The sequence below is a fragment of the Ipomoea nil genome, unplaced genomic scaffold (assembly GCF_001879475.1).
Source record: "Ipomoea nil cultivar Tokyo-kokei standard unplaced genomic scaffold, Asagao_1.1 scaffold3100, whole genome shotgun sequence".
Taxonomy (NCBI): Eukaryota; Viridiplantae; Streptophyta; class Magnoliopsida; order Solanales; family Convolvulaceae; genus Ipomoea; species Ipomoea nil.
Window position 1 is genome coordinate 1051822 of NW_017619528.1, and position 72089 is coordinate 1123910.

The 72089-nt window shown below is 37.5% G+C and overlaps 3 protein-coding genes across 3 annotated transcripts in view; 2 read left to right on the plus strand and 1 right to left on the minus strand.

The window, feature by feature from the left end:
- Positions 1-20038: 20038 nt before the first annotated feature.
- On the minus strand, positions 20039-38415 carry LOC109166479 (protein FAR1-RELATED SEQUENCE 9-like). Its single transcript, XM_019315431.1, has 4 exons — positions 38394-38415; positions 37866-38088; positions 20781-20984; positions 20039-20696 (listed from the first exon to the last, which is right to left on the minus strand). Exons 1-4 carry the CDS (start codon positions 38413-38415, stop codon positions 20039-20041), a joined length of 1107 nt encoding a protein of 368 aa, XP_019170976.1.
- A 2396-nt stretch (positions 38416-40811) lies between these two features.
- LOC109166481 lies at positions 40812-48159 on the plus strand. Its single transcript, XM_019315432.1, has 5 exons — positions 40812-40890; positions 40963-41346; positions 46593-47293; positions 47342-47804; positions 47861-48159. The coding sequence occupies exons 1-5, from the start codon at positions 40812-40814 to the stop codon at positions 48157-48159; spliced, it is 1926 nt and encodes a 641-aa protein (XP_019170977.1).
- A 14414-nt stretch (positions 48160-62573) lies between these two features.
- The window catches only part of LOC109166438 (dammarenediol II synthase-like), a 17822-nt gene continuing 8306 nt past the window's right edge, over positions 62574-72089 (plus strand). The window contains exons 1-7 of the mRNA XM_019315399.1: positions 62574-62899; positions 62986-63174; positions 64154-64243; positions 64429-64623; positions 67312-67396; positions 67512-67678; positions 68653-68841. Coding sequence (XP_019170944.1) covers positions 62699-62899; positions 62986-63174; positions 64154-64243; positions 64429-64623; positions 67312-67396; positions 67512-67678; positions 68653-68841 — 1116 coding nt within the window. The 5' untranslated portion in view covers positions 62574-62698. The remainder of the gene's footprint in view (positions 62900-62985; positions 63175-64153; positions 64244-64428; positions 64624-67311; positions 67397-67511; positions 67679-68652; positions 68842-72089) is intronic.

A 72089-nucleotide genomic window follows, 5' to 3' on the forward strand; every position in this document is an offset into this window, starting at 1 on the left:
CAAATTTTTTTAGTTTGTGAATCGAATAATCACTTATGTAAGATTAGGGTGCGGGATGACATTTCGTTGTTGGTTCATGGTGCTATTTGACACTTCACCCAAAGTTAAAAGTCTAAATATTCATTGAAATATCTAGAAGAGAGACTTAGTCTGAATAGTCTCAAGAAATAGTTGGAGAGAGATACAATTACCGTCAAATTTGTAATTGTGAAAAGAGAATAGCTGTGTGCAAAATACTCTAGTGAGTGTAGCTGTGTGCAAAACACTCGTAGTTGTTAAGTGTAGCTGTGTGCAAAACACTTAGTTGGCGTTTGAGTATAGTTGTGTGCGAAGTACTCAGAGTTGAGTGTAGCTGTGTGTGAGACACTCGGAGTTGCGGGTGTAGCTGTGTGCAAGACATCTGAAGAAGTGCTTGTGTAGCACTTATTCACTATTGTAACTGTGTGTGGAAAATAGTGAAATACTCCTAGACGTGAAAGGAGTAAAGTGGACTAGGAACATTACGCCACTTTCGAACCACTATAAATTCTCTCTCTCATCTACATACCGCACTTACTTAATTCGCTTTATTTATATAGTATTTGACTAACCCGTTTACTATTCACTATTAATCTTAATCATTCGGGTTTAGTGTGTTTTCACGTGTGCTTGTAACTCAAACTTTCCATGCATAACATTTAAGTAATTCTAAGCAATTTTGACGTGTTGCATGTGACATTTATCACACGGTTGATTTCGCACGAAGTCTTATATACAATCTTGAATAATCTTGTTAAATATTGAGTGAACCATCTCCTTTAAATATTCAAGATATTCTTGTTATTCTTACACATCTTTTGAACATATCTAACGTTGTGCATGTGATCTAATTTATTATTTGGGATTAACACTTTACATATATTTATTCCGCTGTGCACTCCAAATTAAATACTTGTCTATTTATTTTTTACTTGGAGTTGAAATTACCAAAGTGTTATTTATCTTGAAAAAAAAGTTTAAAAAGTCTATTCACACCCCCCCCCCCCCTAGACTTTTTACCACCCTATCGGGACCAACACATAGGATGCTTAGAAATCAAACCCTAACAACAAGACTTCAAGCATAGCAAGTATTCAATCCCCAATTCAAGAATTACGTCACATAGGCATCATAATCAATCACTTCACAATTCAATCCCTAACTAATCTAGCCAAGCATAGCAAACAACATTGAAACATGAAATCAATCATAAGAAAGCAATATAAAAGTAGAATTAGGAATGTTCCAATGTAGATTATAAGCTTGCTAAAATCTCTTGATTTAGGAGGTTGTCAATCTCCTTCTTCAACTGATCTTCAATGGAAATCTAAAGAGCTATCTAAATCTATGTGTTTCTCTCTCTACAATCTAGCTCTCTACTCTCTCTACCAATATGAAAAGCTCCTGCAAAACTAAACTCTCCCAAAGACCTCTCAAAAAACCTCCTTAGAAATGAATCTACAAATGCCTTAAATAGCCTTCCCCACACAATTTCCGCACAAGTCACAACGCCTTCCACAACGCACGTCACAACGTGCATTGTGTGATTAAGTTCCCTATCTACACATCCTGCAACATTCATTGTGCTCCTCGTGGACTTTTCTGTTTCTTCACAACGTGCGTTGTGCCACTCGCGGATCTTTCTTCTTCGCCACAACGGGTTTCAAAACGTGCGTTGTGCCACTCGTGGATCTTTCTACTTCGCCACAACGGATGTCACAACGTGCATTGTGCGTTGTGCCTCCTGTCTAGATCAACGGCTCAAATCAATGAAAATAATAAAAAAAAATGTGCGTCTTGTGAAAACAAAGCAATATGTAAAAATGACACACGTTAAGTGTTATAAAGACGCAACATAAGTGTTAGAATTAAGCACGTTCTGTGTTAAAATGACGCACCTTAAATGTTAGAAAGGCGCACCTTCAGTGTTAAAAATAACGCACCTTAAGTGCTATAAAGACCCACTGTAAGTGTTTAAATGATGCACTGTAAGTGTTTAAATGACGCACCTTAAGTGTTAAAATTGTGCACCTTAAGTGTTAACATGGTGCACCTTCAATGTTAAAAGTGGCGCACCTTTAGTTTTACAAAGACACATCTTAAGTGGTAAAGTAGCGCACCTTAAGTGTTAAAATGGCGTACCATAGGGTGTAAAAGTTATGCACTTTAAGTGTATAACTAACTCACCTTGAATGTTAAAATGGCGCACCTTTAGTGTCAAAATGACGCATCCTAAGCTTTGAAAATACGCACCTTAAGCTTTATAGTGACGCACCTTAAGTTTCAACAATAACACATCTTAAGTTCTCAAGTGTAGAACTAACGCACCTTAATGGCACGTTTGGTTCGCGGAATAGGCTTGGAATGGAATAGCATTCCTAGTAATAGGCATATTCCTTTGTTTGGTAAGAACTTGTATTACCATATATTGCTTCAAAACTATAAAATACAAAGTGTGGTGATATTTTATAGCACAACGCACAACTTAGCTTAAATGGCCTAAACATGGTACACAAAGGATAGTAATTAACTCAAAACGCACATAAATGAGATCCCAAAACTAGGTGTCTTTGTCACTTATCAATGGGTTTGGTCACTCATTCACACTAGCGTCATGCTAGTGACGCCTGCGTGAATCGGCTCCTCCGTCTTCTTTGCGCATTTGCTCCGATTTTTCCACCTTTTAGCCTTGAATTCCTGTAAATCAAAGCAAAATATCCCTGACCCAATGTTGCAATAATATAGGGTGACTTTTGTGCAAAACTACATCCTTTGATGCGCGCTCCGTGCCTTTTGAATGCAAAATGTATGCAACTTTGGCCCAAAATATGGGTGTCTTTTGACACTTATCACTTAGCACTCACAAATATTTGTGTCTAGAGACCCCAATAGGGGTGTATACACTTAAGGATCTAGAGCTATCTCCATTCAGTATTTGAGATATTGGTCTGTCTGGAAGCCCTCCACACTGGCTCCACGATGTGATTGATTCTTGAGAATATGTTATGATACCGTCCCCTGAGTGGACTTGAGATTGGTAATGCGTTATGATTATGCTATGATCTGAAATGAACTTGGATTGTGTATTTGATATATATAATCGCCTGGTGTGTTGTTCATACGAGTGGTATGATGCGCACGTTAATTCATCTTCGGATTTTTATAATTGTACATACATTTATATAAACTATGGTTTCCTTCTTGTGTATTTTTTTAAAGTGTTCTTGTTGATAGAATATAAATTTCATGTCCTTTTGCGCTAGTGTATGGTATGTTGGTTTTTGTTTTGGGGTGACGTGTGCAGTGCAGAGTTATGGCATGTGCAAATTACCGCACATAGTGATTTTACATCATTTTTTTTTTATTTTGAAAATAAATTGTGGTTTTATTTGACATTGTTCTCTTTATGGAACTATCACTTTCTCTTTTTTAATTTATGTGTATGTTTGTGAGTAGAACCCTTTTGCTTGTTTGTGCGTAAAGCATGGCTTTTTTGTAGGGAACAATTCTGAGATCTTTGTAGCCCCCCCCCCCCCCCCCCCAAGTAGCCTTGCATACTGCTCAAGTAGATCCCCTAGCCCCACCCGCCCTGATAATCCCGATTACGAAGAAAGACGTGCATTCCGCGTTGGGGTTGCCTTGTGGTGGTGTGATTATTACTAAAAGGCATAAAGACGACGTTAGTGACACATTGAAAGAATGGTGGGCTAAGTTCGAGGTGTAACACCCCTAATTTTTAAAACATTTAAAAACTTATAGAATAAAGGCAATCTAACAATAATCATCCAAACAGAGCATAAACTATCCATGAGAGTCGGGGTGCTATGCCATACCTAGGTTTGAGAACCTAGATGCACAGGCTAAAACTATCCAAACATGTGTAACCCATAAGTCAATATTCAACTAAGCTAAGCCCACTAGTCCGACTAGCGCGCTCCGTAGCTAATGATCAGCACCTATAAAACATATGGTATAGCAACCGTCAGCGAATAATGCTGAGTAAACCACTCCCACACGTTAAGTACAATAAATATAAATATAGGAAATAATTTTGAAACTGGAATACATATATAATCCTGAGCAACTGTAGCTTTAAAATCAAGATCAAGACTCGAGACACCATCAATAAGGCAACATTTCAAATATTATAGAGATACTAGCATGCATCCTATGTTTGCAAGGCATAATAGACAAGTAAGCTCATAAATAGCAATTAAAGGCAACAATGGGATCAAATGACAATCAATTAACAAGTAATCATCAAAGCACACAATCCATCTTCCAACCTTATACCAAGTTCCAACCTTTACACCTCTCCATCCTTATATCAGTTCCAACCTGTACCTCCAGGCCACCCTTATATCGCCTCCCTTATCCCTCCGAGCAACTACATGCCCCCACCGACATGCAACCAACATGGTAGCACCGAAGTGCCATTCGTATGATCCGTGCCTCTAGCACCACTACCAAGGGGTCAGAACATATAGTTCTGACATGGCAGCGCGACGCTTATACCTTGACCCAAGCCTTTAGCCAGCAAGTCTATGGGGTGGTACGTACGTTTAGCACGATAACCGAGCACTCGTTGTGCTATCCGCCAACAATTCATTTCCACCAATCACAATCTCATTATCATCAATCTCAACCATCATTGCGCAATAATCACAACACCCATCATCATTCAATCAATCAAGCATATAATCAACAATAACAATCAAGGTACAATAACAAATGACACAGGCTACATACAAATTCCTAGAACGGTACTCAAAAAATCATACGGGACTCATAAACATCAAACGGGGTACAACGGGGCACAACGGGACTCGGGGAAACAACAAGCTGGGGAAAACGACCCGCCACGCCACCCCATTCCAGCGGGTTGGCGGTGGGTGGAGGACCACCCGCCGGTGAGCGGCCACATTCCAGCGGGTGTCTGGCGGGGAATCGACTGCCCGCTGGAATCGGGCAGCGTACACGCGGGTAGGTGGTGGGGAGTCGTTCCCCCCACCTACCCCCCACTGGTACGAAGGTGATTTTTTGGTTCGGTGTTCGTTCGTGGAACCCAAAACCAAGTCCAAACACATTCCAACACGTATCAATAACAACATGGATTCGATTAACAAAGATTGAACCAAGAATCATTCCAATTACGTTCTAACACGATTCCTAAACATGCCAAGGCTCGTCATCAATCACATAACGGTTCAGGAGCATCCGGAACCTCAAGAACATCAAGAAATCTATATGCAAAGCCCTAAAGACAAGTCCTAGACTAGAATCAACACCTGAGCATGCATAAACCCACCCAATAACACCAAGAACATCACAACAACAAGATTCACAATATAAACCCTAGGGACAAGCTTTAAACATAATTAAATACAAAATCATATCAATAACCAGACAGGGCCATCAAGAATAACAAGAATTCATCGTATAAACCTAAAGACAAGCTCTAACAAGATATACATACAAAATCACACAATCAATCATTCAATCGGAGACAATGAATAAACAATAACAAGGAAAACAGGTATTGTAAGACATGGGTTACCTCTTAGCCTTAATCAATTTCCTTGACTACTAAGGTTCTTCTCTAAGATTCTCCTCCAATTGATCTCCCTAGGCTCGGTGGTGGGGAATTCCTTTGCTAGGTTTCCTCAGGGAATGTCTCTGTAACACCCCGCCCCCCCCCCCCCCCCCCCAAAACAAGACCTAAAAACAAGTCTTAACACATGCAGATTAACAACAAATCTAGCATAGCGGAAGATAAACGGAATCTGGATAAAAGAAATCCAAACAGGGGTGTTATGCCACATATACCACACTAGGTAACGCTAAGGCGACAATCTGAAAGTGTATCACACTAACCCAAAACATTAGTCTAAAAACAATCTAAAACCATTGGCGCACAGGCCACAAAAACACAGTCTAAAGATATAGGTGCTAAGCTATCTGGCTCTAGACATCGCGCTCGACTACTCAACACCTGAAAGATACAAAGATAAACATCGGGGCGACGCCCGGTCAGCGAACAATGCTGGTAACCCACCAATACCGTTAAGTATCATAAATAGGTAGATATAAGATATAAAAACCATTTTCGAAACGGAATACATATATATAAGTCAAAAGCCAAGATCAAGAGACAACACAAGACTCACCACTCACAAGGATAACACCGGGAACACATCCCAACCACAAAGGTTAACCACACACAAGGATAAAGACTCACCCAACGGCAACACATGCCAAACAACACAAGCCTCCGTGACTACACACGTCACGAGAGAAGATCACACAACACCGGCTTTAAAAGCCCTCGCAACATCACTCATCGCGAGTTGGTATGCCTTCCTTATGCCCTGTTCCAACCTTATGGCTACCCCCAACCTTGTATCTTCTTTCCAACCATTACCTCCAGAATCCCCTGTACAGCCAAGTCCAACCTTATTCCTCCGGGACCGTCGTCCCCCACCAACAGACCACCAACGAACCACCACCAATCACGGCAACACATGCCCGGATAACACAATGTTATCCCCCAATCACGTGAACCTTTCTCGAAGGAACACAACTCCATAATCACGTCACGGCCACCACGAGGACCGCTACAATACCTTGGTGACTAGCGTCCCATACCACTAATCGTGCAATCCAGGTAGAGCCACACACGCAACACCACTCACACGAATCAAACAACGGATTGCAAAGAAGGTATGAAACACACTCAATCAAGGAACGGGTCACAGCCCAACGACAACAACGATGAATAACACAAGTTATCATCAACCAAACGGAAGGTACGAACAACACCCACGCTAGCATTAAGACAACGAACTATCATGCTTAACAACGGGGAAACTCAAGATAGTTCCGAGGAACACACAAGGCACCTCTTTGTTCAACGAAACACAATGTTGAACACTTAGCACGATTCAAGACACCAAAGATCCTACATGGATACCTACCATAAAGCTCTAGACCTACGAAACATCACGAAGACACTCAAATAGTTCCACAAAAGAACATCGGGAAGCCAAAAGATCAAACACCACGACAACTAAATCACGAGGAACAAATCCCGAACCAAACGCCACCGTGTACCCCGCGGGTTGACCCACGGGTAGGCCCCTACCAGTGGTTCTGCCCGCGGGTACACAACCCACATTCCCATGTACCTGCGGGTGGGTGGCGGGTAGGGCTCTCCCCACCGTTCCGCCCGCGGGTACATGCTCCTGTGTAAAACAATCCCTTCGGGGATTTTCTTCTCCAAACACAAATTCAAGTCCAAAACATGCCAAATCTCACCAAACACAACAAAATGACTTGAACCAAGGAAAATGCCAAGCAATGGCACAAAGGAACCCTAAATACAAGCTCTAGATATGCAATATCACAAGATAAATGCATAAACCCTCACATATCATAGCAAAAACACGAGTAGAATTCAAGAAATCACATATAGGTAAGCAAAATAGGTTTTGTAGAGCATGGGTTACCTCTTGAAGACCAAAAGACTTCTCTTAACACCACAACAAGCTCTCCACTAAGCTCACTAGCCAAACCCACTTCAAGATCAAACCAAAAGATCATAAAGATCCTACCTTTAAGAAAAAGACAACTAAGATGGAACCAAAAAGACTAGACAAGCTTTGATCTTACCCTTCTAGATGCCCAAATAGATGAAAGGTTGAATCTTGGAAGCAAAACTTGGAATATTGACAAAGGTCTCACTTGGCTTGAAGAACAAGCTACTCTTCTTTTCTAGAGAGAAGGTAGAGATATTTTTCTAGGAATTGTAAGGAATGAAATGAAGAAGTCTTCTAGGTTTAGATTACAACACTAGCTCTTGGTGAAAAGACAAGGATACCCATACTAATTCTTAGAAAGTGTAAGGATCAATGGAACTCCTCTCAAAGCACAAGGTACAACACAACTTAAAGATTGACTAGTCAAATTCTAGTCCTTGAGTATTAAAAATCAGGATTTTAGGAATCAATTCCTCAAGAGAAATAGAATTAATTACTCAATTAATTCATGGATTGGAGTGTGGATTTTTGGGGTGTCACATCCTCTCCCCCTTCAAAGAAGTTTCGTCCCCGAAACTTGGGTACAACGAGTTAAAACGAAGGTAACAAGGAAACAAAATTGTGACAAGAAATTTCAAGTATATCCCTTTTGGTCAAAACTCCAAAAGTTCTCACAAGGGTTCCAAAGCAAAGAAGAAGACATTACGAATTCAAGGATTGGCAAGGGGTCAACAAACGGATAGATTGAGCATCAAGAACTCTACCCTCAACACAACAACCAACTTCTAACCAACAACTAAGAACTCAACAACTAACCCAAACTCCAACTAACAAACTAGCTAAACAACAAAACAACAAACAAAACAAGCAAGCACACAAAGCACACAACAACCTAACACCAAGCTACAACGGCTAAGAAACAACAAGGAAGAAGCGAACGGGGTTACCACAACACAACTAGAACTCCTCACTCTCCGACTCTTCGGCCTCTTCAGACTCTTCTTCTTCGGCTTCATCTCTGTGACTTGAACTAGCTTCAGTCTGATCCAGCCTCTGATGCACTGCGACAAACTGAGACTTCACAAACGCAAAGCCCTCGGCGATCAAACTGTTCTGCTGACGAAGCAAAGAGACGACGTCCTGCTCTCTCTTGGTGCGAACTTCTTTCCTTCTCCGGCTTTCCTCACTCTCTGATTCACTTACTTCAGCTTCGGCGGTCTCCGGTGCTCCTTCTTCCTGATCTGCTTCCTCCTCAACTTCTTCGTCACCACCCAAACTCTGGACTGCAAGGCTCAACTTCCTAGCATGGATCCCAAGCCCGGCAGCTAACTCTGCTCTCTCAACAGGTGCTTTCCTTGCAACCTCTTCAAGCGTGATGTACTCACCACTATCCAACTGAAACAGATTACAACTCCGGAGATTGGCGGTATCCAACACCATCTTTCCCACGGCCTTCGGGAGACAACCATCCACACTAACACCTTTCTTAACCAAAATCCAACTTAACACCATTCCATACGGCAAACTCTTCCGATTGTGATCCCGGCAAAACACCATGTGTTGCATCATCAAAGCAGGCAGGTTGAACTTAACCATATTCTTCAGACAGAAAGCAAAGGTACATTCCAACTTACCCAACAAACTGCTCTTGTTGTTGTTAGGCAACAAGCAATCTGACACCAACATCACCAAGATCCTTTGTTCCGCAGACAACCACTTCTTTTCCGGCCTCGAAGCTTGAGTGAAGCCACTCGTACGGCCAAACAGATAGCTCAAATAGTCACGGTACCCCATGGTATCCATACTAACCCAAGAATGACCACTGTACTGAGCCACTCCGGTAGCAGACAAACTCAACAACTGAGCTAACCTCTTCTCAGACAACACAACCTTCACACCTCTCACCTTAGAGGTGATCTCAAGCCTTTCACCTTCCTTCGTCACCACCATGTGACGGTAAAACTCCTTCACCAAACTCGGGTAAGTCTCGGCCCTTATGGCGAGAAACCCATCTAACAAACCTTGAAACTTAAGCAAATCCAACAAGGAACTTGAAAAAGATTCCGGATCAAAAGCTTTACCTTCAAGCACAAGGTAGTGGGCATCCACCCACTCCGCGTTCCTAGCCAAACTTGACCTTCTAGGCATGGTAGGAGATGATCCAAAGCTCAACAAACAAAGCCCACAACTTCTTCTTCTACGCTCACGCTGCCTCTCTCTCTCTCTCTCTCTCTCTCTCTCGCTGCCCGGCGACACGGCTACAGCATATCGGCGGCGGCGGTGCGGCGAAGCTCCGGTGGTGGCGAGACGGTGGTGCGATGGGCAGGTTGGTGGTGCTGGGTTGCGAAGGGAGCAACGGGGTGGGGTGGTGTTGGGTAGCTCACGGGTAGGGAGAAGGAAAAAGGAGAAGAGAATTTGGGGAAAGAAATTAGGGATTTGAGTGAGATTGGGGAAAAAAGATGATTAAATTTGGGGATTTTGAACAAAGTGAAATTTAAGGTTAGGTGGAATTAAAATTTGTTAGGTTTCAAGAAAGACATTTGGCTCAAGTGGTTTAGAGGTTGGGTAGAAAAGAAATAGGCTAGGGTTCGAAACTCAAAGGCTACAATTAAACATTAGGCTTGACTTATAGGCTACACAAGGAAAAATTTTGGAAGAATTGGGCTCAAGGATAGATGGCTACCACAAACAAGATACCAACAACCAAAGATTGCCAAACAAGGACAACTACGAAACACAAGATAGCACCCAAGGCAACAAAGAACACAACGCTCTCGGGGACACAAGGATAGGCTCGAAAACAAGGGTTACCTGCTAACTCCTCCTCCACCAGACCCTCTGACTCAACAAGGGTTACCTGCTAACTCCTCCTCCACCAGACCCTCTGACTCTGCCTGGGAACGCGCCATCACGAAAACTCAGCTCCGCGACCTGAACTCCCTCCTGGTGCTCCTCCGGCTCCCGGGGGTGGCGGCAACGCTCTCTGACCGGCAAACTGGGGACACTCCGCGACTCTATGACCAGCAACCCCACAGCGAAAACACTTAAACGCCTGGCGATAGCAAACTTGGCCCGGATGCACCTTCCCACACTTGCGACAACCAACCGACTTAGTTTGAACCGGAGGCTCCATCCTAACAGGTCCTTGAGAAGAAGATGACACAACTCTAGCCGGAAAACTCGGTCGGGGCTTCTTGAAAGCAAAAGGACCTCCACTCTCAACTCTCTTCCTAGCCAACTCAAGCGAACTCTTCTGAAGCTGCTGAACACAAAACAGATCCGCGGCACACAGATACGCATCCTTGAGGGAACTGGGTCTACTCACCGTCAACACTTCTCGTGCCTCATAATTCAGACCGGAAACGAAACGCTCAACCTTGGCAAACTCTGTAGGCACCAACACCCTCGCGAAGCGCGCCAGCTCTAGGAACTTCTTGTGGTACTCCACCACAGATAGAGGTCCTTGCTGCAGATGAAGGAACACATCAAACATGGCGGCTCGCACATGCGCTGGGTAGAACCTTTCGCGCATTCTGTCCTTGAGCGCGATCCAATCAAACCCAGGCTCTTCAATGAGGGTCGGACTCCCATGAACCCACCACAGATCAGCTTCCTGGCAGAAGTAGAATGTTGCCAGTTCTACTCTCCTCTCTTCGGGACAGCCCACCACGGTAAAAATCTTATCAAACACCCGTAGCCACTCTTCAAGGACTACAGGGTCTTCTTCACCAGCGAAGGAAGGCGGCCGATGCCCGGACACTAAACGACCCACATCGCGGTGCCCAGCAGGAGGCGGAGGCGGCACAGCTCTATTGTTGTTCAACAGAGCTTCACTGAGCGACTGCATCGTCTGCGTCAGCTGATGGAGATTCTGAGGGAGCTGCTCGTTGGTCGGGGTCTCTGGGGAGCGAGCGCGAGGACGAGGAGGCATCGCACTTCTGCTACAACAACAAGGTTACCAAACGAGCAAGCAAGCAAGCAAGACAGAAAGCAACACACAGCTCACCGCGCAACCTAGAATCCTAAGCCTAACACTTAGCTTCTTAAGGTCGCTTAGAGGTCTCAAAACACACTTAAACACTTAGAAAGTCTAGACTTAACTCTTCCTAGGCTCTAAACCAAGGCTCTGATACCAACTATAACACCCCCCCCCCCCCCCCCCCCTCCCCCCCCCCCCCCCCCAAACAAAACCTAAAAACAAGTCTTAACACATGCAGATTAACAACAAAACTAGCACAGCGGAAGATAAACGGAAACTGGATAAAAGAAATCCAAACAGGGGTGTTATGCCAGGTATACCACACTAGGTAACACTAAGGCGACAATCTGCAAGTGTATCACACTAACCCAAAACATCAGTCTAAAAACAATCTAAAACCATTAGCGCGCAAGCCACAAAAACACAATCTAAAGATACTGGTGCTAAGCTACCAGGCTCTAGACATCGTGCTCGACTACTCAACACCTGAAAGATACAAAGATAAACATCGGGGAGACGCCCGGTCAGCGAACAATGCTGGTAACCCACCAATACCGTTAAGTATCATAAATAGGTAGATATAAGATATAAAAACCATTTTCGAAACGGAATACATATATATAAGTCAAAAGCCAAGATCAAGAGACAACACAAGACTCACCACTCACAAGGATAACACCGGGAACACATCCCAACCACAAAGGTTAACCACACACAAGGATAAAGACTCACCCAACGGCAACACATGCCAAACAACACAAGCCTCCGTGACTACACACGTCACGAGAGAAGATCACACAACACCGGCTTTAAAAGCCCTCGCAACATCACCCATCGCGAGTTGGTATGCCTTCCTTATGCCCTGTTCCAACCTTATGGCTACCCCCAACCTTGTATCTTCTTTCCAACCATTACCTCCAGAATCCCCTGTACAGCCAAGTCCAACCTTATTCCTCCGGGACCGTCGTCCCCCACCAACAGACCACCAACGAACCACCACCAATCACGGCAACACATGCCCGGATAACACAATGCTATCCCCCAATCACGTGAACCTTTCTCGAAGGAACACAACTCCATAATCACGTCACGGCCACCACAAGGACCGCTGCAATACCTTGGTGACTAGCGTCCCATACCACTAATTGTGCAATCCAGGTAGAGCCACACACGCACCACCACTCACACGAATCAAACAACATATTGCAAAGAAGGTATGAAACACACTCAATCAAGGAACGGGTCACAACCCAACGACAACAACGATGAATAACACAAGTTATCATCAACCAAACGGAAGGTACGAACAACACCCACGCTAGCATTAAGACAACGAACTAGCATTCTTAACAACGGGGAAACTCAAGATAGTTCCGAGGAACACACAAGACACCTCTTGGTTCAACGAAACACAATGTTGAACACTTAGCACGATTCAAGACACCAAAGATCCTACATAGATACCTACCATAAAGCTCTAGACCTATGAAACATCAAGAAGACACTCAAATAGTTCCACAAAAGAACATCGGGAAGCCAAAAGATCAAACACCACGACAACCAAATCACGGGGAACAAATCCCGAACCAAACGCCACCGTGTACCCCGCGGGTGGACCCACGGGTAGGCCCCTACCCTTGGTTCTGCCCGCGGGTACACAACCCACATTCCCATGTACCTGCGGGTGGGTGGCGGGTAGGGCTCTCCCCGCCATTCCGCTTGCGGGTACATGCTCCTGTGTAAAACAATCCCTTCGGGGATTTTCTTCTCCAAACACAAATTCTAGTCCAAAACATGTCAAATCTCACCAAACACAACAAAATGACTTGAACCAAGGAAAATGCCAAGCAATGGCACAAAGGAACCCTAAATACAAGCTCTAGATTTGCAATATCACAAGATAAATGCATAAACCCTCACATATCATAGCAAAAACACAAGTAGAATCCAAGAAATCACATATAGGTAAGCAAAATAGGTTTTGTAGAGCATGGGTTACCTCTTGAAGACCAAAAGACTTCTCTTAACACCACAACAAGCTCTCCACTAAGCTCACTAGCCAAACCCACTTCAAGATCAAACCAAAAGATCATAAAGATCCTATCTTTAAGAAAAAGACAACTAAGATGGAACCAAAAAGACTAGACAATCTTAGATCTTACCCTTCTAGATGCCCAAATAGATGAAAGGTTGAATCTTGGAAGCAAAACTTGGAATCTTGACAAAGGTCTCACTTGGCTTGAAGAACAAGCTACTCTTCTTTTCTAGAGATAAGGTAGAGATATTTTTCTAGGAATTGTAAGGAATGAAATGAAGAAGTCTTCTAGGTTTAGATTACAACACTAGCTGTTGGTGAAAAGACAAGGATACCCTTACTAAATCTTAGAAAGTGTAAGGAACAAGGGAACTCCTCTCAAAGCACAAGGTACAACACAACTTAAAGATTGACTAGTCAAATTCTATTCCTTGAGTATTAAAAATCAGGATTTTAGGAATCAATTCCTCAAGAGAAATAGAATTAATTACTCAATTAATTCATGGATTGGAGTGTGGATTTTTGGGGTGTCACAGTCTCGAGTGGTAGGATTAATCGTGGCAGGGTTTATAAATGCTTTCTAATCCACTATATATAGATTCAGGAGTCCTAACTAGAATCTGAATAGTAAATGTCCACTTTCCCTATTCTTAACACGATTAAAGGCTTGATTAAGGATAAGGGTCCATGATCCATTGTGGACCACACTAATTAATTAAGGGAATTCTAGCCCAATTAAATCCTTTTTAATTATATATTAACGGAATTAATTCCATACTTAACCCGGATTTGGAGGCCGTAACACGGGGTGTTACACGAGGTGTCGAAGCATACGGTCACGTTGTCTATGATTGGGAACATGTTGCGTTCTTGTTTGGAGGGGGGGGTGTGGTTCAAAAGTCACTTTTCCGTACTGGCTATTAGTATCTTTGGGTCCCCTATGAAAAATGGTTATGCCAACCAATCAGTATTTCACCATTTTGAGGATGTCGATGAGATAAGAAATCTCAATTGGTGTAAGTCCGTGCTAGAGTGTTTGGTAGAGCGACACGCCAACTGGATCAGTGACTCGTCTCAACCATTAACTTGTGTGTTTTATATGTTTGTTTAATTTGTTTACTGTGTGCAATTTACTTATGCCGTCAAGGGTTATTTCCTATATATGGACAGGGTTATGCATGCAGACAGGATTACTCCTAGGGTTTTTCTTTCGTTCAGAGGTTGGGGAACGAGTCATATTAAGGGTCGTGAGTTATCGGAGATGAAAATGGGGGCTTTGGTGTAGGGGATGTGGTCGGGCCTTATATTCCACCCGTTGACCGAACCAATCCATCTAGTTCTGTTTGCGTAAACCTTCAGGTATTTATTACCCAAGCCGTTAAGGCCTTATATATATATATATATATATATATATATATATATATATATATATATATATATATATTCGTTGAGTTTAGCATGCAATTGATATTTTATTATTATTACTTTTTTTTTTAGATAACAAATTTTACACTTGGGTGGTATGTTAGAATTCATTTTTGTTATTTTATTTTTATAGTTACTTTCTAAACCCACTAGTCTACTCACTTTTAGCTCACCTGTGTGCGTACGTGTACTCTGCTTTGTGCAAATTTCTGTACTCATTTTACCATCTTTTTTGGATTTTTTCCAGATTTGTTTCTATGTGGCTGTGCGTGCACCGGTGTGCAATAGCGTTCACAAATTATATATATATATATATATATATATATATATATATATATATATATATATATATATATGCATATTTTTATTTTTGGTGTGTTATGTGTGATTGCTAGATTTGGTCTGTTCATCAACTTTCCTACGAATATTGTTATTTACGGTAATGTGTACGTTTGTGGGGTATGGCATGTGCGAGTTTCTAACACGCTGTCTTTAAGATGTCGTGGTTATTTTATTCATTTTATTATTTTTCCTGAATAACATCTCTATTTTTGTTGTTCACTTATTTTATAAAAGAACTTGTATGTTCACCCTAAACTAAGGTGTGTGCGTATGTGTACTTTGGTGTGTGTTATCTTCTGCTCCACTTTGATGGTGGTTCACGACGAGCTGTTCCTTTTGTCTGCATGCACATACCTGCTTCTTTCTACGCACACACTATCTATTATATGACTGCTTATTGCATTTGTTTGGGGTTTGCTGATTTGCCCAACCCTTCTACCCTATAAAATGTGTGCATCTCCGTGTAACACCATGTGCATCCTATATTTTCATTTCTATTTTCATTCATTTCTATATGTGTGTTTGATAGTTTCGGTCTATGCTAAAAAGTGTTTGGATTGGAACAATGCAAACGACTTATGAAATGTTTGATGAGAAGGCAGGTGTGTTAGGTGCGGATCTGGATGATATCGTGCAGTTTCTTCAACAACACCCTAGTTACTCGACCCGTACAGATACTTTCAAGCTGGTTATATATGGTGCACGGAGATTCATTACAATGTATGAGACCCCCCGCATGTTTAGAGCCGGTAGTCCATGTCAATATGGGTCATACGGTAACCCAGAGTGATGATGAAATGTGGAACAATCCGGAGAATTTACAGGTTGTTGATGTAGTGGTCTTGGCGGCCCAACAGCAAAACGCAGTCCAAGAATCTCCCAAAATCAATCGGCGTCCGAACGAGCAGCAGCCTACCCAAGGGTGCGATGAGGTGGAAACGGTCGCACGGCAGTATGAAGATTGGTCTTTGGCGGTCTCACCGGGGGGGTCCTCTGTTGGACTCCCCAGCTGAAGTAAGTATGATGGTCTACAAGCGCAAGAAAGTTAGGGGTTTGTAGGGTGTTGTGTTGGTGTATGTACGTACTTTTTTTTGGCTCATACTAACTACGCGTATGCTAGATATTTTTTGGTGACTACAAAGTGTAGTGGTTTCATTTTTAGTTTGTTAAGGTGTTTGATGTGGTCCTATTCTCTGGTCTGCTCATATGTTGTATAACTATTGCTGCAACTTTTAATGATTCACTATGAGTTGTTCTTTTGGACGTATGCACATACCTACTTTTTTTACGCACACATTATCTAGTATATGACTTATTACTGCATTCAAATAGTCACATCAAATGTTCCATCCCGTGATTATAGCTCTGCCCCTTGTGATGCAGTAAGTATGATTGTTTACCGTAGCTGCAACTTTTCAGATTATCCCCTGTTTGCCTTATTATATTATTATCATTACAGCTCGATAGGGTTCTTCACTGCTTCGTGATTTACAGTCAACTTTCTCCAACTGCCCATTTTTTCTTGGTGCGTGCAACCAAACACCGTATCTCTTGTGCCCCTAAGGCTTCCTCGGCGGGGAATGACAATCAAAGACGTGGTGTGCTCAAACGACCACGTGGGTTTGGTTCTAACGCTGGGCATGAGGTCTTTTCAACTCCGGATGAGGTATTCATGCGTGGTCTAATCACTTTTTCGCTTTCCCCTTGCCATTTCCAATTATTCTGTATTGATTCTTTTTTTCATTTTGCAGCAAATTGTTCCATTCGCTCTACCTTTGGGCACGGTAACAGATCCACCATAGTGTCCTGCGCCTATGAAATATTCATGTCTTGGGGGAGTTAATGTTGGTGTCGTGCGCGCCATCGACTTGAATTCGTATGCACCCCTTACGCGCGCATGCGCAGTTAATACACAAGTTGTGCTTTAGGCTGATTCCCAAGAAGTTTATGATTAGATTGCTAGGATCTTAAATGTTGACATGTACAAATATGCATTCTAAGGGATTCGTTACATGGAGTTAAACATATTCCTATTCACATCTAATGTTTCTTTGATTACAAGACTGCATAATTATTCAATTATTATGGTCGTTCGGCTCGTAGGGAGGACTTTGTGTCACTATTAGAAGGTAATAAAGTCCTGGTGGGTATATTGAATGTGTGGGCATGTATTTTGAATGTTCGGGAAAGGACTAAGCCGGTTGATGCACCAAATCGGTTATTTGCATCCCCCGCAACCACAGTTCTTCACCCCCCTCTCTCCCCCTACGCTGTGTCACTTTCTACAATTCTAGGATGTGTGTCAAACTTCATGTGTTTCACTTATATTATGTAGTTGTATTCGACTGTTCAAATTTCAGCGCCATGGTCTCAATGGTTGGATTGGTTTTCTGCTGGGTTAGAGGCGGATCTGCAGTTATCACCGTATAAGTCGTGGGTTGAAATTGACATGGTCAGTTATTTTTCGGCATACATATCATTGCACATTACTCCCCCTTGGGATTCACCACTGTCTCTGTATTGTTCTCATTTTAGGTTCTTTTTTACTTATTCATATTTTTATTCCCAACGTTTTTCCAGTTTCTATTCCCAATACTCGATCAGGGTCATTATTATGTAATCGTTGTTGATGTCCGCCATGTGAAATTTGATATTATAGATAACTCCTCCGTTGGCGGAGCATCTCTGAATAAATATGGCGTTACCCCCATGGTGTTGGTATATATACGTTCTACCTCTACTATTTCTCTCTTATTTTTTAACTTTATTGTTTTAATATTTACCTTTCAACATTAAATTGACTTTGTGTTTTGTATCTACAATTCTTGCAGAAAGATTTGCTCTCTGTCTTTTTTTGAGGATGCTGGGGCTCCAGAACTTTATGTTAAGGTATTATAGTTAATCCCTTGGAGACTCCGAGTGTCATGGCATGACACCAAAAATAAATTGGATTGTGGGGTGTTATGCGTCACATGGAGACGTACGTAGGCTAGTCGGTCGTTTCGTGGGCTTGTGGACTAAATAGTGGGGATGCACAGGCCTTGATGGCATTGCGTGTGCTCTATGTTTCGGAAATTCTGATGTTCCATAGCAACACACACCGAGGATCGAATGTCAACAGTGTTGGGCGTTTTTGTTGAAGTTTAAGACACGTTTTCTCATATTCCGTAGTTGGATATTTTCCCGCTTTGGTTTTTTTTTTTCCCGCTTTGGATGCTGATTTGCTTTGGATATTTTTCCACATTGTGCATATTTTTGTAATGAATGAATAAATTGTTTCATTACATATTAATAACTCACATAGTTTCCCACTCAAAAATAATTACGCACAGGCCATGACACGCCCACGCACACACCTACATCCTTAAATGCACTCTACTATGTTAGTGTATACAACATGACGTAGCATTATCCGTATGCTACGCACACATCCTAGTGAATACACGCACACACCACCGTACAACACTTGTATGGTGCGCAATAATAATAATAATAATAATAATAATAATATTATTATTATTATTATTATTATTATTGTTATTATTATTATTATTATTATTACTATTATTAATACAATGCACACACCTAATAAAAATTGAGGTTAACAATATAAAAAAAAAGATTAATATAAATAGTACAAAACGCCCTCTATATAACTTACGCACACGTATCCCATATACGCACACACCAAAATGCCCAAATGCACACACCAACGTGCACCAATGCACACTACTATGTTAGTGTATACAACATGACATAGCATTATCCGTACACGACGCACACGTCCTAGCGAATGAACGCACACACCACCGTACGTTACTTTGATGGTACGCAAAATAATAATAATAATAATAATAATAATAATAATAATAATAATAATAATAATAATAACCAACATCTATTACTCTTACAATATGTGTCATTGAAAACAAACAAATACCATGCACACACCTAATAAAAGTTGAGGTTAACAATATCAAAAAAAAAAAAATAATATAACTAGTACAAAACACCCTCTACATAACATTAGCACACGCCGTATCCCATATATGCATAGACCAAAATGCCTAAATGCACACACCAACGTGCACCAATGCACACTACATTGTTATTAAATAATTAGAAAACAACATTAAGTCAAAATATTGTAAGAGTACCCATATTATAGTCGTACCCACATCAAAATACATCAACATGAAGTCACGCTCTCACCGTTATGCGCAATATTAAGCAAAATTACCATCACTACTTCTGTGGACAGCTTCGGCTATTATGCCCAGCCGCTAATCCACAAGTTTTGCAAGTACGCTTCTGTTTAACTTGCTCTATAATTGCTACCTCCTTGGCTGATTTCATTCGCTTGCCAAACCCTTTGGTCTTAGCCAGTGTAGGTGGGTGCACTTCGATTATCTCTGGGACTGGAACTCCATAAGATGCTTCCATAACTGCACGTTTCGCGTTCTCTGCTGCCCTGTCTTCATCTTCCTCGCACAATGTTGCTTCATATTCTTCAATCACATGAGTCATCTATTGCAGTTTTTCATCCCTACCTCTACCGAGACCCAAACATCTGTAAAATGAGTTTATTAGTTTCCCCTCCGCATTGCTGCTATGTGTGGTCGTATTCACACCTTTTTGTCTCTCTCCGCCCGTATCGTTTTGTAGATGTTTTACTGCTTCTCGGGTCCATCTTGGAGTAATATGCTATGGAAATATGTGATCGATCCGTTCATCTTTTAGAACTACAAAAACATGTCTACATAGCAGCCCGATCCTTGTGTACAATCGGCATGTGCAGCTTGTGTTGTTGCTCCCATCTTCAACTATGATTGTGTATCGCTCTTTGGTCCCATCCTCAACCATATATGTCTTCACCCCCTCACCTTCTTTGTAAGTTCTCACACGACATGCAAAACAACCCTCACATATTTCTTTTTGTACATCGTAAAAAACAGTCAATGTGTACACCGATGCTTCTTCTCGCTCTATGCGCATGAGAGTCTTTAAAGGTGGTGTCTGTCCATTGCAAGTCGCGCTAAGTTCCAGATGTTTGTTTTGTTGTTTTCCAACAGCACTTTCAAATCGTTTGAAGAATTCCACAACGCATAAGTGCTTATTAGTATTACTTTGAAAAATTCTGTTCTCAGCTTTCGATCGTGAAGTCGTACGCAATAGGCCCCCCATAAACACATCTTCAAAAAACGTGGGCACCCATGACGCACGCTCGTCGTACATACGTTTCAACCACCGATTTTCGCATTGGCCGTACTTCTCAATAACTCCATTCCATGCACTCTCAAAATCTGATGGCGTCGATTCCTCGTTCCACACAACAGCATTCAATGCATGCCGAAACTCCTCACTGTTTGCTCACATAATCCCCACTTTCTCACCGACCTTAGTCATTATATGCCACATACAGTAACGGTGGCGAGTCCCCGCGAACTCTGTTGCAATCACGATCTTCATAGCTGGATCTTGACAAGTTATTATCAAAGGTGGTGTACTTCCCATTGCATTCTTGAAGTTCTTTAGGATCCAACTGTACGACTCCATGTCTTCTTTATCAATCAGTCCCGCAGCAAATGTCACGCATTTCTTGTGGTTGTCTACGCCTGTGAATGGGACAAACACAAGACTGTACCTGTGTCTACCAACAAACAATAATTACCCAATATGCATGTAATGAAACACCACATCCACAATTACTTACACATACTTTTGCATACCAACGCACGCACCCCAATACATATCTTCTCTCAGCAGTATTAAATCTTGTTGCACTACCACAACTTGTATGCACACGCTAACATACGCACATGCGCACACCTTGGTGAACACCCCGCCGAACCACCAACACGCTACTCAGTACCAATGTGACACCCCGTAAATCCAAAATCTATTTAAGGATTAATTAGATAATTAATCCTAGTTTATTTGGTAATTTATTCTCAAAATCCTGAAAATTCAATAGTCGGAGGACTAGAAATTGACTAGTCAATCCAAGTCAAAGAGTTGTACACTATGCCTTATGAGTTGTTCCCTTGCCTCCTTATTCTTCCAACTTAAGTAAGGGAAAAGAAGTCTTTTTACCTTTTGTTTGTACCCCAAGCTGACCTAGCATTCATCCTCTCATTTCATTCACTAACATCCTAAACACAAAAGCTCCACCTTCTCTCTAGAAATTGATAGCTTCTTCTTCAAACCAAATTTTGGGTATCTTAAATCTTTCAAGTTGGTCTCCAAGATTCAAACTTTCTTAACCTTGAGCATAGGGGAGGGTAAGATCCTTGATCTCTTGGTGTTTTTAGTATCTTTTGAGGTGTCTTTTTTCTAAAGATGGAATCTTTGTGTCTTTTGGTGTGTTTATGAAGTTGAAGTTGAAGGCGAGCTTTAAGAGAAGCCTTTAAGAATGTGAAAAGTGAAGTGTTAGGCTACAAGAGGTAACCCATTCTTTACAAAATCTATTTTCTTACCTATATCATGATTTCTTGACTTCTACTTGTGATTTTTGTTATGAAATGTGAGTTTTGATGCATTGTCTTGTGGTAATGCATATCTAGAGCTTGTTATTAGGGTTCTTGTATGCCATTGCTTGGCTATTTCTTGGGTTTAAGTCATATTGTTGTATTTTGTGAGATTTTTGGGTGTTTTGGACTTGAATTTGGACTTGTTGTTGAAAATCCGCGAAGGGATTATTTTTGTGGTACAGGGCGTACCCGCGGGCGGAACGGCGGGCAGTGGCCTACCCGCCGCCCCACCAGCGGGGTACACAGCTTGTGGGATGTGCTACCCGCGGGCAGAACCGCGGGTGGAGGTCCACCCGTGGCCCCACCCGCGGGGTACACCTTGGTGGTCGGTCGGGGATTTGTTCCCTGTGATTCTTTTGACTCGGTGATCGATGTTTTGACCTCCCGATGTTGTTTTATTGGGCTTTTTGAGTGTCTTCTTGATGTTTTGTATGTCTAGAACGGTATGTTCGGAATCCATGTAGGATTTTGGTGTCTTGAATCGTGCTAAGTGTCCAACTTTGTGATTCGTTGGACTATGATGAGTCTTGTATGTTCTATGGAACTATGTTTGGTTTACACGTTTGATAAGCATGCTTGTTTGATGTTGAAATGCTAGTGTGCGTGGTTTGTTCTTTCTTATTGAAGTTGGCAACTTGTGTTGACCATGTTGGTGTCGGATTGTAATCCTTCCTTGTTGAGTATGGTTTCATATCTTTGTTGTGATCCATTGATTGATTCCTGTGATGAAAACGTGTGTATTGGCTATACCTTGATTGCACGGTTAAGGGTATGGGACCTTAATCACCAAGGTACAGATGTGGTCCTCGTGGTGGCCATGAATGAAATTGGTGGTGTAATCTGAGCAATTGGCTCACTTGTTGGAGATAGTGTGAATGAAATGAATGGTACCTCATGTACCCATATGTTGGAGATTGTTGGAGTGGGGACGACGGTCCTCGGAGGCATAAGGTTGGACTCTGAAGTACAGGGGTTCTGGAGGTAATGGTTGGAACTGTAATAAGGTCGGGGGTAGCCATAAGGTTGGAACAGGGCATAAGGTTGGAACTTGTGACATGAAGTGTCACTGTGGCATGTAGTTACCAATGATTGAATGTCTATTCTTTGTTAATGAGCATGCCAAGTGGTATTCTACTTTGTGATCAGTAGAATACGCCTCAAGTTGTATTTAGTTATTGTTGTTGTCCTTATCTTGTCGTTGTCTTGGGATGTTGATTTCCCTTGTTCCTTTGAGAGTGAAATAAAGTCTTTGCAGTCGATTTCTCTCTATGATGTTTGAACTGATATATACTGTACTTCATTTCGAAAATGGTTTTGTTTTATACTATCTATATATGCTACTTAACGCGTATTGATGGGTTACCAGCAATATTCGCTGACCGGGCGTCGTCCCCTTTCTTTATGTTGCTTTTCAGGTCTTGAGTAGCTTATGGCGAGAGCGCTAGCCGTTGGTTGTAGTGTAGCTCCTTTGGACTGTGTAGATAGTGTTTTGGGCCTGTGTGTCATGGTTATATGGACATGACTTAATACGTTTGCTTATTTTAGCCTGTGCACCTATAGATGTATAGGTGTGGCATGACATTCCCTGTATTTTGTCTTTTGCTTCCGCGTTAATCTAATCTTAATGAGTAGACTTATCTCTTTATTAAGCTTTAAATGTTTTAAAATGTCGTGAAAATCGGGGGTGTTACATCCAAGCACCCGCTGATACACCATGGTGAGCTGTCGTAGGCTCCCAAATTAAAATCTTACAAACGTAGTAGCGGGAGTAAGGATCGATCCCACGAGGAGTAACTAGTTTAACTTTTGTGCTCAAGGAAATAATGGGGGGTTTGGAATATATCGAGAATAAATATTAAATAAAAGAGAAATTAAATAAACGAGAAATTTAATTGAACGAATAAACAGTGAAAATAATATATCGAAAACACTTATAATAAGAAACCTTGGTCAGTAAAGATCCACCACCGGAGTTTAACACTGATCATTGATTTATAAAGTAATTAATATGCAGTTGAATATTTGTCGTGAAATTATTTCATTTCCGTTTTCCCTTAGTTGTAGGTAACTAAAGCACACGCGGTTTAATTACCCCTAACTACTAAATAACCTAAGACGAGCGCTATAGATTTAATTTAATAGCAGCAATAGGAACTAGGAAAACCGACAAACTAAATAACACAAGCACAAGCGGTTGCATTTAATTTAGGAAAATATTCTACCCGAGTCCAATTATCACTAAGCCGTCAATAATTAACCCTGTTGCTACTGAATATTAGAGTAATTTGTAGCACAACATTATCTAATATAGCAAATAATTATATCAAATAAATAACTAGTAGGCCTCCCTAGCAATTAAATGACACAATTATTTCAAATAACTTAGAAGAATATTTAATACTCAAATGCATAAAAAATATATAATAAAAATAAATAAATAACCTTACAGCGTAATGAACTCCGGGGCTTCAATTCACTAAACCAAACAAGAAATTAGCCGCGAATGGGCATTGATAACAACCTTAAAGAATATTCGAGAGGGGAAGAATGAACATTTTACAATAGAAAACCTTAACTATTTATATATTTTCCCAATCATTTTCTACCACTCATTTTTCCTATTATTTTGCCTTATGCCTGAGTCTTCCACAATTCCAGCCATGTTATTATGATGCATGCCTGTACAAAAAAAAGAAAAAATCAATTGCAAAGTTTAGATTTATAATATATACATATATAAGTAATTATAATGTAGTACGCATTATATGTATACTATAATGCATTCTATATTATATATATTACATTATATATTATATATATATATAGTATTAAGTACGTAGTATGTACTCTTATAAATTATATATTATATATATATTATATATAGTATAAGAATAGATTATACTATGTATATAAAAAGAACTAATTATTAGATAATATTAAATAATTAATATAAAAATATTATAAAGATGTAACTAAAATATGAGTGTAAAATATGCCCATCAAATTCCCCCACACTAAAACGTTTGCTTGTCCCCAAGCAAAAATATTATTTGCGAAGTAAATAGAAATGAAATTCCCAAAACTCATAACATATCATGAACAACAATCTGAAGCACCCTGCAATTAATAAGTTAGCACCCTGTTTGAAAATGGAGAAAACTAAATAAGTAAGCCCTCACAGGAATATCACTCATCACTCAAGTGTTTGATGGGTATAAATTTCACTCAAGTTCATTCCTATAAAATTGATCTACCATAGGCTTGCATATCTTCTCAATCACCACTACAAGAGTCATGCATGACACAAATCATAAGGACTTTTCACAGGTTGTAATGGGGCTAGGGTTAAGGTAGGGAATTTTTAGGAAATTAGCTTAAACAAAAGCTTCAAACTAGAGGAACAAATAAATACAAGTAATCCAACACCCTCAATTTCCAATCAAAAAACACATCCCATTGAGGTACAGAATGCTTCCTCAGTATTACCAGACTTTCCCCTTACTTCATTTATTTAGAAGTAACTTCAACTCAAAATCAATTGCTGATTCTTTTTCATTTTCTCATAAATTTTCAGCAATATTATTCTTTTTCAAACGTATATTCTTCATTTTTCCATTTCATTTTTTTTCAATTTTTCATGCTTTTTTTTTTTTTTGAATCGTGAACTGCTTCCTCTTTTCTTTTTTCATACCAGACCAGCGACATATTGGCAACGAAGATACAACTCACCTCACTCTCAATCATATTAATAAGAGTAAGTGATCTCCCCCACACTTATCCTTCCCAGCCTCACGTAGATTACAAAAATAATCCAAAATTTGCTCCACTAGTTATTCAACTGGGTGAAGGCATTATTTTAGATATAAAAGGCTTGTAATGTGGTCCAAAATAAAGAAAAGAATGGCCATAAAGCTCAAAGTGGTTAACAAAGGGAAATAAATCATAGGACAAACCGGTTATTTGGCTAGTGAGGCTCAAAATCAAATAATGGCTTTAATCACACTTGAATCATGCATGGTCTAATTAGCTTTAAAAGAGAATCAAGGCAAGTTCTAGAGAAACAAAATTATGGAAGAAATCACACAAAAGAAAGAAAATAAGACCGAAGTGTCAGTCAGTGGCTTAAAACACTCACAGGTTTATTGCTTACTTAATATAGCCACTACATATCAAACAAGAGATGCTAACAAACTAATCACAACTTGCCAAACTATTTATTCAATCATGTTATGAATTCCAATAAAGGAAAAATAAAATAATTTTTTCCAAAATAATACTTATTTTGCATAAAATATTAATAAAATATTTTTTGAAAATTATGAAATAAGAAAACAAATAATAATAAAAATTTGTTTGACATAAGAAAACAAACAATAAAACTAAATTAAGTAAACAAATAATAAAACTAAATCTCCTCCCCCACACTTATTATCAACAGTGTCCCCAATGTTGAATAAAAACATGCAGAAAAAGGGTTATTGAATGAGAATAGGGAATAAAATAAAATAAAATAAAATAAAAATGGAACAAACACACCTTAGGTTGCCTCCCAAGCAGCGCCTTTGTTTATCGTCGTTGGCTCGACTTATGATATATCTTTAAATTTCCATCGTCTTTTTGAGTACCTTCGATGATTATGAGTATTCAAAGAAACAGCCCCTTCATGCAGATTAGGACTCAAAGATGATTTATTATTTGGTTCTTCTTTATTCTCAATAGAAACAATTTCATTAAATTTAACAAATTTCAAGGAATCAACAAAAATTGCAAAATTATCATCACTAGGAGATTTCATGGTATTATAAATACTAAAATTCACAAGTTTACCATTAGACTCCATAGTAAGCATACCACTATGAATATCGATTTTAGTTTTTGCAGTTTTTAAGAATGGTCTTCCTAACAAAATATGAGAAATTTTATTACTATTTTCCATATCAAGCACATAAAAATCAGCAGGAAAAACCAAGTTATTAACTTCAACAAGCAAATCTTCAATCACACCCCTAGGATATGTAGTAGATCCATCAGCCAATTGAATTATTATACAAGATTTATTCAAGGGTCCAAGATTTAAAGAAGCATACACAGAATATGGCATAACATTAATAGAAGCTCCTAAATCTAACATAGCATTTTCAAGTTTCACACCACTTATCATGCACGGAATAGTAAACATACCTGGATCTTTGCACTTTTCAGGAAGATTGCCTTGACTAGCCATAGAGACATTCTCGTGCACTTTCACTTCATCAACTCCTTTATTTTGTTTCTTTTTCAATGTGCATACCTCTTTTAGAAAATTTGCATAGCGAGGTACCTTTTTCATAGAATCTAAAAATGGTTTATTAGCCTCACATTCATGAAATGTCTCATATAAATCATTATTTGAGTTTCCTCTTATTGGTTCCAAAAGAGCTTGAGGAAAAGGGGGTACTGGTTCATAATCAGAAAAAGAAGAAAGGTTACCTTGGGACTTCTCTTTATTGGTAATGTTACCTGCACTTATTTCCTTGTCTAAATCAACATTCTTTTCCAGCGACATACTTCCCACAGTAATTGCACTTACATTCTCTTTAGGATTAACGATCGTTTGAGAGGGTAATTTGCCAGAGCTCTGTGCTTCCAACCGACTTACCGTAGTTGCTAGTTGGCCCACTTGCCTTTCTAAGTTTTGAATACTAACCTTTGTTTCTTGAATACTAGCTCTTGTCTCTTGTTGGAATAGTTGTGTTTCTTGTTGAAACTGCAAAGTGTTAGTAGCAAGAGATTTAACAATATCTTCTAGATTCATACCTGAGCTAGAGCTTTGGGCTGGTTGTTGGCTGGAAGGAATTTGTTGTCTATACTGTTGAAAGTTGGAACGATTCTGAACAAACTGGTTCCCTTGTGAGTTCCCATAGCTAAGGTTCGGGTGATCCCTCCATCCAGGATTATATTTATTAGAAAATGGATCATACTTACCTTGAGGTTGTCCAGGAAAACCTCCAGCCATGTTGACTTGTTCAACTTCTTGAAGAGTTGGGCAGGCATCAGTTTGGTGCCCAACTACCGAGAAAATTCCACATGCTTTTACAGTTTGCATATTGCCTACTGCTAATTGACGAACAAGAGTAGTTAAACCAGTAATTTGTTGTTCAAGGGCAGAAATATTTACCTCATTCACTTGCTTAGACGGTTGGACAAGTCTATTGCCAAACTGTTGAGAATTTGCAGCCATGTTTGCAATTAGAGTTCTGGCAGCGTCCGGTGTCTTGTCAACTAAAGCACCGCCGCTTTCGGCATCAATCATGCTTCTATCCATAGGAAAAAGTCCTTCATAAAAATACTGAATGAGTAATTGATCACTAATTTGATGGTGCGGGCAGCTTGCACATAACTTTTTGAAACGCTCCCAATATTCATACAATGACTCTCCATTGTTTTGCCTTATACCACAGATTTCCTTTCTAATGTTGGCCGCCCTTGAAGCTATTTTTCAAGGAATGATGTCTTTAAGTTATTCCATGTGGTGATGCTCCCAGAAGGTAGATAGTATAGCCAATCCTTCGCTGAATCTTTCAACGAAAAGGGAAAGGCTCTCAACTTGATTTGTTCCTCAGTAACCCCAGTGGGTTTCATACTTGAACACACCACATGGAATTCTTTTAAGTGTTTGTGGGGATCTTCACCTGCAAGTCCATGAAAAGAAGGCAACAGATGAATTAACCCAGATTTTAATTCAAATTGTACATTAGCATCCAGAGCGGGAAAGGTGATGCATAAAGGCTGTTGATCTAAATTTGGAGCTCCAAGCTCTTTTAAAGTTCGATTTTGAGCCATGGGTTCTTCTTCTAAATCAAAATTGGTAGAATCGGTAGCCAGATCACTAAACTCCAATTTGCTCAAAGCTTGTTTCTTTCACCTGCGTACAGTTCTTTCAATTTCTGGATCGTACGGCAAGATTTTTTGCTTAGCAGATCGGGTTATAGGCATAAACAAAAAGAAAATATATAGCAGCAATTATGTAAAAGTAACGGAAGAAAATGTTTTTTTTTTTTAAATTTTTATGGGACAAATTAACGAGAAAAACAGATGAACAAATAAATAATTAAATAAACACAAAATAAGCTAGAAAAGCTCCCCGGCAACGGTGCCAAAATTTGGTGAGCTGTCGTAGGCTCCCAAATTAAAACCTTACAAACGTAGTAGCGGGAGTAAGGATCGATCCCACGAGGAGTAACTAGTTTAACTTTTGTGCTCAAGGAAATAATGGGGGGTTTGGAATATATCGAGAATAAATATTAAATAAAAGAGAAATTAAATAAACGAGAAATTTAATCGAACGAATAAACAGTGAAAATAATATATCGAAAACACTTATAATAAGAAACCTTGGTCAGTAAAGATCCACCACCGGAGTTTAACACTGATCATTGATTTATAAAGTAATTAATATGCAGTTGAATATTTGTCGTGAAATTATTTCATTTCCGTTTTCCCTTAGTTGTAGGTAACTAAAGCACACGCGGTTTAATTACCCCTAACTACTAAATAACCTAAGACAAGCGCTATAGATTTAATTTAATAGCAGCAATAGGAACTAGGAAAACCGACAAACTAAATAACACAAGCACAAGTGGTTGCATTTAATTTAGGAAAATATTCTACCCGAGTCCAATTATCACTAAGCCGTCAATAATTAACCCAGTTGCTACTGAATATTAGAGTAATTTGTAGCACAACATTATCTAATATAGCAAATAATTATATCAAATAAATAACTAGTAGGCCTCCCTAGCAATTAAATGACACAATTATTTCAAATAACTTAGAAGAATATTTAATACTCAAATGCATAAAAAATATATAATAAAAATAAATAAATAACCTTACAGCGTAATGAACTCCGGGGCTTCAATTCACTAAACCAAACAAGAAATTAGCCGCGAATGGGCATTGATAACAACCTTAAAGAATATTCGAGAGGGGAAGAATGAACATTTTACAATAGAAAACCTTAACTATTTATATATTTTCCCAATCATTTTCTACCACTCATTTTTCCTATTATTTTGCCCTATGCCTGAGTCTTCCACAATTCCAGCCATGTTATTATGATGCATGCCTGTACAAAAAAAGAAAAAATCAATTGCAAAGTTTAGATTTATAATATATACATATATATATATATATATATATATATATATATATATATATATATATATATATATATATAAGTAATTATAATGTAGTACGCATTATATGTATACTATAATGCATTCTATATTATATATATTATATTATATATTATATATATATATAGTTTTAAGTACGTAGTATGTACTCTTATAAATTATATATTATATATATTATATATGGTATAAGAATAGATTATACTATGTATATAAAAAGAACTAATTATTAGATAATATTAAATAATTAATATAAAAATATTATAAAGATGTAACTAAAATATGAGTGTAAAATATGCCCATCACACCACAACACACAGACCACTACCAATATACTACTATGGCTTAACACACTATATTCCCACAATTATACCCCCCACCACAAACTCAAATTGTATATATACAAGTGCGTACTAGTATTACATGTAAGATTTTCCCTAATAATATATATTATATATTATATATTATATATTATACATTAGGGCCTTAATTAAGTGGTGCAAGTTGACTAGGCTTATTAAGTGGTCTGGTTGGACTTAATAACTAGTAGTTGCTAGTCAACCAAACTCTGTGCCTAATATAATCCTGGATTGATGGGATACAGGATGATTGATGTTAGCACATTCAGTTACGGTACTCAGACCGCTCAGTTGATACCAATACACCATCTAGGGTTCTGATTCAGGTCTGAGGCAAAAATGGCTAACGGTCTAGCGTTAAGAGGCAACACAACAGGAACATCAACTATGGCTGGAGATCAACACGGCTACGCTTCCGCTATCATACGAGGTTAGGTTTCCTGTATACTATGGTTTATTATAGTTAGACTATTGTATATCTAACATTTGGTATTAGAGCCATTATAATCTCTGCCTGGTTGATTGTATTGCCTAGAATCAACATTAGGTTTTTCATATACATTGAGTTTTCGTATATGTTTTAATTCTTTAAACTATACACGTAAAAATATATCTATTCAGTCCGGATATAATTATGTAATTTATCGTGTATGTTTTGGGGTGAATTAATTACTAATTATGCCTTCATTGTGTTGCCGGATTTTTGGTTATCCAGTGGAGGATCCCACCTGCCTTCATTGTGTTTTTCGCCGGATTTACTATTTTTTCCGGCAACCGCTACCGGCGACGCAATTGGGAGCAAGGACGGTAGCGGACTGCGGTGGTGGGCATCGCGGCTCCCTTTCCTCCTTCAGACGATGCTAGACGACGACGCTGGTCCTTCAGGTGACGCCGCCGTGACTTTGGTTTGCAGGCGGCGGTTGTTGGTGTTGCATAGAGGAGGGACAGCGAAGGAGAAGCTGGATTTTTCCGGCGACGTCTCCGTTTGTTCTTCATCTTCAGGTGACGCCGGCGACTGGCTGCCGCTACTCCATCTCCTTGCAACTGTTAAGGTTGTCGGTCGGCGGAAGCATCGCTAACAGAGGAGAAGCCGGCGACATCAAGATGCTGCTCCTCGCGACTGCCGATTCACCATGGCTGCTAGAGCGGCTTGCATCAGCTGATTAATTATTGAAGAAGATGATGATGGAATATTAAGTTTTGGGTCGGGTCCGACCCATTGGGGCAGACCTGATCCAACATTTAAAAAAAAAACATCTGGGGCCTGCTTTGTCTCATTGGGCTTGCTTCAGTTTCTCCATCATCATATTTAGACTTCATCTAGCTAATTGATCAAATTAATTCACCTTTCAGCTATTATTAAATTATCATTCAATTTTGGAGCAAATATTAAGTTTTAATTTGCTATTTGAATTTTAATTTAATGTTAAGGTGCAAATTAAATTGCCTCAAGTGTTGCAATTTACTTAGGATATATGGGTTAATAATACATTAATATGCAAATCCAAGCATGCTACGTATATTTATTAAATAATTATTTTATTATTATAATTATACATTTATAAAAGCATGCGTTAAGGTTGGATATAGCATATTATTAATTCATAAATTCATTATTAAATATCATTCAATTTTGGATCCTTAGGTCAATTTTAGATATTATGACTTACTAAATCAGCTTGTTTGGTTTCCCCTTAATTTTGAGCACATTTTGTTTTATGTGTTTCAGGGACTTTAGAACCTATTTTGAACAAGCGATTTGAGACCTATCTTGGTTCATTAAAGTATGGATGTCATTATTTTGATTGATATTTTAATAATAACTATAGCTCCTTATAACATGTTTATTAAGTTTTAATTATTAATAACAACCATATATTTTGGTATTCATCGTTGGTAATAATATTAAGTTTTAGGTCTACTTCAGTATTGGACCATTTTTTATTCTTGTTATAATTCACTTGGGTCATTGAGGTTTATGTGCCTAATTTGAGTAATTAAGTGCTATAATTATTGTTTTGGCCTGTTTAGATACATTAAGGATTTAATTGTTATTTTGGCCATTAAGAACTAGAACTATTGTTTAAGTTGATTACATTTTTAATCTATCAATAGTTTTTCAGGGCCTTAATAATAATATTGGTATATTATCTATATAATGGTAATTTGGTTATTACCTTAACTTTAGTCTCCATAAGTATCATAATAGTCATGGTTAATTATTATGTGATAAAATTGAGATTAATATTTTGCATCCCTTAATTACAGTTTTGCCTTTATTGCAATTATTATTAATTAGCATTATTAATTACTGTTATTAAGTTTAGGTGCTAATCTCATTTTATTACTTTTCATAATAATTATCATTTAATGGTAATCTGCTATATTTGGTACACTGTCATGATTACCACTTCATTTTACATGACTATTAATGTTGGTAATTAAGTCCTATCAATAAATTCTTTAACATACCATTGGACGCTGCATCGAGTTTATTGACACCAACAGTGAAGATTGGGAGAATTCTGGAGTCTTTTCTTCTCTTGTGGATCGTCATCGTTGTTAGCGCAATGGGCAGATGCGGTTTGCATCATTAAGGTTAGCCATTAATTATCTTTTATGGTTATTATTGATAATTAGTGTTATAGTTACACTTAACGGCTATTTTGAACTAGTCACATATTTTATTTTTTAGAAAAATGGAAACATTAAAAAGTGCATTACCATACTTTAGTTTGTCGTTATTATTAGTGTTAATAGTGATTATAATGTTACTTATTGCTATTAATAATTAATTAATTAATGATGACATTAATATTCTTATGGTATTCAGATGTGTACCTTGAACTGTTTCCAAATAAATTTATGTGACAATACTCCAGTTCAGAAAATAATTTTCTGGACATTAATATTTTTCGGACTTCAAATTTTATTAAGTTTTCAAAATTTTATTCAAATACGGTTATAAATGTTAGCGATTTTAACCATTGTTTTTCCATATTTAGTCTCCTACTTAATGTGATAATATTATTATGGCTATTTATTGCTATTTTGATTGTTTGCAATTTTGCCATTAATAATAATATTATTATTAACTGAGTTATGGAGAGTGATTTTGAATCAATTTAGTAATTTTGGAAAAACATATTTTCTAGGCAATTGACTTTTGCCATTAATTCCATAATTCATTCAGTTTTTTGAATTATGATTTTAGTTCTTATTGCTCATATTTGATTAAGTATGAAAGAATGAATATTTGGTTTAAATTCATATTCTTTAGTTGGTTCATACTCTTTAGATTGTTTTATGCATTCGATCATATTAAATGCATAATATTAAGTTTAATTATGCAATTAGGGTTTGTGAGATTTTGATTTACAAATTATAACATATCCTTTTGGTGTGATATTGTTTGAATTTGTAAATTCAGTTATTTCTCATGAATTTGATTTTCATGCATTAAAACATTTTAACATGGGCTTACAGTTTAAAAATTCAAAGTATATATCCAATACATTATTATTCAAAATGTTGGGTCTCTTTTGGTTTGGACTCATTGGTGTTTGAATATTAAGTTTATACTTTGAAATCTCATATTGTAAATTGCTTTAAGTTATGCAATTTATTTGGAATATATGAGTTTAATGCTTAATTTATGCATATTTTTCCTACGCATAATATTCTATTTTTTTAAATTATGCAATTTTATTATGCCTTTAGCAATGCATAAATTTAGGATGGAATTATACTAGTTCCTTATTAAGTTGGATTTATGCATAAACTTTAGTCGCGGTAGTGCTTGAATTTAAGCACACTTAATCCGTTAATTTAGTTCATCATTTAAGCTTTAATCATAGGTGAACTCTACAGTTTTCTAGTGTATACCCTACAGTTTTAGGTTCATACCCCCAAACAGTTATACATTAAGCATATATGAATCGGGGAGACATACTAGTTTTAATGGCCATGAGTTAAGGAGATCTTGAGCCACTAGTCTCCTTAAATTGATACTCTATTTAAGGAATTGGTTTTCAGTGAGACTTAGTCTCTAACCGCCGCTTTTTCTTGGAGTATATTTAGATTTTCCCATCACAATCTGGTATAATCTGTTTGTCAAAATTTTAAGTTTTCCTTGCCAATGTGATTTGATTTCGGTTCAGTAAAGAATAGGCAAAGCATCTTTAATTTACTAAAGTCTCTTAAGTTTTCAATCTTGGTTAATTAAGGAATAGCTACAGCATATTCAGCTACCTAAGATTATTAAGTTTTAATCACATAAAGTTTAGGTAAGAATTTGATAATTGTCTAGTGATCTTATAATTTTAATTTGGTTTTGGAGTAGCCACAACATCCTTAATCTGTTAAAATTATATATTAAGCGGTTTATTTTGATCACATAAATTTTTGGACATATCATTTGTAATTAATTGTATGTAATATGATGAAATTTAGCCCACAGGAAATTTCGTTATATTTGTATGATTAATCAGGATGAAATACTGGACTACGGTCATAATTTAGCCCACAGGCAATTATGTATCGGAATGTAGTTTAGTAGTTTTATCAATGATGCTAGAAATAAATCAATTTATTGACTTTATGGTTATTTGTAAATAATTTCCAGTTCTATCATGAAGTTTAATTTTATGATGTAAATTTAGGTCATATTTCTTAATTTGCCCACAGGGATTAAGAAAAGGAACATGATCTCTTAAGTTTTTTATCATAATGATAGCAATGAATCTTATTGACTAAAACTTTGGCCTACAGGCAGGTTTTATGACATTTGATTCTTCAACTCATTTGATAATAGTTTCATCATAAATAATATTTTTCAGTTGGATCTAATTGAGTAAAACTTTAGCCCACAGGCAAGTTTTATGTCACTAGATTCTTCTGGCTCTTTAGTAATTGTGAAAAATATTATCTTAAGAGTTTCTTAATTGGATTTAATAATTAAAACTTTAGCCCACGGGCAAGTTTTATGTCAATAAATCCCTCAACCCATTAGATAATAATTTTATCACAATTCTTAGAATTTATAAATTTAGCTCAATTATAATTCTGAGGTTCATGGTTTGCATTGGCAAAACATGTTTTTCAGTCACTTCCCAAAATTTAGTCACTTCTATTAATTAATCCACGAATCTTGCTCGGTTCTTCGGACTAACTATAGTAAGTTACATGATTTGACATACATCTTTTGGATTCCATTAATAAAATGTATCTTTTGAGCCAAATTCTAACTTGGTTTTGGAAGGTGTATTTTTATTTTAGTATGTCCAACTATGGTGGGGAATTATATCTTCATTATTTAGTTGGACTTTAATTGGAACCAAAATTGATTATTTAGTATGTCCAACTAATGGTGGGGAATTATGTCTTCATTTGTTAGTTGGTCAATAAATCAATTATGAGTATGTATATTATTAAGTTCACTTTATTAATTTCGCTGAAGAATATTTTAATCAGTGGGAGTGATCATTTAAAAAAACAAAGATCATTAAGATACTCCACTAAAGTTTATTGATTTAAATGGCTTCATACATCCTAAATTTGATTGTATGTCAAACAATAAGTCCAAAATATTCCGCAAGTATTAATCTTGTATTTGTTCATATAAATTCATAAGTTCAAATTATTGAACATTTTGTAGTGCAACATATTTATGAAAATGTTGTAACAATATTGAGGAATTTATTAGAACAAAAGCATTTAACTTGTGGCGCACTGTCATTTAATAAATTCTTCAGTGACTAATAGAGTCTTTAGTTTCTTCAAAATTAATCCTGGGCCATTTTGGTTTGTAAGGCTCAAAATAATTTTGTGGGACGTATAAGTAAGACTCATTATGTTCAGTTCATTTAAAATGAACATTGAAGTTATTTGAGAAGTTATGGTGTATGATTAAGATTCCAAATTTATGGACTTAGACCTTTGGTTTATTGTTTAAGTTTTTGGAATGCTTCTGTGACTTGACTATCTTTTGGCTATTTTTGATGAGTGGGAGTGACAGGCGTGTCAACACCAAGCTCTTAGCTGTTAGAGATAGTACTTAAAGTTAACTTATAAAGAAGTCATGGAATATAGTTAGCATTATGCTAACATGAAGAGATCTCTACTTAAGGCATGCTTATAAAGTTTTAGAGATCATACAATGTACTCTTTTGTACAATTTGGATGCGTTTTCTCCTTCAGTTGTGCACATAATGTATTTTGAGAAACATCCCTTAAGGTACCAAGAATAAACATAGGGTTTGTTCATTAAGAACCTAAGTTGGAGAATTAAAATGTATGTGACCATAATGGATACTACTCTGATTAAATAGAGGACATATCACTATGATTCGTGTGTTTTGTTCTTTGATGAAGGTTGTGCTAGTACATGCACCAAGCACCCGCTGATACACCACAACACACAGACCACTACCAATATACTACTATGGCTTAACACACTATATTCCCACAATTATACCCCCCACCACAAACTCAAATTGTATATATACAAGTGCGTATTAGTATTACATGTAAGATTTTCCCTAATAATATATATTATATATTATATATTATATATTATATATTAGGGCCTTAATTAAGTGGTGCAAGTTGACTAGGCTTATTAAGTGGTCTGGTTGGACTTAATAACTAGTAGTTGCTAGTCAACCAAACTCTGTGCCTAATATAATCCTGGATTGATGGGATACAGGATGATTGATGTTAGCACATTCAGTTACGGTACTCAGACCGCTCAGTAGATACCAATACACCATCTAGGGTTCTGAGTCAGGTCTGAGGCAAAACATGGCTAACGGTCTACCGTTAAGAGGCAACACAACAGGAACATCAACTATGGCTGGAGATCAACACGGCTACGCTTCCGCTATCATAGAGGTTAGGTTTCCCGTATACTATGGTTTATTATAGTTAGACTATTGTATATCTAACATTACATACCTATTAGTATTACATACCTATTAGTATTAGCTTTCTTCTAAAGGTATTTCGCTATTGCCATATGTACATCCCTCTCTTTCATGTAAGCCAAGAACTTTCTCCAGTAATTCTTGAAATCTTATTGTTTAGCTCCCACATTCTCGCCTCCCCCCCCCCCCCCCCCCCCCCCAACCATCTCTACATATATGTCAAAACTCTTGCTTGCCCCAATGCTTGCATTTCCACAGTTTGTTATGAATTGCTGATGTCCAATGTCTATTCTCCTATTCACTTTCATGGAAGGTTTGTAATTATCTTTGCACAAACAGTGTGTGTGTCTTTCTTCGAATGTCTTTACTACATATCTTCCCTCACTAACTAAGTTGAATACAATTCTAGCAAGGCAACCAACTCTGTTAGTGGTCCGCCGGCACTTGTGTTGTGTTGTTCCTTTTACAGCAGGTGTTTCTGTACCTTTTGGATCCTTATACCCTTCCCGGGAACACACAACATGTTTTTAAAAATATTTCTGTACTTGTTTTTTTTATCCGAACTGCGACCCACATCAAATCCAGCAACTGCAGCATATTTCTTATAGAACTGAATCCCATCTTCAAGTGTATCGAATATCTGCCCTTCAAACGGTTTCAGGTATGCGTCACATTCAGTTAACCAAAGCTTTGTACCACCAGGAGATACATCCATAACATAATCCTGTCCTTTAGACTTTTCTTCACTGGGTACTGCACCGCACACACCTGGAAAATAAGTTATATATTTATACAGATAGTTTAGTACACGAATAAATTACATTCACGCACAAACCGCTACTACACCAAAAAAAAAAAAAAAAAAATACGCATAATAATCTCACTATCCTTTTCATTAAAATTGACGTCTGATACTAACTTTAATTAAAACTTACATTCTGTTAAAAAATAATTAAATGCCCCATACCATTACTCTGCTCCAACAGTAGCTCATATACGCCCACACCTCCGTTTATAACTAATGTGGTGCACACAACAATAGACAAATAATACAGATACATTTATTCTCTTACCAAACGGCCGAACAACAGCCATCCACATACACACACTGAAATTGATTCTTTTTTAAAAAAATAAACAAAACCTATTTGTACCGCTCCCATTCTTGTCTACGCACAAACCAAAACAAATACACGCACACAGCGCCGAACACCTTGTTGTATTTTGGTTTAGATATTTTTTTTCCCCACCTAGAAAACGTTCTTGGTTATCTGAATTCTTACATGGTACACCAACATGAACACGCTTTTGCACTTCTACGCACACTCCACACAATAAATATTAGTGACCTTTTTTACAAAAAACAATATACAGCAGACGAATTAGCACTGACTCCTAATATTATTTTTGATTAACACTTTCTTTTCTTTAAAAAATTAAAAAAAAAATGAAATTCCCCTTTCCTCTTATGTGCAAATTCAATAACACTTAAACGCACACACAAACGCGTACAAATTCTGTGATGCACAACAAAAACAAACAAATTCTACCCATACATTCATTTATTTCAAACACGGACAAACAACGTGCATCCATGATGTGAGCCTAATTGTGCATATTTTTAGTATTAATTTATTTATATTTGTTAGGATTAAGTTCATAATTTTGATGATTTAATTGCATAATCCCGTGTTTTTAATATTTAATTATGGTTCACACTTGTTTTGATCGCTTTATGGTGTTTGTTAGTGTTTTTCAACCATTGTAGGTCAAAGTTATGAGCAAGTGAAGTACTAGGACAAATTTAAAATCAAAAGTAGACCGAAAGACACATATACAACAAGTTCGATGCGTCGAGCCCTAGGCTCGACGCGTCCAAAATTTCCAGTAGGTGTTCCCACAAGTCAGCACAGGGCTCGACACGCCAAGCCACTGCTCGACGCGTTGAGCGGCACGAAGTCGCAAAAGGCGTAGCAAGGAATTAACGTGGCGAGAACTCTTCAATATTAATGCGCGGCTTTCAAATGCCAAATTCAATCTTCAATTTCCCAATTTAACTTCAATTCCAATTCCAAAGTTAAGCAAAGTGGCGGAAATTTATAATTAATTAATAAAATTTCAATTTCGGTCCAGATTCAATTTCAGTCCAATTTTTGCACAAAATTCCTATTTCAACCGGGATTGGTTAGGGGCTTCTAGCTATAAAATCTCACCTTCCTCGACCCTAATATCCAGAGACCGCGATTTTGGAGACAAGAACAGTGCAGATTCAAGAGGAACAAGATCGAGATCTACAATCGGCTTTGGAGTAGAGAAATCGCTAGGAAGATTCGGGAGAATTCTTTCCCTTTTTCTTTTACTTTAATCGTTGTTTTATTTATTCCTGATTTTTATTTGAATGTTATTATGGCCATGAGTGGCTAAAACACCTTAGGGATTTCTGGGTGAATGTGTTTATTAACCTATGTGCCAAGAGTTTAATTTCTTTAATATATTTATGCCAGTTTTTATTACTTGCGTTGCAATCGCGTATCTGAATATTGTTGCTAGTAATTAATGGCCTAAATTGCTTGCTTCATAGCCATATTCATGTCTGAACAGGAGTTAAGCATAAATTAGGGCACACTCGTTTGCACTTTACAGTTGCGCCTTGGGAAAGGGCAATTTTGTTTGGGAATTTAATTAATAATTATTGCCAGTTCGGGAGATGGTGGTAATTAGGAATTAACGAATGCCGTTTCTTGTTCTTATTGAGATTTCGGGAGTAATTCAATTCTACATTTGCATTCTCACACAGGTTTAGAACTGAATTAAATATTGCATCTTTGATTGGCACTAGGGGATTAAACACTTAGATCCCAGGAATCCTATTTTGCTCTTCTGTTTTCATCAATCTGTTTATTTAGCTACTTAATTTTCTCAATTACCAAAATCACCTGTTTTGTTAGGACTAGCTTCACATGAGTAGTCTAGTAGCAAGTGCTTAGTACCCCACTTCCCTATGGTTCGACAACCCGTACTCCGGGTATTTATTTGTTTGCAAATTTACTACGCTTCAAATTGGCGCCGTTGTCGGGGAAGTGGCGTTAAGTATTAACATTAGTGAAAGTTTTATCCTAGGAGACTAGTCTATTTTTATTTAATTATATTTATTATTATTATTGTTACTAATCGATAACGAGTTTCTTGTGTTGAGCTTTGATTTGTGATCAGTGGACTTAGTTTTATGCGAACTCGGTCTTTGGGAAACGAAGGATTAGAACCTTTAAACCCTGAGATTGAGAAGCATGCCAGGCTCCTTAGGAAACAGATAAGGGAGGCGCAGGAAGCAATTCGGAACAACATGAATCCCGCTGAAGAAGTTGATCAACCACCACCCCGTTGCGAGGTCCATGTCCGACTACATCGCTCCGACTATGGGGGAATATGGAAACATCAATGTGCCTTGGGTTGAAGCCAACAACTTTTAGATCAAACCGACTATTGTGCAAATGGTTGCTTCAGACAGGTTCGGAGGAGCACCAACAGAGGATCCTAATGCTCACATTGCAAGATTTCTGAGGATCTGCAGTACTTTCAAGTTTCGATTATTTCCATTCTCAGTGAGAGATAAGGCTAATAGCTAGCTTATCTCTTATCCAGAAAACTACTTCGAGACATGGGATCAGTTGCACAGGGCGTTCTTGAAGAGATTTTATCCCGTCTCCAAGACTCAGAAAATGAGACCTGGGATTCAGAATTTCAAACAGATAGTTGGTGAGTCTTTAGCTGAGTCGTGGGAGAGATTCAAGGAATTACGAAGACAATGCCCACACCATGGTATTCAGAGTTGGGACTTTATGATGGCATTCTACGAAGGATTACTGGATAATTCAAAAATCCTAGTTGATGCTTCTTCGGAGGGATCATTTACAGTTCTCGAGCCAACTCATGCTGAGGATCTTTTGGAGAAGATTGCAATGAATGGGACCGCATGGTACACAGAGAGAACTCACCAGAGACTTGTGGGCAGCGTAGATGATGATTGTAACACCCCGTGTTACGACCCCTAAAACCAATTAATTATCTAATCATTTACCCAAAAGAAAGAATTAAATTTCATTAATTAATTAGGAAGGGTCCACCATAAAACCCATGGACCCTTATCCCTAAAACCAATCCCTTAGTCCTATAGGAAATAGAATTAGCAAACTCATGCCATTTAGACCCTAATTAGGGCTTTTAGTTATATAAATAGGGACATAGGAGGCACCTAGAACTCACACCACAATAACTTTCACCACACAAGAATTCCCAAGAATTCCCATAGGAGAAATCAAGAAAGAAGAAATCTTAAAGGAAAGATCCTTCATAGCCAAGGAATTTAATTAAGGCTAAGAGGTAACCCATGTCTCAACAAAACCTATTTTCCTTGCTATAATCTCCTTCTTTGGCTCCCTCTATATACTTGTGTCTTGATGAATTTCTTTATGATATTTGTGATATAATCTTGATTGATTGATGTGATGATTTTATGAGTGATCTTGATGATCTTGAGGATTAAAAAGATGTTCTTGATATTTATGTGATGATTCTTGATAAATCTTGATGGTTCTTGATAATGAAAAAAAAATATGATTTTGATAATTTGGTTGGGATTAGAGCCCTAGGTTGGATTGGGAATTGATATTGTGATGTTCTTGATTTATATTTGGGTGGGAATTTGCATGTTCGGGTGTTGTTCGTGTCTAGAAGTCGTGTTAGGATGTGTTCAATGTGATTCTTACTTTTGATCCATTAATTACCTATGTGGTGTCGTTAATTGCGTTTAAAAGTGTCTAAGCATGGTTTCGGGTTCCACGAAGGATCCCGGGACGCATAGTTGATAAAAGAGTCAGTGGGGGGTAGGTGGGGATAGGGGTACCCGCCACCTACCTGCTGCCCGAAAATCACCGCCAGGCAGCGGGCAGGCGCCGGGCAGGCGTTCGCCCGCCGGCAACCCGCTGCCCGGGCGATGATCTCCGGCGGGCAGCCGGCGGGTGACCCCCACCCACCGGCTACCCGCTGGTCCGTACCCACCCCGGGTCTTCGGCTTCCCCGTTTGATGTTCCCCATTCCCTGTGGTGTCCCAACGGACCCTGTTTGTCGTGCTTGAGTCTAGTTTGATGTTTCGGGTACCGTTCGTAGGATAAAAGAGTCTAGGAATTGCATGTTAGTTGAATCGGTAACCCGTTGGCCTAGGTGGAAGTCGTATGAACCCCTTAGGACTATCCTTAGTATGTGAATGATCACACGTAAGCTCATTTATGTGTCTCCCCCTTCCCAATGTGCTATTATGTGCTATTATGTGTTATGTGATGCATGATTCCCCAATTTGGTTGCGATTAAATTGGCTATACTGGCAGTTGGATGGGTTGAGAACCATCCCAACTGTTAACCAGGCCGGTTGCGATCGGTCAGGTATATAAATATTATATAGGGCTACAGTCCACTGTTTGGTTGTACATGAGCTGCGGTTCATTCTCCTGGCTGCGGTCAGTGATTCACTTATTGGGCTACAGCCCATGGACCTCGTATGCGGATGGTCCACCGACTGGACGCGCCAGCGGTGTGTAGGGCCACCAGCCTGAGGAAGGCCATAGCCCACCGACCGAGTGATCGGCGGTGTGTAGGGCTATGGTCGGCTGCGACCCACCGACTGAGGGCCAGCGGTGTGTAGGGTCGTAGTCTCCAAGGATCATCGCCCACCAACTAAGATCCTCAGCGGTGTGTAGGGCTTTCGCCCACCGACTAAGGTTCTCAGCGGTGTGTAGGGCTTGATTCACTACGATCCACCGACTGTGCTCATCAGCGGTGTGTAGGGTCGTAGTCCCCGTAAGAGGATCACAGTCTACCGACTGAGCGCGTCAGCGGTGTGTAGGGCTGTGATACGCCGTCAAACTATTGGCGGTCTGTACGGTTGGTTGCGATTAACCTCTTCATGCTGCGGTTTGAGGTAGGGTGCTGCGGGGCCATGTTAGTGCTATACGCACTAACCCTCATGTTTGGGGCATGTGTTTGGTCCCGTGGCGCCACCAAAAGTGTGCTTATGTGATTTGAATGATGACTTGAATGGCGAATAAATGATGATTGAATGATGATGTGGATGACTTGAAAGTAAACTGTGACCTTGGATACATGTTCTTTATGATGTTATCTTTATATAACTGTTTATCTTAACTAAATGTGCTTACCCCTATTTGCTGAGTCTATCCCTGATTTTAAAGCTAGAGTTCCCTAAGTATATCTCTTCCTTCTTCAAATTGATTTTCGTATATCTATGTATATATATCTACCTATATTGTATTTCAACGCGTTGGAGTGGGTTACCAGCATCATTCGCTGAACAGATATATTTGGCTTTCAGGCACAGATGAGTAAACACCGGAGCGCGCTAGAGATCTGGAGTGTAACACCCCGTGTTACGGCCTTCAACCCCGAATTAATTATTTAATTAATCCCGTTAATAATAATTAAATATGATTTAATTTGGTTAGGTTTCCCTTTAAATAATTAATCAGGCCCACCACGGATCGTGGACCCTTGCCTAAACTAGAGTCATAAGCCCATTAGAAATAAAGAAAGTCAACATTTTACTAATCAAATCCTAATTAGGAATCCTAGGCCTACACATCTATTAGGAATAAAGAAAGTATACCTTTACTATTCAGATTATGGTTAGGATTCTCTTTAATTAATTAATATGGTCCATCATGGACCATGGACCCTTATCCCTAAAACAAGTCCTTAGTCCTATAAGGAATAGAATTAGTAAACCAATACCATTCAGGCCCTAAGTAGGACTCCTAAATATATATATATAAGGACATAGGAGGCACCTAGAAGTCACACCACAAATAATCACTCACCACACAAGAAGTTCCAAGAATTCCCTTAGGAGAAATCAAGAAAGGAGAAATCTTAAAGAAAGACCCTTCATAGCCGAGGAAATTAATTAAGGCTAAGAGGTAACCCATGTCTCAACAAAACCTATTTTCCTTGCTATAATTATCTTCTTTGGCCTCCTCTCTATACTTGTGTCTTGATGAATCGTTTATGATATTGATGATATGTTCTTGATGATTATGAGATAATTTTATGTGTGATCTTGATGATCTTGATGATAATAGGAGGTTCTTGATGATTATGTGATGTTCTTGATGAATCTTGATGTTTCGCTGATTAAAAGATGAACTATGATTTTATTGATTTGAATATGATTAGAGCCCTAGGTTAAAATTGGGAATTTCGTATTGTGTTATTATTGATATATTTGGGTGGGATTTCACATGTTCGGGTGTTGATTATGTTTAGAAGTCATGGTAGGATATGTGTTATATGATTCTTGCTTTTGATCCGTTAATTGTCTACGTGGTGTCATCAATTGCGTTTAAAAGTGTCTAAGCATGGTTTCGGGTTCCACAACGGATCCCGGGACGTTTATTTTGATAAAGAGTCAGTGGGGGGTAGGTGGGGGTAGGGGGACCCGCCACCTACCCGCTGCCCGAGAAGGGCGTCGCCGGCAGCGGGCAGGCGACTGCCCGCCGGGCACCCGCTGCCCGGAGACTCGTCATCGGCGGGCAGCCGGCGGGTGGTCCGTCACCCACCGGCTACCCGCTGGAATGTGTCCAACTCGGGACTCCGGCTTCCCCGTTTGATGTTTCCCCGACCCTCGTGGTGTCCCAACGGACTCCGTTTATCGTGTCTAAGTCTAGTTTGATGTTTCGGGTACCGTTCGTAAGATAAATGAGTCTTACATAATGCATGCTAGTTGAATTGGTATTCCATTGGCCTAGGTGAAAGAAGTATGAACCCCTTAGGACTATCCCTAGTTTGTGGATGACCACGCATAGGTTTCTTTATACGTTTTCTTCCCTTTCCCAATGTGCTAATATGAGTTGCATGTGTTTGCTATGTGTTATGTGTGCATGATACCCCAATTTCGTTGCGATCAAATTGGTTATTCATGAGCTGCGGTTCAGAAGCTGGCTGCGGTCAGAATTACACTCTTGGACTGCGGTCCACCGTTTGGTTGCGATCAAACGTTTTACATGAGCTGCGGTTCATATTCCTGGCAGCGGTCAGATGATCACTTTTGGGCTGCGGTCCACCGTTTGGTTGCGATCAAACGTTTTACATGAGCTGCGGTTCATATTCCTGGCTGCAGTCAGATGATCACTCTTGGGCTGCGTTCCACTGTTTGGTTGCGATCAAACATTATGATGAGCTGCGGTTCATCGGTCGGTTGCGATCGACCCCTTCATATTGCGATACGAGGCAGGGTGCTGCGGGGCCATGTCAGAGCTATATGCGCTGACCCTCGTGTATGGGCATGCGATTGGTCCTGTGGCGCCATCAAAGTGTGCTTGTGTGATGAGATTAATGATGATATAAATGAGATGAAGTGAATCTGTGACCACAGGATATACGCTAGTATCTTTACATGCTTGGTTATAATTGTTTAATGTGCTTATCCCGTAGGGTATATGCTAGTATCTTTGCATGCTTGGATATAACTGATGAATGTGCTTATCCCTATCTGTCGAGTCTATTCCGGTTTTGAAACTAGAGTTTCCTAGGATATATCTTCTTGCTTCGAAATGGCTTTTCTTATATATATATATATATATATATATATATATATATATATATATATATATATATATATATATATATATATATATATATATACTTACACGGTATTTCAACGCGTTAGAGTGGGTTACCAGCATTATTCGCTGAACAGATATATTTGGCTTTCAGGTACAGACGATTAGCTCCGGAGCGCGCTAGAGTACCCAAGGCTTAGATAGATAGTTTCATCTTCGGCCTGCGTGCCATAATGATGTAATGATGTTGTTTAAGGATAATTAGATAGTTTAGCCTGTGCATCTGAGTTCTCTAGCTCAGATGTGGCATAACACCCCGTATTCTTATGTTTAGTACAGCTCTGTTTGGGATTTAATGAGAATTTACCTTTATTATATAAGTTTTAAAGTTTCGAAAATCTGGGGTGTTACACGGAGCATAGACTAGTTAGTTTCCCTTTCGGCCTGCGTGCCATGATTATGTACTGACATTGCTTTGAGGTTGTTTAGTTAGTTTAGCCTTTGCATCTGAGCTTTCCAGCTCAGGTGTGGCATAACACCCGTACTCTTATGTTAATTTTGGGATTTAATGAGAACTCGCCTTTATTATATAAGCTTTAAAAAGTTTCAAAATTTTGGGGTGTTACAATGATGGGCAAATGTCAGCCTTGACAGCTAAGGTTGATAATGTGGCCACCTTAGTGCGGCAGTTAGCTCAAATTACTCTAAAGAATCAAAGCGCGGGTAATATTTCTACTTCTACTATTACCCCAAAACCAGTTATGATGTGTGAGCTATGTGGAGGAAAACACAACACCGGAGGGTGTTACAACATTGAAACACAGGGTACAATGGAGCAAGTTGATCTGGTACGATATGGTCAAGAACAACAGTCATATCCACAACAGGGAGTCTACAATCCGAACGCACCGAGGAACCACCCTGGTTTCTCATGGAGTAATCCAGCTGGGGCGGCTAATCCCCAAAATTTTGGTAATAGAGCTCCACCTCCAGGGTTCCAGGGACAACAAAACTATAGAGGAGGAAATCAACAACAGTTTAGGCCAAATCAAGGATATCAGGCTCCATGTACTCAGCCTAGGCAAATCATGCCTAGACCGGAAGCACCGACCTCGTCAAATTTGGAAGTTTTGATGGAAAAGTTGATTAAGTCTCAGGAGCAAAGTGAGGAGAGGTTCAAACACCTTACAAAGAGAATTGATCAGCCTAGCGCCCACAATAAGATGTTGGAGAATCAGATAGCAAATCAAGCTTCAACCTCCAGTACGAGAGTCACAGGAATGTTGCCCGCTAGCACCGAAAATTCAAGGGAGCATGTAATTGCAATTGTTACAAGGAGTGTCAAGGTACTTGAAGAGCCACCTCTTCCAATCAAAGCATCAATTCCAAAAAAGATAGCTGAGGAGAAGATTGAAGAGATACTTGATGGTGTAGAACTTGAGCCAGCTGCTGTACGGAATAATCCACAAGTCATTGATGAAGGAAAGAAGACTGTAAGAAAGTATGAAAACCCCTTACCCTTTCCTCTACAAGAAACAAAGAAAAGTAGATGGAAGAAATTTTTAGAAATAGTTGAAAATTTGAAAGTTTCTGTCCCTTTACTTGATTTGCTTTCCCAAGTCCCCTCCTATGGAAAATTTTTGAAAGAAATACTTGCTAAAATGAGAAAATATGGGGAACATGAGATGATTGCAATGGCACAACAGTATAGGGCCTTGACACCCCGAGTTGGAAGAAGAGTGACTAAATATAAAGATCCGGGGAAGTTCACAATTCCTTGTATTGTTGGAGGTCGTCCTATAAAAGGATCCCTTTGTGATCTTGGAGCCAGTGTCAGTGTCATGCCTCTTTCACTTTGTATGAAGATGAATTTGGGTAAACAAAAACCAATCAACCTACATTGTGCATGGCAGATCAGTCTACTTCAACCGTTGTGGGTATACTTCAAGATGTCCCTGTTCGCGTGGACAAATATTTTGTTCCTGTTGATTTCATTGTAATAGATTCTCAGGAAAATCCAGAAATTCCACTCATCTTGGGGAGACCTTTCTTGGCCACAGCCAGAGCATTAATTGATGCTAGGAAGGGAACGATGATTTTAGATTTTGGTGAAGAAAAAGTTGAATTCAATGCCTTTGAGGAAAAAAGTTCATGCAACATGGTTCATCTAATGAAGTGGGATGAAGACAACCTCGAAAATCAACCGGGATGAGCACTCCATAACCAGGTTAGGTCGAGCTAACGACGTTAAACTTAGCGCTTCATGGGATGCATCCCATGTTATCTTTTATTGCTTTTATATTTATTGCTTTCTAGCTTAGTTTTATTGCTTTCTAGTTTCGTATTATTTTCAGTGTTATTGCTTTTTAGTTCTTGTTATTTTTGCTTTCTCTTTTCTCTTGTTCTCCTCTCTTTTGTTTTACATCAGGGACGATGCAAATTTTTAAGTGTGGGGGAGGAGTCAATAATTGGGGATATTTTTAAAAAAATTTAAAATTTTTGTTTTTGCTTGGATGACTCATATGCTATTTTTGGTGAATAAATTATTTGTCTCAGCATGCAATTGCAATTACTCTCTCTTGTTGGTTTGTGATTTGTTTTAGTGGTGCTTGCTGCATCTCGATTTGTGGTTGATGATTTGAGGTGTAACACATAATTGATCTATTCCCTTGCCAATAGCTTTGTTAACCACTTAATAATTGGATTAATTCTTGATCTTGTGTGTTATGCATTCCTAGTGAAGACTTATGTGAGATTCCGGTCATGGGTGTTTTGCTAGAACTTGCCTCATTACTCCCTAAGTGAAGTGTAAGTTTTGCATGTTTTTGAAGTGATTTAGGCCATTTTTGTTTAACCATAGCCTTTAAACTTGTCCTTATATATTTTTATCCTTTGTGTCCCCATTGTGCCATTCGTTTGTATAAATAAGTGCTAAGCACTTATCCCTCATCGTGATTGTTCTTCTTTGATTTACCCCTATTATTAAACCCTTAGCCCTTGGCCAAATATTTCCCTTTTACCCTTTTGAGAGAATGAAACTTTTATCTTTATTATTTCTGTAAGATGAGTTTTATGGAGTTGTGCCAAAAAGCAGTTGATATTACAAATGTTCAAGTGTGGGGGTCATGAAAGATTGGATTAAAATTGTCTTGCTGTATTCAAAGGAGATCCAAAGAAAAGAATCAATGAAAAGAAAAGAAAAGAATGAAAAAAAAAAAATGAATGATTGAAAATTTTGAGTTTGGACCCCCACTTTCCAAAGAGTTGCTGAGTTCTTAAAAGAAATTTGCTCCTTGAAATTGTGATTTATCTCATCTCTTCCAATTTTGAAAGTATTGATAATTGTGACATTCTCTCTTTTTGATTAATTTTTCCATACCACTTCTTTATTAGCCAACACCCGTAGCCCCATTACAAGCTAAATAAAGTCCTATTTGATCTTAGCATGCATTCTTAGATTTGATCTAGGGGAGTATGAAGGGAAAGCCTATGGGATCTCATTCATGAGCCGTGTCTCGCATAATCTCAATTGAGTATTTGTGTGCACTTGATCCACACACACTTTAATAATTTTGGTGCTTGGTTATTGGCTTGAGAATGGGTCTTATGTGCCAAGCTAATATGATTCTTGAAACTTGTTGTTTTGTAGCAAGTTGGTTGGTGGTTTGAAAGGATGTGCAAGAGAGAGTAAGAGTAATTTGTGTGTTTTGATTTGTAATTTATTTCTTGGTTTTGCTTGAGGACAAGCAAAGGCTTAATGTGGGGGAGTTGATGTGAGCTTAATTGTGCATATTTTTAGTATTGATTTATTTATATTTGTTAGGCTTAGGTTCATAATTTTGATGATTTAATTGCATAATCCCTTGTTTTTATTATTTAATTATGGTTCACACTTGTTTTGAACGTTTTATAGTGTTTGTTAGTGTTTTTGAACGATTGTAGGTCAAAGTTATGAGCAAGTGAAGTCCTAGGACAAATTTGGGGTCAAAAGTGGACCGAAGGACACATTTATATACAGCAAGTTCGACGCGTCGAACCCTAGGCTCGACGCATCCAAAATGTGTTTATGAACCTATGTGACAAGAGCTTAATTTCTTTAATATATTTATGACAGTTTTTATTACTTCTGTTGCAATCGTGTATCTGAATGTTGTTGCTAGTAATTAAAGGCCTAAATTGCTTGCATCATAGCCATATTCATGTCTGAACGGGAGTTAGGCATAAATTAGGGCACACTCGTTTGCACTTGACAGTTGCGCCTTGGAAGAGGGCAATTTTGTTTGGGAATTTAATTAACAATTATTACCTGTTTGGGAGATGGTGGTAATTAGGAATTAACGAATGTCGTTTCTTGTTCATATTGAGTGTTTGTCGCACGGGAGTGGATAATCACTAGGGATTGAAATTACGGGAGTAATTCAATTCCACATCTGCATTCTCACACAGGTTTAGAACTGAATAAAATATTGCTTCTTTGATTGGCACTAGGGGATTAATCACTAAGATACCAGGAATCCTATTTTGCTCTCTGTTTTCATCAATCTGTTTATTTAGCTACTTAATTTTCTCAATTACCAAGATCACCTGTTTTGTTAGGACTAGCTTCACGTGAGTAGTTTAATAGCTAGTGCTTAGTACCCCACTTCCCTGTGGTTCGACTACCCGTACTCCGGGTATTTATTTGTTTGCAAATTTACTACGCTTGAATCCACCCATACCCCTCATAATTTTATTTTTAGTTTTTTGTTATCAAACACTAGAAATAACAGTGTAAAGCTCACATGCAACAACTCGCACAAACCCAAACAAATAGTGAATGAATGTTTGCGGAAAGTGAATGCTAACAAGGCAAAATTACATGCACTTATAGGTGAAAGTAGGTGCACCTATAGTTATAAGTAGTTGCACCTGTAGTTATAAATAGTTGCACATATAGTTATAAGCACACCCAGGTGCATGAATGTTTGCGAAAAGTAAATGCTAACAAGGAAAAATTACATGCACTTATAGGTGAAAGTAGGTGCACTTGTAAGTGATTTTACTTGCACTTCGATGTTCAATTATTTACAAAAATGCCACCGCGTTTTATTTTTAAGTTATTAGATCTGGACACGTGTCGCGCGCTGATTCGTTCGCATTTCCCTCCGGAGCACTTATTCGCACCTGAGCGCATCCCTATATGTATGAATATATATATATATATATATATATATATATATATATATATAAATGGGTTCCCATGCGGTTGGTCTTCTCAGGTGCGGTTGTGCGATTGCTTAGGTGCGAGGTTTTCCTTCATAAGGTGCGTAATTTTTCTTCTTAAGATGCGTGGTTTGTGTTCTTAAGGTGTGTCGGGGTTCAAACTTCAGGTGTGTCAACTAAAGCTTTGAGGGAAATATTTGAAGGGAAATGGAATTGAAATTCCATGAAAAAATATTACCGGGAAGATTAATTACATTGTTTGGTTGGTGGAAAATAAATTACTTTAAATATCAATTCCATTGTTTGGTTGAGTTTGGGATTGTATGGAATAATGAGTATAAAGACAATTATACCCCTACATAATAATAACATCCATAATAACAATAGTAATTCAGAAAAGTTGGTGAGAGCATAATTGTCCTACTTGTTTTTCATAAAAATATGTTCCATGGAAAACAAAATACCAAGGGGGGACCATGGAAAATGTTTTCCATTAACCAAACAAAGGAAAATCTAGTTTTCTTCAAATTCAAGGAAAACATTTTCCATGAACCAAACATGCACAGGTGCGTGGTTTTCTTCTTAAGGTGCGTTGTTTTCCTTCCTAAGGTGCATGATTTGTACGTTTAAGGTGCGTCAGTTGTTGAAACTTATGGTGCGCCATTTTAAAACTTTAGGTGAGTGGTTTGTATTCTTAAGATGCTTTGTTTGTGTGGGTTAAGGTACGTGGTTTGTGTACTTAAGGTGCGCCATTTTAAAACTTTAGGTGCGTGATTTGTGTACTTAAAGTGTTTTGTTTGTGTGCTTAAGACACGTGGTTTGTGTAATTAAGGGACGCCATTTTAATGCTTAAGGTGCGTCAACCGCACAATCGCACGGGAATCTGTACCTGCACTTGAACCCTTATATATATATATATATATATATATATATATATATATATATATATATATATATATATACCGTGTCTCTCAAGTAGGAGGCGATATTGACTCTTTGTGCTTTAATAAGTTGATAAAGTAGTTATGAACAGATACTGCATTGTAATAGAATCAGTAGTACTCAACAAAAAAAAAAAAAAGTGTCTCTTAAGAGTCGATGATCTTTCACCAAGCGCCGTCAATCAATCGAGTGAAGATCGGACACCGCATCACCGGACAAAGCCAGAGAATGAAATGACGCCGATCGAAGCAACAACAACGATGACTACTCGACATCACCATCGATCGTTGTCGCCCTCGCCAGTGCTCCAACCGATGCCCGCCACCGCCGTTAGCTCCTCCGGCGCTCATTGTCGGAGTAAGGATTCGCGAAAAATTATATTTATTTATTTAGAAAAAAAAATGAGTTTCGATTTTTCGATTGTTCAAGTTATATAATAAACAAAAATAAAATGTATGTAATACAAGAAAATATACATACGAAAAAATTCGAAAACCATGTATGTATACATACGGAAAAGGTTGTATATTATCATATAAAATTTTCTTTGAAAGAAAAATATGTTCATGCTCAATTTATGAATATCAAAAGGTTATTGTTTGATACTGATTATATATGAAACTCAGATACCACATGATTATGATTATGAAACCCGTGAAACAATGATTATATATAACAAAAATGTTTTAGATCCGTCTAGATATTATATAATTTTTTGATGTTCTTCGTGTAACTATGAGAGAAGAAATCTATCGTGATAACCAGTAATCAAGCATATCTCAAAAGTATATAACCAATAAAGATATTCATAGATAGTGATGATAAATAAAAAATAAAAAAAATAAACATACAGTTCATCAATTATGACTTATTTACTTGTTAATGTGTTGATGTGTCAGTTCTTTTATTTAAAAATAATTTTTAAAATTTTATTTTAATAATTTTAATAATTTTAAATCAAATAATTATTAAAAAAAAAAAAAAAAAAGAATTGAGATCTAAGCGGTTAGAAATGTATTGTTGTCGAAATAAATTAGTGCATTCTTGTAATTTCAGTAGTATGGAATTGTAGTATTGCGAAACGCTGAGGTTTATTTTAATTTTAATTTTACTCTTACAAGGCACAAGCACTTACATTCGCATTTACTCACCATCACTGCTTTCTATTCATCTTTATGAGCAAGTTTTGGAATAGTAAAAAATCTATCGCCATCATCTTTACCATGTTTTTAATTGTTAAATTGACTGCTCAATTTTGTCGGCAAGGAGAGGGTGTGGGTAAGTCAATATTTAAACATTATTTATCTCTTGATTTTAGGAGATTTAATTATAGTAGAATTTCAGTTGTGGGTAGTTGTTAATATTTAAACATTATTTTATGTTCTATTTATTATATTAAAAAATAGTACTCTTACCGTTCTATTTTATCTATCCTAGTTACTATTCATTGGTCAAATTAATTTTTTTTATTTGCTTATTTTCTTTAGTATTTTGTACTTATTTTCAAATATGATTTTTTGTATAATTTCTAAATATATAAATTTTGTATACTAATACAGTAATACTAAACTTAATATTATGAAAAATTAAATTAAAAATAACTTCAGTCAAGCCTCGTTAACTGAACCAGACACATAAAATGGGACGGAGGAAGTAATAATTCTACATCTGTGCATTTTGAGTGTGAGTGTGTGCCCATTTCGTGTTTGAAATGTGCATATTTGTTTTCCTGATTTTGCTTAGGTCTGTGTGCATGTTTAACACTCACGTGAAAGATGAACACATATATCCTTATATGTGCACACAACCAACTAATAGGCTGTTGAAAAAATTAAGACTCGCGTAGGAAATGCTTACAATGTGCATGTGTAGTACAATGTGTGTAGAGAGGTAGTTGAAGCAATTAGTGCATTCTTGAAGTAAATTAGTACATTCTAGTAATTTCACTAGTATGGAATTGTACTGTTGCGAAAGGCCTTCATGAGGTTTATTTTAATTTTCACCAATTATTGTACAAGTAGCAGTGCCTGTGAAATCATTTAATTTGACGTGCTCCAACACAATGCTCTGCAAAGCACTTACTCACCATCACTGCCTTCTATTCGTCTTTACGCGCAAGTTTTGAAATAGTCAAAAATCTTACTATCGCCATTTTATACCTTGTTTTTAATTGTGAAAATTGACTGCTCAATTTTGTCAGCAAGGAGAGGGGTTCTATCCTGCTCGCCCATTCTCATTTAATCCGTTTCTTTCTATTCTAAAACGAATGCCCAGAAAAGAACTGAAAACCAATTAGTGCATTCTTGTAATAAATTAGTACATTCTAGTAATTTCATTAGTATGGAATTGTACTATTGCGAAAGGCCTTCATGAGGTTTATTTTAAATTTAATTTTAACCATTTATTGTACTCTTATTACAAGTAGCAGTGCGTGTGAAATCATAATGCTATGCAAGCACTTACATTTACTCACCATCACTGCATTCTATTCATCTTTACGCGCAAGTTCTGAAATAGTCAGAAATTTTACTATCGCAATTTTTTTACCTTGTTTTCAATTGTTAAATTGACTGCTCAATTTTGTTGGCAAGAAGAGGAGTTCAGGATTCTACCCTGCATGCCGATTCTCATTTGATCCGTTATATATATATATATATATATATATATATATATATATATATATATATATATGAAAGGGATCAAGTGCGGGAATAGCTTCCCGTGCGGTTGTGCGGTAGGGTGTACATTAAGAATTAAACTGACGCACTTTAAGTAAAAACACACGCACATTAAGCACACAAACAAAGCATCTTAAGAACACAAATCACGCACCTTAAAAACATCAACCACGCACCTTAAAAACATGTGCTCTGGAAGAAGGGCCAATGTGCACTAGAACGCAAAATTATGCACAAAAATATACAACAAGTATTGAAAAGATTAAATTTATTATATGATCTTCAATACAATTTATAAAAGATTAAAATATTCAACTAAAAAGAGTAATTATTGATTAATTAAAGATCATATTCTCTCTCGCTCCATATATATATATATATATATATATATATATATATATATATATATATATATATATATATATATATATATAAATTAAGTTCATGTGTAGTTGAGTGTCTCCTGTGCGATTGTGCGATGATTAATGTGCGTGAGTTTTTTACTTAAGGACTGTGAGTCTTGTGTTTAAGGATGTGACCCTAACAACTCAATATATAATTTTAACTGATTAAGGATGTTGTGGCTACTCCCAAACTAATTAAAATTATAAGATCACTAGACATTTATCAAATTTTTATGTGACCCAATAACTCAATATACAATTTTAACTGATTAAGGATGTTGTGGCTACTCCCAACTAATTAAAATTATAGGATCACTAGGCATTTATCATTGCCATCTTTATGTGATTTGAACTTTAGACAATTTTTAGTAAATTAAAGATGTTGTGGCTACTCTTTAATTAATCTAAAAATTGTAATCACTTGACAAAAGGGGAATTTAAAGCCTAACAAACCAATTAAACCAACACGTGATAGACAATTATTAGGTATACTCCCAGGAAAGTTGGTCGAGACGAAGCTCGGTTAAATACCAACTCCTTAGACAGAGTAGCGTCGCAAGGGGACTAGTAGCAACAAGGCTTTTAAGCCAAGGCCATAGAACTAGTATTCCTCCCCAAGAAACTTCCCTAAGTCATGTGTTCTCATGTATGAAGTAAAATCGTTTGGGGGATCTATAAGATTGTAGATTCACCTATGAATAAGGCTTTAAATCGATGAACTAAATTAACGGACTAAACGTGCTAAAATTCAGGCACTACCGCAGCTAATTTTATGCATAAAGTTCAACTTAATAAGGAACTAAATCCATTCTCAAACTATGCTTTCTAAAGGCATAATAAATCGCAAAATCTAGAAAATAAAATATTATGCTTAGAACAGATATGCATAAAATTAAATAATAAACTCATATGTTCCAAATAAATTGCATAACTGAAAACAATTTTAATATGAGCAATAACCTCAAGTATACAATTAATATTCAAAAGAGAAAATTTCAATTTTGGTCCACTGACTATTGCACTTGTGTTAATCGCAACACTTGACTTTCAAAAATGTTAATTTAGTACTTGACTATGCAATTTCTATCAATTTTGGTCACGCCGGCCAAATTGCCGGCCAAATCTCACCGGTAAAACTTAAACATTTTTAAATTTTTTATTAGGGGGGCAAAACAGTCAATTTACGTTTAAAAAAATTAAAAAATTATTTGCGTCTTCTTCTTCCTCAACACCTTCTGGAAGCCGTCGAAGTTCAAGCTAAGAGACCGGTCGGCGGCAGTGTTGGTGACCGACAAGAGGAGTTGCTCCTCGGAGGCGCCGTAAATCTATCGCGTTGAGGGGCGTTGCAGGCAGAATCGAATATCGCGGAGGTTGTTGTTGACTTGTTGCAGGATGGCGGAAAGTTCTCGCCGGACCCTTTCATATTCTCGCCAGGTCCTTTTATTAAAAAGGAATTCATCGTTAACGTTGATGAGAAACAGCAACTGAACCTTACTTTCTCACCTTCTCCTTATGCCTTTGTGAATGGAATCGAAATTGTGTCCATGCCGTCTGATTCTGTCCATTTTGATAACTCCACAGCCATGGAAACTCTGTACATGCTGAATGTTGGGGAAGGCTCGAAGCCATCTGATTCTGTCCATTTTGATAACTCCACAGCCATGGAAACTCTGTACAGGCTGAACGTTGGGGGAAGGCTCCTGGGGTAGTTTACACTTCGGCGAGGGTCATGAACAAAAGTAATAGAAACGGCCTTTTTTTGTTGTTCCCTGTTGATGCCGGCGACGAGGGGAAGGATGTCGGAGGAGGGGAAGGATGTCGGAGAAGAGACGGAAGCCGAAAGGATGTTTAAATAACATGAAATGACACTTTTGCCCTTTTATTTAAAATGTTTAAGTTTTCCCGGTGAGATTTGGCTGGCTATTTTGAGATTTGGCCGGCAATTTGGCCGGCGTGACCAAAATTGATAGAAATTGCATAGTCAAAGTACTAAATTAACATTTTTGAAAGTCAAGTGTTGCAATTAACACAAGTGCAATAGTCAGTGGACCAAAATTGAAATTTTCTCTATTCAAAACAAGTATGACTTCTAACCAAAAGAAATTCAAAATTTGAATAATAATATAATAGATATATACTTTGAAATGTTAAAAACTAGCCCACGTGAAAATGTTTTAATTGCATAAAATCAAATTTGTGAGAAACAGGCTGAATTCACAAATATCAAGCCATAGTATATATTTTATTCGTAAATAAAAAACTCACAAATCCTAATTGCATAATTAAACTTTATATTATGCACTTAATGTGATTAAAAGCATAAAACAATCTAAAGAGTATGAAAAACACCAAATGTGTATTCAATTATTCATACTTAACTAAATGTGGGCAATAACATCTAAAAACATAATTTAAATACTAAATAAATTATGGAGTAAATACTCAAAATGGTCCCTCAACTATAACTAAATTCACAAATTGGTCCTTGACTTTCAATTTTAACCAATTAAGTCCTTAACTTTGCAATTTTAACACGATTTGGTCCTTCGAACACTTCTGCATTAACGCTGGCGCCCGCGCCGTCATCGACGATCTCCAGAAATACCCGCAGCTCTCACCGGAGCACATGGAGGCCTCCAGGATGACGCTGCACCGGTTCAGAAACACGTTGTCTTCTTCACTCTGGTACGAACTCAACTACATTGAATCCAAAGAGAGGATGAAGAAAGGCGACAGGATTTGGCAGATTGCTTACGGCGGTGGATTCAAATGTAACAGTGCGGTCTGAAAATGCAACTGGAACCTTAAAAAATCGACGATGGACCATGAAATTACATATATGTCCTCAAAAATCACAATCAACAAACGGTCAAATAGACGGAGGACCAAATCGTGTTAAAATTGCAAAGTTAAGGACTTAGTTGGTTAAAATTGAAAGTCAAGGACCAATTTGTGAATTTAGCTATAGTCGAGGGACCATTTTGGGTATTTACTCTAAATTATGTGATAGATTGCCTAGAAAATATGTTTTTCAAAAATTTGAATTGATTCAAAAGCACACTCCAAAACTCAATTAATAGTATTATTAATGGCATAAAATTGCAAATAAACCAAAAAGCAATAAATAGCCATAATAATATTATTATGTTAATTTGGAGACTAAATATGAAAAAAACAATAGTTAAAACTGTTAACCTTTAAAACATTTTCGGATATAACTTCAAAATTTGATAAAACTTTCCAAAAAATAAATGCCACATAAATCAATTTGGAAACAATTCATGACATAATACCATAAAAATAATGTTATCATTAATTAAAATATTAATAGTAATAAGGAGCATTATAATCAGTATGAACATTTTAATAATGACAAACATGGTAATACATATCTTAATGTTTCCATATTCTTAAGGATAAAATGTAACTAGTTCAAAACACTTAACAGTTATAACAGCTATAACAGCAATAACAATAAACTGTAAACTGCAATTAATGATTTGTGTACCTTAGTGATGCAAACCGCATCTATCCATAGCATTAACATCGATAGCAAAGAAAGCTTTCAAAATATCTCATCTTCGCGGAGAGTTTAGTTACCTCGTCGATGCTAGTAACCTTAATGAATCGCTCAATGGTATGTAACAGTTTATTGGTAACACTTAATTACCATTATTGATAATAGCAATGAAAACTAAAGTGGCACGGGTAATCTTATCAATGTACTAAATATAGTAGATTACCATGAAATAATTATTATTATGAAAGGTAATAAATGATATTAGCCCCTCAACTTAATAACAATGATTAATAATGCAAATTAATGATAATTACAATTAATGCAAAACTGTAATTAAGGGATGCCAAACACTAATCTCAATTTACCACATAATAATTAATCATGACTATAATGAGTCATAAGGAAACCGAAATTAAGGTATAACAAAATTACCATTCGAAAGGCAATATATCAACTATGTACATTGCTTGCCATGAAAAGTACTTAAGATTATCGTTAAGACCCTGAAAACTATTAATAATTAAAACATAATCGACTTAAATAATAGTTATAATTCTTAATGGCCAAAACAATAATTATAATTCTTAATGACTTCAAATGGTAATTGTAATCCTTAAACCCTTAATGACTCAAAATCACGCAATGACAATAATTATAGCACTAAATTGCTTAAGTCGGGACCATGAGCCTTTATGGCCCAAGTTAATTATAACATGAATTTAAATGTTCTAATATGGAAATAGATCCAAACATTATATTATCACCAACGATAAATACCGTTAACAAAATACAGTAGTTAGTAATAATTGAAACTTAATAACCATGTTATAATCAAATAAAAGTGCTACAATTATTATTAAAATATTAATCAAATAATAGCAGGATCCATACTGACCAAGATAGGTCCTAAATAGCTTGTTCAAAATAGGTTTTAAAATCCCAAGTGAAAAATAGGACTAAAATATGCTCAAAATTAAATGAGAAACCGACAAGCTCACTTAACAGGCTCTATTGTCCAAAATTAGCCTAAGGATCCAAAATTGAATGATATTTAATATGAAGGCTATGAGTTAATAATATGCTATATCCAATCTTAATATATGCTTTTCTAAATGTATACTTATAATAAAATAATTTTTTAAAAAATATACAAAGCATGTTTGGATTTTTGCAAATTAATATATTATTAACTCATAAATACTATATAAATTGCAACAATTCAAGCAATTTAATATGAACATCAATATTAAATTAAAATTCAAGTAGCAAATTTAATACTTAATATTTGCTCAAAATTGAATAATAATTTAATTGTGAATATAATGCCAAAATTGAGAGAAAACTAAAAGGCATTAATACAACTCTCAATATTAAATTAAAATTCAAATAGCAAATCAAAACTTCATATTTGACCAAAAATGAATAATAATTTAATTGTGACATGAATTACTGTAATTGAACTAATAGTAGCAACAATTCAATCACAAATAATTTCACAATTAATCTCAATTTGAAATTTTTAATGCCAAAATTTAAAGAAAAACTAAAGGGCATTATTATTTCAAGAAAAAAAAAAGCAATTACTAAATATTTACCATTTGTCAAAATAATATACAATATTAATTAAGGTTAAATTAATATGATAATATTAATCCTAATATATTATCATGCCAAAATTAATATGTATAAAACTAAATAAGGCAAATAAATATATGGTAAATAATAGTGGATTGCAATGTGAATAGGAGGTGTACCAGTCGCATCCGTCTTCTTCGCCTTCTTCCATGCCTCGCCGGAAAATCAGTTGAGAAGCCACGAAGAAGCAGGGAAGCCATTGGAGTCCGAAGTCGCCATCCTCGACCCGAACACAGCAACGCTGGCTCTCTAGGTTCGCCAACGTCACCCAAGAAGCAAGGATGCCACAGCGACTATTTCGCCGGGAAGCCAAGCCTGCCTCCGCCGGACCACCACGCCGCAACGCTAGTCCAGTGATGCCCTGGTTCACCGACGCCGCCATCTCTTTTCCTTGCGTCGTCCATCGTCGTCCAAACCCTGTACGTAGTTTCTGGATGGAGAGAGATCAGCGATGGCAATGCCGAAGTCTGAAGCCGCACGGTGGTAGAGCACCTCCGCTGGAAACCCAGCGACCAGCGCCGCCCTAGGCTATCAGAACAGCGACCAGCGCCGGCAACATTAGTCGCGTTGCCGTCATCTTCATCGCGACGTCACCACCGCCGACGGCCATACACTGTCCTGACTCGAAGTCGTGACGCCAACAACCAACGCCCTCCGTCGCCCACGTAAAGCTAAGCTCGCCGGTGACTAAGCCGCAACGCCACCGCCGACAGCTCGAAGCACGGAATGAACTCTAGGCAGTAGGTACATCACCATGCAAAAACAAATTCGAAAAATAACTGAATAAATCATGTATAGAAGAATTCAATATACATGAACTTAATATTGATTTTCGAAATAATTTTGTATCTAAAGCAATACAACAAATTAGGCAGAGATTTTTAGGGATCTAATACCAAATGTTATATAATAAATTGACTAACATAAACTGTAGTAACGAGTAACCTGTCTCGTAGTAGCGGAAGCTTCAGGATCATCCAAATATCCATCGCCATAGTTGTTGTTATTGCCATGGGATGGTAAACCTGCAGAATAGTTTTGTCTACCACTTCTCTCCCGAATACCTGATGGTGCGTGTATTCTGAACACGGAAGCTATGGGAGGACTGTTTTGCTTAGAAGCCTACATGCCATCAACGTAGGCAGATATTCAGTTAAAGCTTAACTGAATATCCTGAGTTGCCTAACAGATTAAGCCACTAACTGACTTAATCTTCCACTTGCACCACAACCACTTAATTAATACAATATATTATAATATATTATATTAGGGAAAATACTTACAAAATTGACTGCTCAATTTTGTTGGCAAGAAGAGGAGTTTAGGATTCTACCCTACATGCCGATTCTCATTTGATCTGTTATATATATATATATATATATATATATATATATATATATATATATATATATATATGAAAGGGATCAGGTGCGGGAATAGCTTCCCGTGCGGTTGTGCGGTTGGACGCACATTAAGAATTAAATTGACGCACTTTAAGTAAAAACACACACACATTAAGCACACAAACAAAGCACCTTAAGAACACAAATCACGCACCTTAAAAACATCAACCACGTACCTTAAACACATGTGCTCTGGAAGAAGGGCCAATGTGAACTAGAACGCAAAATTATACACAAAAATGTGCAACAATTATTGAAAAGATTAAATTTATTACATGATCTTCAATACAATTTATAAAAGATTAAAATATTCAACTAAAAAGAGTAATTATTGATTAATTAAAGATCAAATTCTCTCTCTCTCCATATATATATATATATATATATATATATATATATATATATATATATATATATATATATATATATATATATATAAATTAAGTTCATATGCGGTTGAGTGTCTCCTGTGCGGTTGTGCGGTGATTAATGTGCGTGAGTTTTTTACTTAAGGAGTGTGAGTCTTGTGTTTAAGGTGTGTGAGTTTTGTGCTTAAGGTGCGTAAGTTAAGGTGCATGAATTTTGTGCTTGAGGTGCGTGAGTTTTGTGCTTAAGGTGCGTGAGATTAGTGTTCTTAATTTGAGTAGTTGTTGAAACTTAAGGTGCATGGGTTTTGTGCTTAAAGTGCGTTAGTTTTGTGCTTAAATTGCGTGAGTTTTTGCTTAATATGCATAAGATTACTGTTCTTAATGTGTTTTGTTTGTGTGCTTAATGTGCATGTATTGTATACTTAAAGTGCATGAGTTTAATGCTTAGTCCAACCTCACAACCACACTATCACACAGGAAGTCATTCCCGCACCCCGATCCCTTCCCTTTCCTATATATATATTCCGTTGTTATCATATGCATGTCTTTCTAGTTTTCGTTTTCCTCTTCTGTTAAATCACCAGCAGACTAGCAAGAAGATGTGGAAGCTTAAGATTGGCGAAGGTGGCGGGCCGTACATTTACAGTACCAACAACTATGTCGGCCGACAAATATGGGAGTACCACCCTAACGCCGGCACGCCAGAAGAACGAGAAGCGCTTGAAAATGCCCGCCAAGAGTTCAGAAAAAACCGGGAGAAAGGTTTCCGTGCTTCCAGTGATTTGTTCAAGAGAATGCAGGTCAGGCCGGGCTCGCAACAATGGATCGGATCGGAGGTTTTTAGTATTTTTCAAGTTTTTGTTTGATTAGTTAATGTTGTGTGCAGATGATCAAAGAAAGTGGGGTTGATGTGTTAAGTCTTCCAGCAATAAGATTAAGAGACGGAGAAGAAGTGAACTATGAGGCAGTCACAACCGCAGTTAGAAAAGCCGTACGGCTGAACCGTGCACTTCAAGCCAAAGATGGGCACTGGCCAGCTGAGCATTCTGGACCAATGTTTTTCATTCCTCCTTTGGTATCTTAGGGCATCCTATTTATGCATTTTGAGAAAGTTTTTTCACGAAATTTTTTTTTTGGGAGGGGCTTTTAATTTTATTTTCTTTGGATATTTTTCTCGTGCAAATTGAGGTTCTTTTCGGACCAATCATTATTGTATGGACCATGGTCCACACAAGTTGTGTGGATCATATTTTGTCTACTGTAAAATAATGTACATTTAGTACAAAAATAATGTACATTCAGTACAAAAATAATGTACATTTAGTATATTAAAAATGTACATTTTATTATGGTCCACATAACATTGTGTGGACCATGGTCCATACAATAATTTGCCTTTTCGGAACCATTGATTAGTGAAATTGGAGAAAGAACTGTGCGTGAAAAGCATTATATTGCAGCGCGCCCAGCATGACGCTGCACAAGCCAACTGGGCCCGTAAAATGATCTTTTCTTTCTTTTTTTTTTTTTTTTTGTTTTTTTTTTTCCTCTCACTTATTTTCTATTTCAGTGTTTTTCTTGGAAAATCCCACTAAAAAATTAAATTGATGTTTCTATTGCTCTTAAACATTTCTCTATAAGAGTAACACGACAAGAGTGGCTTTTGTGAGTTTTTTGTGATACCATGACTTATGAGAAGTAAAGAGAAAAAGGAGAGAGAAAATAAGTTGGTTATGCAATAATAGTTTTTTTTTTTGGGCTCATGAAATCGTATTTTTTTTAAGAAAAAAAAAAAGAAAAAGAAGAGAAAAGCTTCCTTGAGTGTACATCAGGCTTACTAGGGACGCCCAGAGGGCGGTGCAGGGGCATTAATAACATATTTTTCCTTTCTTTTTTTTTTTTCTCCCATTTCCATTTACGTGGCATGACAAAAAAAAAAAAAAAAAACCTTCCAGGATCCTTTAATAATAATTGTTAATGTGACAGGGGACTGAAGAGAGGGTGTGTGGCAATCAAAGTTATTGAAATCATTAATTGTGTAAAATGATTTGCAGATGATTGTGTTGTACATAAGTGGCGCAATGAATACCATTCTGACATCAGAACACAAGAAAGAATTAATTCGATTTCTCTACAATCATCAAGTATGTACTTAGGGAAAATATATTTTCGACTTTATAATTGTAATAAAAAATAAATAAATACAAACTTAATTAGATATATCACCTATAGTCTATACATACATATTTATTATTAGCAGATTGCTTCCTTTATTATGGTATTTTATTTTATTTTTATTACTTATGTTCAATTCTTGTATATATGATAGAATGAAGATGGTGGATGGGGATTCTACATAGGTGGACACAGTACCATGATTGGGTCAGCACTCAACTATGTGGCCTTGCGTTTGCTTGGAGAAGGACCTGATGACGGTGATGGTGCCATTGCTAGGGGTCGAAAATGGATTCTTGATCATGGGGGTGCTACTCAAATTCCTTCTTGGGGAAAGGTTTATCTCTCGGTATGTGATATTTATAATTATTTTATTTAATTAAAATTTAAACTCATTGCAAATTTATGTATTGTCATAATCTCTTTTTGACAATCTCATCCTTCACATAAAATAATAAAAAACTCACTCTACTAATTAATATTAAAAAAAAATCACAACACAATAACATTGTGTAGGAAATTAATCATAGCAAAAAAATCAAAACAAAATCGCAGCAAAATAATCGGGAACAAGAAACCACAACAAAATTTGATTTCCAGAGTAAAAATCAATCTGGCCGACTACTGTTTTCACTTCGAAAACCAGTCGGCCAGACTGGCTTCGGAATCAATCTGGACGACTGGTTTCTGAGCTAAAACCAATTGATCAGATTGGTTTCCGGCCCGACAATCATTTCAGAGAATTTGGAAGAAGGTGAGAGAGAAGAGGCGTGAGGAGAGGGCAAAGAACTTGAAAAATGACTCCCAAAAAAAAAAGTGAAAATCATTTTTCTGAAAATCTGATGCATTTTCCATTGACCAAAACATGATTTTTCATTGACTGTACTCTAAGTTTTCTTTCTTCTCAAACACTGGAAATTAAGAAAATGATTTCCAGAAATATTTTTATGGGTTTCAAAACACACCCTAAAAGATAAATTTTAGGATCAAACTTTATCAAAATTTAAATTAAAATAACAATAGTTTCATGACTTTTCTGGTGATCAAACTTTATTTGAAAGTTTGTATATATTTTAGAACATCCTTACCTAATTCACCTATATTATCTTTGATTGCTTTTCTGTTTTAACATTTTGATGAGAATACATTTACAATCGAGATTTTTGTGGTTCTAAAATACTAACTTGTGCATGTTAATTATTAGAGGTCCTTGTCTTTGGTATCAATTTTAAATTTAGTTCCAGACTATCGTTTTTGTCATTTAAAGTTTTTCTTATGACTTTTTTATTTTTAATAAGAGTATTTTTGTCTCTACATATTTTTTTTTTATTTTTTTTCGATTTCAATCGGTTTAATTGGTTTAGGACTTTACTTAAAAATCGGTTGAAAAATATGGTTACAAAAAATTAGAGGTTACCTAAAGTCCTAAACCAATTAAACCGGTTGAAACCGGAAAAATAACAAGAGAAAAATATAAGACAAAAATGTCCTTTCTAAAAATAGAAAAAGTCATGAGAAGGACTAGAAGTGTCTAAAAAATAATAGTCTGGGATGTTAACTGACAAAAATGATAATCTAAGATTAAATTTAAAATTATCACCAAAGACAAAGGATCTCTGGTGGAATCGAGTTTCATCAAAATTTAATTTGCAATTTATTCCTAATAACTAAATTTATTAAAATTTTTAACTAAAGGGTAAGAACCCATTTAAAGCAATAGACCACTCTCACTATCATCTTACTCAAGAATATGAAGGGTTTATTTGAAAACCTGGAAAATAAATGATTTTCAGAAAATAATTTAATTTTTTAATGTTTGGGTGAAATGCACGAAAATTATCTTTTTTCTATTTGCGTAAAAATTAAGAAATTCAATCTTTTATGTTTAGTTGTAGTAGTAGTAGTAGTGGTTTGTTAGTGGTGGTAGTAATATTAATGTGAAAACTAATGTAGTAGTAGTAGTAGTAGTAGTGGTTTGTTAGTGGTGGTAGTAATATTAATGTGAAAACTAATGTAGTAGTAGTAGTAGTAGTGGTTTGTTAGTGGTGGTAGTAATATTAATGTGAAAACTAATTTGAAAAGAGATGATGAGAGATAAGATAAATACGAGAAAATAAAGAATTCGAAAAATATCTTCCTACTAAAGATCTAGAGAGACATTTCACGCCAAATTGGATTTTTTTTTTTGTTAACCAAAATAAATATGTTTCATTTAACTTTATTTTTCTTGAATATTCAAACACAAAAAAAAAAAGAATAAAAAAAAAATGAAAGAATGACTTTCGAAAGTCATTTTCCAAGTTTCAAAACCTATGTGATAGGGAATATACCTCAGGCTATTACCCTTTTGTTCTAGGAACCTGATCGGATACGACTCAATGCAAGCCATGGGTCTCTTCCCGATCTGACCTGACTTGAATAGAGTACCCGTCTAACCCGACCTGTTGGTTAAGCATATTAATGGCTTAATAAGCTTCTGCCCTTAGCCTTGGGAGCTCGGCTCCAATCTATATGCTCGGCTGGTAGACCGAGCTCACGTACTTAGCACTTAAGAATGAACAACAACAATAGCGCACAAACGAACCAAGCCTGATAAACATTGGCTAATCAGATATTCCTTGACACGTGGACGCCTTTCCCTAGCCCCCAGGACCGCCGAGTGCATGAGAGACACATATCAGACATGCTAACCCTCCGGCATGTGTCCATTTCAATTCCTATAAATACCCAGTTAGCTAGAGGTTAGAGAAGGGAACTTTCCCCAATTCTTCCACTAAAATATTTTTTTTGGCTCGGGAACCTCCGACTTTCGATCCCAACTATCCAAGTTACTATCCTCAAATACCTATTATTTGGTGACATATACACACGTATATTTCCGATTAAATTTACCACATCATTATGGACCTTAAATCACACAAATATTTCCATTCTTCCAAAAATAGCTTTAGCCATTTAGACATTTTAATTAAACTAATATTTCAACTGTTAAAAATATTATAATTTTATCTAAACTTTAAATATATATTTTTTTTAGGTCCTTGGAGTATATGAGTGGGATGGGTGTAATCCACTCCCACCAGAATTTTGGCTTTTCCCTTCCAATTTTCCATTCCATCCAGGTAATTACTAAAGTTGATAATTGCAAAATAATAATAATAATTAAAGTACTTAACATATATAGTACAGTCATATATTGTCACAACAATAATATAATATTATGTCATTATAATTCAGCAAAAATGTGGTGCTACAGCCGATCAACATACATGCCAATGTCATTCTTATATGCTAAGAGATATCATGGGCCACTTACCGATCTTGTTCTCTCCATAAGAGCAGAAATTCATGTCAAACCTTATGATCACATAAATTGGAACCGCACTCGCATGGCTTGTTGTAAGGTTAGTCGCATTGCATATATATATATATATATATATATATATATATATATATATATATATACTTAATCAAGTTACGTGAAGTATTGTATTTAACAAATAGAGTAATTAATATGTTGTATAGCAAAACATTATAAACAATTTCTTAGAAGATTTAATCACATTTTTGGTTATGTTGTTCGAGTATTTCCTACTTCGGTATGTGTTCACTCAATTTTTCTTATTAAATTGTAAATTTGGTCTCTCTAGCTACCAGGTCACAGCCAACTAGATCTGGACCATTATTAATTGTGCATTTACAGTTGTATAGTTGATAATGAACTAGATCTGACCATTGATCTCTATTTATTAATGGATCAAATCTATCTACACGAACTCATTGGAAAGGGGTGGACTCACTATATATATATATATATATATATATATAATTATATAAATATATATATATATAGAGAGAGAGAGAAGAAAGTTCAAATGCGGCGGGGTCTTCCCGTGCGGCGGTGCGGCGAAATTTTAGAATACGCCAACAGTGTTAACAACATACACCAACAGTGTAAGGGAAACACACCACAATGAAATGTAAAAAAAAACACCAAAAAATATACAACAGACCCAAAAAAATATACCATATAACTAACACCCCAATGGTGTATTTTCGAACACCGTAGATGTTTTTACTAACACCTAATGGTGTGTTTTTGGTGATGCGTACCTAATTTGTTTGTGTTTTTGTGGTGTATTTTTCTAACATTGATGAGGTATATTTGTTGAACTATTGGTGACGTCGCACCGTAAGACACCGCCGCACTTGAACCTTCCCCCTCTCTCTCTCTCTCTCTCTATATATATATATATATATATATATATATATATATATATATATATATATATATATATATGTATAAAATTTAATTACTAGCTTAGCTAGCTTCCATACAAATTAAACAATGTAACATACATCAACTAAATGCATGCAGGAGGACATCTTCTGCCATCATACATTGATACAAGATCTGCTGTGGAACACCCTTCAATACTGCACTGAGCCCATGATGAGGCATTGGCCATTCAAAAAAATTAGAGAAATAGCTGTGAGAAAAGTAATCAGCCACATGCGCTATGGAGCTGAAGTGAGCAGATACATTACCACTGGTGCAGTGGAAAAGGTTTGAATACACCAAATAATATATATATTAATGGAAAAGTATATATATAGATGAGGATTGATTACCATAACACAACTACTAATAATAATAGACTCCTAACACTTCCCTCAAACATAAGATTGATGCGCAACAACATTGAGCTTGCCACAAAAAAAGATGAACCGCGGACTAGAAAGAGCCTTAGTAAAAATATCCGCTAGCTGATCCTTCGTGGAAATAAAATGAACCTGTAACTCCTTTGCCACATTGTCAAGAACAAAATGGGTAGTCAATCTTCACATGCTTTGTCCTAGCATGGAAAACCGGGTTTGCACACAAGTAAGTGGCTCCCAAATTGTCACACCAAAGAGTAGGTGGCGACCCCGGGCACAAACCAAGCGCGCTACAGTACGCTGCTTCCGACAAGTCCAGGAAACCAGATTACTCCCTAGAAAAACCGCAAAACCACTCATAGATTTTTGTCATCCGGATCACCAGCCCAATCCGAATCTAGGAAGACATGCACATCAACAGAAGCAGACTTACGATATGTAAACCAAAATGAAGAGTACCTTTGACGTACCACAATACACGCTTGAGCATGGCCCAGTGCTCAGTAGTAGGAGAGTGCATATGCTGACACAGCTTGTTGACAGCAAACGACAGGTCCGGTCTCGTCAGTGTAAGAATCTGGAGAGCCCTAGCGAGACTCCGATACTGCGTGGGATCAGCGCAAGGAGTTGCGAAATCATCAGAGTCCGAGTAAGATAGACTGGTGTAGTCAATGCTTTACAATCAACTATACCAACGCGCTTCAGAATATCCTGCATATACCGCTGCTAAGAAAGAAGTAATCCATCATGCCAAGAAACCGTCTCAATGCCTAGAAAAAAAAAAGACGGAGCACCCATGTTGCGAATCTTAAACTCAGACGCTAACTTCGCAAGAAGACCGGTGACACGAGAGGAATCAGAACCCATGACCAGATTGTCATATACATACACAAGCAGATATAATTGAATAGAATCACGCGTGTAAATAAACAAGGAAACATCAGTCTTGGATGGAGTAAACCCAATCGAGACAAAGAAAGAATGCAACATATTGAACCAGGCTCAGGGAGACCATAGAGCGACCTCTACAGTAAATACACATGATCCAGCATAGACTTGTCCTCATAACTCGGGGGTTGCTTCATGTAAACGGTCTCAGCAAGATTACCGTTCAAGAAAGCGTTGTAGATGTCCAATTTCCTGATAGTCCAACCACGCGACACGACTAAGGACAATAGAAGCCGAACTGTAGTCGGTTTAACCACCGGACTAAACGTCTCAAATAAATCTTGCCCGACCACCTGGTTAAACCCCTTAGCAACCAACCGAGCCTTATGCCTCTCTACGATGCCATCCGCCTTCCGCTTCATCCTGAAAACCCATTTGCACCCCACAATATTCATACCGGGAGTATGACGAACCAAACGCCAAGTATTATGCTGGAGTAAGGCGTTGAACTCCAAATTCATGGCCTCAAGCCACTCAGGGTACTGCACCACTTGAGAGTAGCACGTCGGTTCAGGCACAGCAGCAGTGGCCACCAATACCACATGCTCAGTCCGACCCATACTACGAGTAGCCATCACATGAGACCGAGGTTGAACCGACTTGGGAGCACGATGAGCTGGACGGGAATGAGCAGTCTGCCCAGCTACCATAACACCATCCAGGACCGATGCAGTGACAGTACGGGAACTGGAAGCATACGAGTCGGGCACAACAACTGGAACCGGACGTGTACTGGAACTGGACGTCATAGCACAAACATCATACTCGGGTGGCACACACATACTGCCAACACCCCAAGGAGCCTCCGGAACTGGACCAGAAGCCTACACAGACACAAAAGTAGCAAACCGATAAACGGTTTCATCAAACCGCACATGGCGACAAATGAAAACCTTGTTATTAGCAAGATCCAAACAACGATAGCCACGAAACGAAGGTAGATAACCAAGAAAAACACAAGGAACAGACCGAAATTGCAATTTCTTGCGATTGTATGGACGCAACAAAAGGTAACAAAGACACTCGAAAACACGCAAAAACGAGTAAGATGAACTAGAACGATGAAGCCTAAAATGAGGACAATCATTGTTCAACGCACGAGTAGGAATTTTATTAATGAGGTAGACCGCAGTTTCAAAAGCGTAGTCCCAATAATGAGTTGGAACCAAGGCCTGAGCCATCAAGGAAAGACTAGTTTCCACAATGTGACGGAGCCTACGTTATGCCCGACCATTTTTCTCATGGGTATACGCACACGACTGCCTATGATTAATACTCAGAGAGGAGAACGTTTTATGTAAATGTTTGTACTCTCCCCCTAAATTAGATTGTACATAAATAATTTTGCGATTAAACAAACGCTCAACAAGAGACCGAAACTAATCGAAAATGGCATACAAGTCAATTTTGGCACGCATTGGATAAAACCAAACATAACGAGTATAGTCATTGACAAACAAAACGAAATAACGAAATCCATTGACAAAAAGTAAAGGCGCTGGGCCCTAAATATCAGTATAAAGTAGCTCTAAAACATGAGAAGTAGTAGCTTCAACACGAGGCAAGGGAAACAGAGACGATTTTCCCAACATACATGCATGACAAGAAACCGAATTATCACTAAAACTAGAATCAAGTGAACAAGAATTTAAAATCTGACACAAAATACGAGTGTGTGGGTGACCCAGCCGACTATGCCAAATGGATGAGGACGCACAAGTAGCCACTAAAGCAGCAGGACTCTGACGAGAGGCATGCCATGAATAGAGACCACCCGAAGCCTGCCCCTTATATATGACCGCCCTGGTTGTAAGATCCTTCACAAAGAAACAATCCGGCTGAAATTCAAAAAATACACTATTATATCTAGCAAAACGTTGCACATATAATAGAGATGCAGACAACTCAGGAACGTAAAGAACATTATACAACTTAAAGCATTTAGTAAAAGAGGCTACTGAAGCATTTACTCTTGCCAACCAGTACTAATAATAGGTAAACATTTACTGTTGCCAACCCAAAGATTGTCAGGCCCAGTGTAAGAAGTGGTAGAGGACATCAATGACGGATTAGGAGTACCATGGTTTGAAGCACCGGTGTCAGGAAACCATTGTTGAGACCCAATGGAGCTCGCATCATCCACTGGAAACGCAACATGAGCCGGCGGCCCTGGAGCATGGACGTAGCGCCGGAAACACACCAAGGCGG

Excerpts from the sequence above, each read along its gene's own strand:
- LOC109166479 (XM_019315431.1), bottom strand. The coding sequence starts at position 38,415 with ATGGCTGTTGTTCGGCCGTTTG. Across the intron at positions 38,089-38,393 it reads GGCTGTTGTTCGGCCGTTTG|GTGTGTGCGGTGCAGTACCC; the intron begins GTAAGAGAATAA and ends CTTATTTTCCAG. Across the intron at positions 20,697-20,780 it reads AAGATCGTGATTGCAACAGA|TGAGGAGTTTCGGCATGCAT; the intron begins GTTCGCGGGGAC and ends GTGAGCAAACAG.
- LOC109166481 (XM_019315432.1), top strand. The coding sequence starts at position 40,812 with ATGGTTGCTTCAGACAGGTTCGGAGGAGCACCAACAGAGGATCCTAAT. Across the intron at positions 47,294-47,341 it reads TTGTTACAAGGAGTGTCAAG|ATAGCTGAGGAGAAGATTGA; the intron begins GTACTTGAAGAG and ends ATTCCAAAAAAG. Across the intron at positions 47,805-47,860 it reads TGTCATGCCTCTTTCACTTT|ATCAGTCTACTTCAACCGTT; the intron begins GTATGAAGATGA and ends TGTGCATGGCAG.